General features: G+C 47.0%; 1 protein-coding gene and 1 pseudogene across 1 annotated transcript; both read left to right on the top strand.

Annotated features, from left to right (window-relative positions):
- The first annotated feature begins 17,836 nt into the window (after nucleotides 1-17,836).
- Nucleotides 17,837-18,184, top strand: LOC149325726 (CCR4-NOT transcription complex subunit 2-like). The gene has a single exon (XM_089564373.1). The coding sequence runs from the start codon at nucleotides 17,837-17,839 to the stop codon at nucleotides 18,182-18,184; it is 348 nt and encodes a 115-aa protein (XP_089420499.1).
- Nucleotides 18,185-33,734: 15,550 nt separating this feature from the next.
- On the top strand, nucleotides 33,735-34,645 carry LOC149325725 (uncharacterized; annotated as a pseudogene).
- The last annotated feature ends 26,541 nt before the right edge of the window (nucleotides 34,646-61,186 follow it).

The following is a 61,186-nucleotide window of genomic DNA, read 5'->3' as shown; positions in this document are numbered from 1 at the left end:
CTACTTCTGCAGGTTGACACGAAAAAATCATCCGGCCCAGATAGTATCCCAAATCTGTTTTTGAACCGATATGCGCAGCAGATAACCCCTTTCCGGCATACTAAATTCATCGAGTCACTGAAAACTTCCACGCTCCCTGCTGATTGGCTTCGCGCGAAAATAATGCCCATTCATAAACAGGGAAACAAATTAGTAGTTGGCAACTACAGACAAATATCGCTTATAAGTGGTTGTTGTAAGCTTATGGAGCACATTATTAACAAAACAATTATGAGTTACTTGGAAGAAAACAACTTATTGAATCCGACATAACACGGTTTCCGAAAAGGACTGTCCACAGTCACGCAATTATTAAAAATAACGCATGACTTCACGAGAGCAATCAATTCCCGAAAACAAGTTCACAGCATTTCTATTGCTTTTTCTAAGCCTTCTGACCGCGTTGTGCACTGTAAATTAATTCACAAACTAAAGTTCATTGGCATCAATTCGGAAGTAATAGCATGGATAGAAGCTTATCTGTCAAATCGCACCCAATATGTAGTTATAAATAATAATGAATCGGAGAACCTCGAAGTAGTTTCAGGTGTACCGCAGGGATCCGTCCTGGGACCTTTATTATTCCTTATATATATTAACAATGATAGCTCTTGTATTGTCGATGGGGTGAAAATAAGACTTTTTGCTGACGACTGTGTGATTTACACAGTCGTGCCGGGAGTCGAGGATCAATTGAAACTCAATATGTCATTAAATAACATTGCTCTCTGGTGCGAAACGTGGGGAATGAAAATAAACGCAGAAAAAAATAAGTATTTAAGTAAGTCATAAAAAATCGTTGTTAAGGTTTAGCTACACATTAGGGGGGTCTGTTCTCAGCCAAGCAGACACTGTTAAGTATTTAGGGGTAACACTGACGCGCACAATGAAATGGGATGTACATATTAACAACACCTGTGCAAAAGCATTTAAAACACTAGGATTTTTACGAAGAAAATTAGGCAAGGCTCCTCCTGAAGTAAAACTTAAAGCCTACAAATCTCTAGTCCGAACAATTCTGGCATAGTCTGGAACCCGCATCAACAGTACCTGATAGATTGCTTGGAAAGGGTGTACTAAAAAATAAAAGCACTAAATAAAGCACTACGATTTATCTCCTGAAATAGTCCCGGTTTGAGAGCGTCAGTGCTCTTAGAACACAAGCAGGCATTCCCACATTTGCGAGTAGACGTCGCGTTGCCGCCATGAAGTTTTTTTTCATGCTTTACCATGGGTCGCTCCGTATGAACAAGATCAGTATCTGCAGCCACCACACCGTCACACTAAACGAAAAAATCATAAGCCCATCCGGCCATTCGACACACGGTGCAATACTTTTAAGTTTTCTTTTTTCCCGTCCTCCGTAGAGATTTGGAATTCTTTGCCACGGGATGTTGTTGACGACGATTCTGTGTCTAGCTTTGTCAATAAGGTAGAATCTTTGTTTTACTCAGTGCCATAACGCGGAAGCTTTTTTTTCCTGCTCTTTTCTACCGTTTGATTTTGGTTGGAGTGATGTTCTGTTCCAGATAATAAGTTCTAGTGTTAATATATTTTACAAAATTTGTACGCTGTGAATACCTTTGTAACCCACTGCCTGTGTAGGCCTGTGAAAAGCTTACAGTATTGCTAAACAAATAAATAAATAAATAAATTATTGATAGGATCATCATCATCAGCCTGGCTACGCCCACTGCAGGGCAAAGGCCTCTCCCATCTCTCTCCAATTAACCCTGTCCTTCACCAGTTGCGGCCACTGTATCCCCGCAAATCTAACATAAAGAGTAGCGCAAAACTAGGACGACGGACAAAAGAGGAGAGAACATAAACCTTCAACAAAGGCCCTGTGTTGTGGGTTTGTGTCCTCTCCTCTTTTGTCCGTCGTCCTGGTTTTGCGCTACTCTTTATGTTATGGATCAGTACTGACTTGCCCAAATTTCCACCCTGGTGAATCCGATTCTTAATCTCATCCGCCCACCTCACTTTCTGCCACCCCCTGCTACGCTTGCCTTCTCTTGGATCGACTCCGTTACCCTCAAGGACCAAAATAAATAAATAGTTAATTAATGTGTTAATGAGACCAGTGCGATGCTGGTTGAGAGCAAAGAGGGCCAAAAAGTATCACAGAGAAGCAAAAAGGGGCGACGAGTGCCGTGGGGGTGTCAATGCTTTCGCATTCTCCCAGTGCGGGTTGGTTTCTTGGGATGCAGTTGCGCACATGCAAAAAGGTGCACAGGAAAGAGCAGAAGATGACAGATAGACACTTGTCATCTCCTTATTTTTTCTTTTTTCTTCCCTCTCCCCGCTTCTTTTTTGCGCGTGTGAATACTGCATGTACAGTCTTTGCCAAAAGTAACCCGGCAACAGTGGTTCCTTTTCTTAGCAGCGTAGCGAAGCACTTATGGCAGGCCTTAAGCCCTGAATCTGTGTGGAGCAAGGTGAGCCTTTCTCCTGACTCCTGTCGGTCTTGCCGTAAAGGCTCAGCTATACGGTTGAGAAGTGGAAAACCTGCTGCTCGGTTACTTTTGGCTAAGAGGGTACATGCTGTTGTTAAAGCAATAAAATAAGTTCAGTTGATAGTTCCTGCTCTATCTGTCATGTTCTGCTCTTTCCTGTGTACGTTTTTTTCGTGTGCGCAACGCCATGTAGTCGAAATTTCTGGAGCCCTTCACTACTGCGTACCTCATAGCTGAGTCGCCTTGGGACGTTAAATTCCAATAAACCAAACCAAGAAAGCTATGCACCGACTCGCGAAGCAAAAAGTTCAACATTCATTGCGGGTTGCCGCAGTGATCTGTAACGTTTTTTCTCTTGCTGGCTTGGTGCGAACTGCCAATGAAAGGGGGGGGGGGGGGGGGGTGCGGTGCTGTCAAACTGGCTTTCGGCACCATTTTGTGCAGGCTTCCGGTATCATGCAAAATGATCAATCCTATTATTGTTTAAGATATCTTTTGCCTTCAAACGGGTGTCGTAAGGCCATCGATGGCGAGAGATAGGCCCCACACTGGCACTGGCCTTCCTCTCATCGACAGAGTGTGACACATGATATTTACAGGGCGGCGTAGCGATAACTCACGATTCACTGCGGACCGGCGATAGCACCCTGAGAGAATTACTTCATCGCATTCACGCGACGGCTTTTCTTCTGCGCTCGCTCCCGGCATCTGACCGACCGGGACCGAAGCGGTGCTCCGGATGAGGAAGGACACTTCCCGGGGAACAGCGCTGCACGCTAGGCCGAGGTTCGCCGCTGCTGGCTCGCTACACTTGCTCCGTGGTGTTATTTAGGCGAACACCGTGCTCTTTCCTCCCAGCAGAACACTCCTGGCAGAAATAGAGAGAGGCTGTGCTGCTTAGCGGCCCGAAGCAGGGATATTTAACTTCTTCTCAACCATTTTCGAACACATACAAAGCCCGAGGCGAGACCGAAATCTGCTTTATCGCTTTGCTTTTCAGATTTCGCTTGCGATGTACGCTTACTCCAGTGGCTGTCGTATCAGGCGTGCATCGGGCTTAGAATGCAAACAAAGTCAGTGCTAGAGGCCTGAGAGATAATGAAGGAAATAATTGGATTCCTAAATTGGGTCCTCGTTTGAGGCCTTTTCTTTATTTGCAGCCTCCAGAGGTTCAGCACTGTGCGCCAAAACTTAATTTCCCCGAAGCTGTCGGCAGAGCCTCGTTATCTGTGTGCCCTCTTTTGCTTCGTTAACTATGGAATATACGTGTTCGATTTAATCAGCGAATACGCACAGTGACTGAATAAATTTCGACCAGAACTGGCATTATATCATGCATTAAATAATCGACTAAAGCATTTTTGAGCGGGAAACCTTTCATGAACGCAATTTTTTTTATGTAGTGTAAGATTCTACTACAACAATCAATATATGCTTAGATTACCCAAAGGCAATCTTGCATTTTACTTCTGTTAACGTTTATGCTATACTCCAGAGCACTCCCCTTTGGTTTTCTATGGCGGTGTTAACTGTACAATGCGATCGATGGACCCACTTTAAAAGAAAGATTTTGCTACATCTCAGATGAATAGACCATTGCAGTCAATATTTCCACAACAGCATCTTTTAATTTTTCAATTTTCAAAAATTTTTCGAGAATGTTCGACCAGATATTCTAAGTATATCTGAAGAAAACAAGCCTTCCATCACTGAGAAGATAGTAAGCCGGAAATTCCAAACAAGATGCGCACTTTTTCATAACCACCTCAGCAAAGCTGAAACGTGGGCTAGTTGGTTCTGCATCATGGTACACTGCGCGCTACTACAAAACGGCGAGACAGAACCAGATGCGCACAGCGAGCTCACAGTTTTGTAATGCACATGCAACATTTCCTTGAGGACACAATTTTTGGCGCATGTTACACATGTCCGGTTATCTGGCTACGGTGATACACGTCAGTGTAATCAAGAGTGGGTCTAAAGATTAATGTGTAAGCTTGCTGCCTCAGTGCCCTAGATGAGTTGCCTAATTTATGTGTTAAGAAAATAAACTCTTCCTTCGCAGAGGAGTACGTGTTAGAGATATGAGTTGGCCATTCGAAGTTCACGCCTGCCTCATATCCCAATATCCATCCATTTTACCGGATATGTTGTCACCAGTGCGATACGCAAATTCCATTTAGTTGACCTTTGCAGCATTCAAGTAAGCAATATCTGATAATTAGTGGTACTGTACCACTGCGTCAATCTGCTAAGAGCTGCAAGTCCGGATTTACGACAAGTACGTCGCGTACAGAATGAATGCTTTAAAATATAACGCAGTCATCGATCACATGGCAGTCACTTGGCCACGTGCGACACATCGCTGATGTAAATAATAAATGAAAAGGTTCCAAGCGTGAGCCCTGAGGAACACCGAGTAAACATGAAGAGCGCCCTTCGATGTCCGCATGTTGTTTGGGATTAATTAAATGCGACATATTCGAACCTGTGATTCGAGAAGGGAGGCCTGTTGCTTTCAAGGAACCCTCTTAAATGCTTTTGCGACGTCCATCAGCATAACATTCACTTCAGCGCAGTTGTCGAAAGTTTTAGTTGACTCGATCGTGTACGGTGTGAATTAGTGGAGTAGTGCTGCAAAAATGCTGCCGGAAGCCATTCTGCCTGTTGCTAACTACGTCATTCATGTTTAAAAACGGTTTAAAGTCGAGCAGAAAGAGGTAAAATAATATTCGACGGTTATTATTAGTTTGCAAGGGCGATTTTGGACGGTGACTGTTAAGTTGTAATGCGTCCCCTTTTGTATCACACCGGGGGAGGGCGGAGGGGGGGGGGGGGGGGGCGTCTTCCAAATGCAGGCAATGGTAAGTTTCGACGCTACGGTTCCTCCTAGTCAAATGTAGGCGCTGTCCATCTACATGTAGCCATTCGTGGCTCTTGGTGGTTGTATCCAGTGAGTGCCTGGAGGTCAAAGGCAATCCACCACATCGGCCACCGCTTCTTGTAGACGGCACCATCGGGCTCACCGGCCGCGGAAAGTCCCCCCCGATATTCCACTTTCCTATTTTCTTTCTAACGGCTGTGCTGCCTGCTCCTACCTTAATGGTTTTTCTACTTTTCCTTAGGGCTAGGGCTAACCTTGTGTGGCTTCTACCCTCGGTTACGCCGTATTTGGGCACAGTTAAGTTGTACAGCCACCGTGGACAGGACTTGCTTCAAAGTCCTTGTCCCGGCCCCTTGCTGGGTCCCACAGCAGGCGGCTGGCACTGTGGCCGAATAATCGATGTTTGCGCGAAAGCACTAATCCGGAGGTGCAGAGCCTAGCAGAGTCGTCTGTTTGTGGAAGCGGACTGGCTGAGCGCTCCGTCCCGCGGCGCTGCCCACTCGCCGTCAGGTTCTTGTAGCACTACTCCGGTGGTTCCGACCCAAGCAAAAGCGTCCGTTGTCACGGCGTTGTTTGTTCGCAGCTGGCCCACCTCGAGTGCTTTTCCCAGCAGGACTGCCCGCTTATCGTCGTCTTCTGCGTAGCACATTGATGGCTTTCGCTCTGATTCGAATGTACTAAACATTGCCTGTAGCTTCTTTTTTTTTTTCATGGCTACTTCATAGCTATAAAAATTACGGAAAAGGCAAAGCGAAAAGAACGAAGAAAGAATACATAACGCAGGACGGGGAATGAACTACCAGCGATTTATTTTTCCCAATAACAGCACAAAAAATACCCGACACACTGGGCCACGTAGTATGGTCGGCCAAATGATGGTGGGAAGAGCGCCTTGAAAGCGTTTGAAAGATGAGGCAGGTATATAAACAACAATGTTACCTGCACAGTTCAAGTTAGGTCGCGCGGTAAAGGCAAAGAAAAAATAAAACACGAACAGCAGCTCGTATGACAGATGGATGAAAGGACAACAGAGTGCGAATTACGAGCAGAAAAAGGACCATTGCGAGTTAAAGACGACAGAAAAAACATGAAAAATGGAAGACGGCTAAGATGGGCGCGAAAAAAAATGTAAAAGAATTAAAAAACCTGCTGGAGAATATGCGGAGTCGATACTCTAAAAGACAACAGATCCATCGAAAGTCGTTAATAAAGACGGCGAAAAAAATTAAAGATGAAAAACAAAACATTAAAGATGAAAAACAAATCTACGACCGACGGTCAGCAGTTAACATTCACAACATTTGAAACATTTAAAAAGAACTCAAACTAAAACGGATGTAAATAGCGCGTGTACCTTAGCAAAGACAAAAAAATCCTCAAAACAGATGTAACACTGAGCCTTCTGGAGAAGAACAATCAATCAGGCGCCTAAATGGTGGCTGTAGCGCTAGCATCGAGCTCTAGGTGACAGCATCGCGCCTAAGTGACATCTCAATTTTTCATCAAGAACGGGAATACCTTTGCACGCTTCAGGCTGGTTTGCGCGGATCACACGGAGAAACCCACCAGACATCTCATCCTTCACATTCCCTAGGTCTCTTGTGACTATGAACGATGGGATGGCGATGAAACGCCATAGATGCCAGTCGACCCCATAGATCACGGCTACAAGATCAAAAAGCTATCAACTGCTGAACTTGATCCGCGAGTGCTCTATAATCATCTTTACGAATAGTTAGTTATCAGGAATCAGATCTTTTCCTGAAAGAAGAAAGATGTGCTAGTTGGTGCTTTCGATTCACTGGCTGAAACACGGTGACTAGCGCTAAAAAACACAAGGGGCAGCAGAAAGATACGAAGGGTGTGGCCCGTTGGTACTTTTCGCTGTTCCTTGTTTTTTAGCGCTAGTAAGCAGGCTTCAGCCAGCACATATTTTGGAAACATGCCCGTAACAATCAGCCCACACTATTTATTGAATACAGTTCCATCCATCAAACAAAACCAATTCTGATTCCTATTCCTACTACTTGCAGCACTGCATCGAGGAGGAACTTCTAGAAAGATTAAATGAAGGAAATGTGTCAAACCTCTGGAGGATCAAAATTAGACAACATAACAAGGAAACTCAATGCAGGTACGCTGTCATTACCTTTGCGTGAAGCATACTTCCTGGCCCTGTGTAAGTGGGCTACACAAAGCTCAAACCCAGTCTATACATTCCAGATCCGCGTATCTGCTGCAAATGCTAAAGATATGGCCAGGCTGGGGCCTAGGGAACAGACATGTGCCAAATGTTTATCCCAGGAGCATCCCACCCATAACTGTGACGGTGAACCACACCTTTCGGAAAACTGCGAGCGCAGTCATCCCGCTACGAAAATGTCCAAAGAAGACCATAATGGCCGGCGGCAGCGCGGGCGGATGTCCTCCACCGCCATTATGGGAACAAATACGGTGTATTTTATACGGACATGGCCGGACCGCACTGCTCTAGGTGGGGATGGCACACGGCCGCGGTCAAACACCAACAAATAAAGGTGGACGGGCTCACTTTCAAAGCTCCCAGCGCAACTCACACTGAGGAGGTAGCCATCGCCCTGGCGGCCTCTCACCCTCAGGCGCAATATATCCTATCAGACTCGCAAGGAGCTTGTCGAAATTACGAGCTGGGTTGGGTCTCCCTGACAGCTTATCGAATACTTTGCAACGTGGCACGGGACCCAGCTCCTACGCTCCGCTACTTAGTCTGGACTCCGGGCCCCCAAGGCCTACCAGGTAACGAGGCTGCAGACGCAGCCGCACGCGCACTCACTTCCCGGGCCCCTGGCGATGACCTTACCGATTCGGATCTGGACAACGAACCCCTTTTAAATTTTGAAGATATAGTCAATCACTACCAAGACTCTCACAGCAAGTACCCGACCCCCTCAAGGGGCTGGGAAAAGCAGGTGAGCGTCTTCCGATAAGACTCTTTACAAATACATTGCTGTGCCCGGCAGTCATGAAACACTTCGACCCCTCCTTTTCTGGCCTCTGCCCATATTGTACAGAGGTGGCTGACACCTACCATATGGTGTGGGCATGTCAGAAAAATCCTTCCCTCACCCCCACCCCAACCCAACCCGAGAGGTCTGGAGGCGGCCCTGCTCGGCGGCCACGACCTTCCGGCCCAACATGCCATGGTCCGGCGTGCCCGAGCGGCGGTAGAGTCAAATGGGGTCCCGGAATAGGGACCCCACCTAGTATTGTGAGGGGGGTGGCGCACTAGGGGCCACCTCCCAAACTACCTCTCTATACGTAACTTGTATTAAATGCTTTTCACCACCACCACCGCTTTCTCAAACGCCTGTCCAGCACGAAAACAAAAAGTAATAGTCACAGCCACAGAAACCTGAAGCTCCGGGAAGCAAGAAAGAGGCTTTTGTTGGTGCAAATCCGAGTTAATCCGTCATGGTGTAAAAGGCCGCGGTCTGCGGCGGTCACACACAGTGAGACCGGAACAGGACATGCCAAGTTGGATGCACATTGTGCTCCTCGACGACTTGAAAAGCAGGATGATAAAACCATGCCCGTGCGTTCTGCGCGATCCTACAGAGCTTCTGAGCAGGCGATGGACACGAGCCAAGGTAGTCCTGTGCCATTGACGTTAGATGGACGCCCGGGGAGAACGCCTAAAAAAGACAAAAGGGGCCGAAAAACACAACTTAGGTTTTACACAAATAATAAAAGGTGGCATTTGCAGCACACTGGTGCTGTGGGAGATCATTGAAGAACTCTAATGGCCGAGACACAATAGACACCATCTTTAAACTTTTGCTGTGTGTTTACAAGAAACATAGCAAATCCAGCAAACGTATGTGGTTTCCATAGAGGCCATGAACAGACAAGCAGGCTGTCTGGAGGGGTAGCCCTCACAGGAAAAAGTGGTGAGCAGCTCGTTAGCTTAAAGCTTCAATATTTACATGGCCGTTTTAGCCAGCTGTGTGAATGACTTCCAGCTTCCTCCACCTGTTACTCTTGTGCGCCATATTGCTCAAAAGTGCAAACATTTTCAACTCTCGGTGCGGCTGTAAGAACGCTATATTTTTAGCGCTTTATTGCGCTTCAACTAAACTATTCCCGAACAGACCTCGCTTTTCGTTTTCTTCGGAGTTTCCTGAAACGTGCGGTCCACAAGCAAAAAAAAAATCGCTATTTCTTGCTAGTATTACGGCAAGGTATGGTGCTGCACGAGTTGTTCTTCCGACATTTTAAGGCATGCAGCTCTGGCAGACGAATGACGACAAAGAAAAGATACAACTGCGCTGCCATCAGCATAATCATCAGCCTGGCTATACCTACTGCCGGGCAAAGGCCGCTTCGATGTCTCTCCAATGAACCGTATCATTACTGTGCTCTACTGAAAACTTTATTTCAGAAAACGCCGCATTGCATCTTTTATACATAGAGTGAAAGCTGAAAAAGAAAAACTGGCAACAGATGAGGATGCGTAGCACTATCGAAAGATTTCAACGATGCAAGAACCGCGAAGGTCACCATCATTTCTACCTTTATTGTCAAAAACACCAGAAGTGACATGACTGAAAAAAAGAGAAAACAGCAACTATAAAAAGTAAAAATCCAAAACCATAGATAGAAAAAAGTGATGGGATATCAAGAATCAACGCAGCAAAAAGGGCGACAAAGATGAAGCGCCAGTGTACAAGCTAAAAACGAAACTGAAAATGGCAAAGTAAGACAGAACTTAGCCGAAATAGTGCAGAAAAGCCAGCAAAGAACACCGCAAAAAAGGCAAATAGAGATAAAAGCGCTAGAAACGATTGAAATTTTAAAAAAAAGAACGCGTGATGCATAGAAAAAGGAGAAAGAGACAACAATGCGAAAACACGCATGAGCAACATCTACAAAAACGGTGGTTAAAATGCAGCGGATAAAAATCTGGAGCGAAAACTATGATTTATTTATTTATTAATACTGCAATTCCAGGAAGGGATTTTCGCAGGGTGAGCATACCGAAAATAGGTAAATACAAATATTAAGAAAAAAAAGTACAAAGGCCACAAATTAATAATAAGCAACAAAAACACAACAGCAAAAATGAAAGTCTCAATGACGTAACACAACAAAAAAAGTACACTAAGGTTTGGGGCATATAAATACACTACTATCAAGTCATCAGTGAACATGGTCAACAGGGAATTGATTAAATGAAGAAAGAGCACCAAAACGATCACAATATTAAATTCAGTTAAAAAAATAAATGGGAAACGGGAATGCATGACAGAGGACATTATTGTGCACTGAGGTTGCCGATGAATGATGTTACAGATAGCTGTAGGACTTCGTCGTTAGTAAGTTGATTCCACTCCGTTACTGTTCGCGGAAAAAAAGAATATTTAAAGCAGTTATTACGCTGGGTGAAAAGGGTGATTGTAAGATTGTGACGTTGTCTTGTAGAATAACCTGAAGAGAAGGATATTAGTCCATCAATCACAAAAATGAACAAGGGAGGGGAAAACCTCAGGTTGCGTGAGCCAACGTTTCGACAAGGGGACTTGGGGACGCAAGGGGACAAGGGGGACTTGGGGACAGAAAGGACCATCAACCATACCCTCTCTCTACCATGGACATTAGTCCATCAATGTTAATTTTAAAATGACCTTTGACCAATTGGTATAAGAACTTTAGTCGAGCAACGCGATTCCTTTCGGTTATAGATATTAAAGCAGCCCTGTTTAAGAGGTCACTTACTGATGTGCGTCGATAGCTATTGTAAACAAAACGTACTGCTTTCTTTTGTATTTTTTCAATTTTATTTACGTTTGTTTTGGTGAATGGATCTCAGATAATTGCCGCATAATCTAATATTGGAAGGACAATCGATTTATACGCTAGAAGCCGAACTCGGGGTGTGGAAAGTCTCAATGCACGCCTAAGAAAAAAAAGTTTACGGTTTGCATTATTTACAGTTTGATCAATGTGTTTAGTCCAGTCAAGGTTGTTAGTAATCCATAGCCCTAGATATTTGTAGTGTGAGAGTTCGGAAAGAATGTTGTTATCAAATGAATATTGGAACATCAGTGGACTTTTCTTGTGAGTGATTCTCATATACACGGTTTTTTGAAAGTTGATAGGCATCTGCCATGCATCACACCAGGCATTAATTTTCTGAAAAGCCTCATTAAGTTTTACCTAATCTGACATATTTTTTATTTCGGAGTATAGCACACAATCATCCGCATATAGTTTAATATTAACTGGAATGTCTTTCACGATGTCGTTAACGTAAATGATAAACAAGACTGGCCCAAGCACTGAGCCCTGAGGGACGCCAGAGTCAACAAAAACAGTTTGAGAGGAATGTTCCCCAAAAGAGACATATTGCTGACGGTTATTCAAATATGCTGAAATCCAATTAATGATTTTGTTATTTCTGAGTGTGCTATTAATTTTGGAAAGCAGTTTTTTGTGAGAGACCTTATCAAATGCTTTGGCGAAATCCATAAAAATGGCATCTGTTTGGCTACTATTGTTAATAGCTTTCGCAAAATCGTGTATAGTCTGAACTAATTGGGTACAAGTAGAATAACCTTTCCGGAATCCGTGTTGGAAATTTGTAATAAAATTGTGTTGTTCAAGAAAATGGGAAATGTGGGTGTGTATTATGTGTTCCATAATTTTGCAAACTGTCGATGTTAATGAAATCGGTTGGTAATTATTAATGTACTGTTTGTTTCCATTTTTATGAAGTGGTTGGACTCTGGCTGTCCACCAGTCGCCCGGAACCTGTCCTTCGTTTAGAGACCTAGCTCACAGCCGGAGGTTCAGCTCCGAATGGTGACCTGGGCCACAGAGGTCGCCAGGGCCCATGGGCTCCTGGCCACCTAGCGCGACCGCGAGGGCCCACCTGTTCCTGCAAACCCCTTATCCTTATCCCCACCCTCACTGGCTTCCTTTTAAGGGTTGCTTAATAAAAGTTTTTCCTCCTCCTCCTAGAAAAAATTATAAACAAATACTTGGACACCCATTCTGCATACCTCGTTAAGAATGCATTGGGTATTTTATCAGGCCCAAGAGATTTTTTTACGTTAAGATTCAAAAGCATTTTAGTTATACCCTGTTCACTGATGACAAGATCAGGCATCGGAGGTAAGCATGTTTCGAACACAGGTTGTATGCCATTATCCTTAGTAAAAACGGATTTGAAGTATTCGTTAAAGGCGGTTGATATTACCTTTCCGTCATGTGTTAATGTGCCATTGATTTCAAATGCATGGGAATCCCTAGATACTGGTGAGATTGTACGCCAAAATTTTTCAGGTGAGCTAGTCATAAAATTAGGCAACAAATCGCCAAAATAATTTTCTTTATCAAGTGCTACTTGTCCTCGTAGTTGACTTGACAGAGCGGAAATTTTATCCAGCAGGCCTTCAGGATGGACAACTGCTTGCCTTTTCTTTTTCAACTTTTTTTAATTTTCTACGCATTTGTATTGAAGTGCGGGAAATCCAGGGATTGTCGCGTTTTGTCTTTTTAACAATGCTTGTCATAAAACGGCTAATACACATCATAACCAGATCCTTGAAAGAAATCCACAGATCGTCTACATTTGCGGTAGACCTCGAAAAGCTATCAAAAAATTCAGGGGGCACTTTGACTGTCTAAAGTGGGTAGAGGCGGAAGCGTTTTCCGCACCACCTTCGCTGTTTCTGTGGCACTGGTGGCGTCACATATAATTGAGTCCTAATTACTAAGTGATGGCAAATCACTAATTAATGCTTAATTACTGATAAATGCCTGAATATTAATTAACTGCTAATTAATGACGCTTAAGCTTCGCTCTTAGGAGTGGAACGCGACAGCGCGTAGTAGCGCTGCCAGGGAGTCCACGGAACGCCACCACCAGTTCGGCGCGATGCCTAGCCCTTTGACGCAACGCGTTTTGAGGAAAGGAAATGGCGCAGTAATTCTCTGTCATCTCGGTGGACACCTGAACCGCACCGTAGAGGAAGGGAGGTGGGAGTGAAAGAAGTTAGATAAAGAGGAGCCGTAATGAAGAAAATGAAACTTGTATTTGAGGAAAGGAAATTACGCAGTAACTGTGTCACATATCTGGGTTCAGGGGGGCACTGTTTTGACCTAAAGTGTGGTCACTGATGTGTGTTAAAGATGTTAAGCTTCGCCCCTAAGAGTGGAACGCGACAGCATCTTGCAACGCTGCCAAGGAGTCCATAGAACGCCATCGCCCATTCGGTTCTACGCCTCCCTCGTCGGTAAATTGGTTTTTGAGGAAAGGAAATGTACCTGTCTCTCATTTGTCAGCGGACACCTAAACCTCGCCGGAAGGGAATGGAGGAGGATGAGAGTGAATGAAGACACCGTATTCACTAGAAGCGCCTTTGTTCATTCCAAACCATCGAGCTGGCATGGCGGAGTGGGTAGCATGCTCGTCTCTCACGCCGAAGACCGGGGTTCGATTCCTGAGCTCGACCAATTTCTTAATCGGTTTTATTTATTTATATGGCCTGACTAGTAAAGCGAATTAGGCTAATTGAGTAATTAAGCAATTAACTAAGCTCAGTCCCACTTACTTGGAGCATCACTATACGATCCCTTCAATTGGTTGCATGGTTACTAGCCAAAGTGCAATTGGCCCCGTTTGAAATTCGCGCACTGTGACGTCACGACCGTTTCCACCAATTGAAAAGCGTGACATTTTCTGTCGACAACTGCTGCTTACAACGATGAGACATTAAAGGCTTCCGCCTTAATAAAAGGATAAGGTATCGATTATTGATGTGTCATCAGCGCGTGAGAAGTTAGGAAAACATGACTGCTTTGGATGCCTGTCAATAGCGGCATCAGATAAGGTAAGGAACACGGCCTGGTGATCGGAGACTCCTGGGATTATTTCACATTTTGTTTTAGTACTAATAGATCTGCTTACGAAGAAAAGGTCCAGTATAGATTTAGCGCTGTCGTGTACCCTGGTGTACTCGTCAACAAGTTGGGATAAATCAAATGCAAATGCTATGTCCAACATGGCATCACCTGTTTTGTCGTTATGGTTCTTGAGGGACATCGTGCACCAGTCAATATTAGGCAGATTAAAGTCGCCAGCTAGAGTTATCCGATCGCCAGGTTTTAAATATGTGTTCATGTAAGTTTTCAAATCATTTAAAACCGATATGGAAGAAGAAGGGGGCCTGTACAACACACCTATAATGTACCTGATTGTATCACAATATTTTTTACTGAAAATGCACTCTACATTAGGCACGTCAGGCATCCTTAAAACTCGTTATGATTTCTTGTATATCATACAGACGCCGCCACCTCTTCAAGTACGGTCTTTCCGGAGTACATTGTAACCAGTAGGCACGAATTCACTGTCGAAAATTGCATCCTGTAACCATGTTTCGGTTAGCACAGCAATGTCTGAATCGTTAGTAAAAAGGAGTCCTTGAAGCTCGGTTACTTTATTGATTACACTTCTGCAGTTAATGTTTAAGATTTTCAAGGATGTAGGATCATGCTTTTTCTGTCAGTTATTTTTCTTATTGACCAATCTGACACGCTCTCCTTTCTGGGCATCCCAAGCAAACATAACACTATCAATGCTAATTTTATCAGACCAGCTTTACCTTAGCGCCATTTGCTTTTTATTCCGCTGCGCTGTCCCACAAAAGTTTACGTAAGTCACGCACGCGCTTTGAGAAGTCTTCCGAGATAGAGTACGACGATCCTTTTAGTTTGTAGGCTGCTTGTAAAATGGATGCCTTTTCCCGATAGTCAGGAAATTTTATGATAACCGGTCCAGATTTGTCACTGGATTTACGCCCAAGCCTATGAAATCTTTCTATGCCTGTAGGTGTCATACCTATCTTCTCTTTTATTATGTCGTATTTCACTGTGTTTTCAAGTTCTTCAAACGTCTCGTTTTCTGGCTCTTCTAAACCGTAAATTATAAGATTATTGCGACGGCTTCTGTTTTCTAAGTCGTCCACCTTATTCATCAGAAAGGACAACTGGCTGTCAAAATCTGCTATTGTTTTTTCTATTTCGCTTACTTGTTTTGTCAGCGTGCCTAGTTTGGACACCTGTTGTTCAATGCTATCTATTCTGTTGTTTAGTGTAACCATTTGCTCTTTTATTTCGTTCTGACCGTCGATAATTCCTTCAATAGTTCGTTGCACTTTCTTTTGGCCGTCTAGAAGTTCCGACAGCAATTGCTTCTCAGTTGGTCCCGGGTTTGTCTCAATATCGCCCGAAAGAAGTAGGTTAGTAGGCAATAAAGCAATGTGCGCCAGAATACATTTGAAACACTGTGGGCAGGGCAGCAGCAACAGAAACCGGTTGTCACTACGATAACAGTGCATGGAAACGTTTTTACTAACCTGTAGAGCAAGACAAAAATGGTTGCTGAGCATGTTGCCGATACTGCTGCTGGCCTGCCCACTGAAGAAAGTCGATGTTGCTCGCTCTTTTAAATGGGCTTGCTGAGCCATGTGATGTGACGCCACAGTTGTCGAGATGAAGCGATGCGCTGTCAGTTGCGGAACGGAAAGCAATGTAATCGCCGGGCACCTGGCACGAGCCAGATTTATGCCGGCTCACTGAACACATCCACGTCGATTGCCCTTGATGCGTAGGCGCTGGGCCACCATTCATTCCCGCGATGCGAGGGCTCGTTGACCAGGTCAAACGACGTAGCCACTGGGTCGCAGCCACGCGGTAGAACTGGTCCGCACAGAAGGGCCGCCAAAATCTGTAGAGCAAGACAAAAATGGTTGCTGAGCATGTTGCCGATACTGCTGCTCGCCTGCCCAAAAAAGGGTGGGATGAAAACCGAATTATTAAGGGCGAGGACATAAAAAATGGGCGCAAAAAGGTACCGCAAGAAAAACCTTAGGAACACGAAAGTCATATCGAGGTCGAGAGGAACGCGATCTCTTTTTTTTTTTTCAAGAGGAAGAATGGTCGCGCGCTGACGTACGCATCTGTTAGGTTGCCTATGGTTGCTGCTCCTGTTACTTCATGGATGAGTTGGCTTCGGTGCTTTGCCAGAATTTCTGGGTCACCGAAGTTTCATGAAATTTCATTTTATACCTGAATGACCCGGTGAGGTGTATTACTTTACATAAACGATAGCGACTGCATTCTCGACAGAGAATGTGCAAATCTCCAGATTTTTTGTCATTGAAATGAGCGTTAGGTCCGAGCAGCCTTTTATTTATACAACGGCCGGTCTGGCCTGTACATTTCTTGCTGCATAGTAAGGGAATGGAATATACAATGCCCATGGAGCGTGTCACAAAAGGATCCTAATTCCTAGTTTTGCATTCTGGATTTACTTCACCAGGCTCATTCTCATGTCTGCCAAATCTGGGAAGGCGGTGAGGGGCAGAGGAAATCAGATCTGCGCCTGCCGCGGGCTTAATTTTTTCCTGTCCACTCAGCCATTGACTGAAATAAACTAAACTGAACTAAAGTACACATATGGTACATAATTGCCAGATTCTTGTTTCGAACCGTGGCACTTGTCGAGGTCACGATGCTCATATTTTTTCTAAGAAGTACTTTGGTTTGAGCTAGTTGGTTCAAAGCTAAGGTTGATTCTGAAGGCGGCGCAAAAGGTACAGGCACAGAGTGGGGGCAGGAACACACAAGCGCCTTGTCTGTTTTTTCTTGTGCCTTCATTCCTTGTGCCTTTTTTGTCACTGTCGCTTTTGCGCGTGCGCCGTCTTCTGAATAAACCTAACAGTTTTTCCACATCTTGGGAAGAATGTCCATTACCTGGGGAACAATATTTGCAAGTGCTAATCGCAGGTTAAGAAAGAGGCTTCGTAATACGGCCGAAAGGTGCCTACATCGCGAAAGCGCCAGCCGCAATTGAATCCTGTTGTGATAAACACAGCAAGAAAGCTTTGAGAAATATACTTTAACAAAACTTCGTGCTGGGATAGTTGGTAGGACATTGTTGAAATTTGGTTCAGCGCAAAAGACGAACACAAAGGAAGGAAATGACACACGCGGAGCGCTACTACCAACTGATTTATTGATGAATGCAAGAAACACATTTATAGTCATTGACACACATGCGCACATTCGGGCGGCTCCAGGCTACTTTAAGAGTTTTACATGGTTCACACTTATCTAAACTCACATTACGTCACTGAAGAAAGCGCGGGTAACAAGATGAGGTAGGTAACTCTGAACATGAAAACGACAGCACGAAAAGATCTGGAGAGGGATATGAACGAGACAGTTTGAGAATCGACAGACGAAAAAGAAACGGGCCAGGACGTTACATGACCTTACATGACATTGTCCAAAAATACACGTTCAGCCGAGCGCAAGCTTATGCAAGGGTCGCTGATGCACTGGCTAGCCTTTTTATGGATATTGTTACAGGTGCTTATTATGCAGGGGAACGGTGACAAACATCCCAGCAGGCATGGTCCCGGACCAGTACGGCATAGTGGGGCTGTTGACGTTCATCCGCGCCGCGGAGACGGATCCCGATCTTGTCGCTCTGGCATTAGGCAGCGACCTCACAACGTTGGGTCTCAACCTCAACTCTCCCGAATATTTAAACCCCGTGTTTGGAGGTCTCTGGGCGGAGCAGCCTTGCAGGCCAAAAGACATCGACTACCCTGTTCCCTCCGAGTACATCATCAACCAGAGCATCCGGGACAAGCTGGCGGGAATTAAGTTGAACCGCTATGGCGAGGACCTGCTCTTTTTCATCTTCTACATGCTTGGGGGCGACCTCTTACAGCTCCTCGGCGCCGCAGAGCTGTAGAATCGGGACTGGCGCTTCCACAAAGACGAGCGAGTCCGGATCACGCGGGCGGGCCGACGGAGAAGACGTCGACGTCTTCTTCTTCGACCCAGTCAACTGGCGGAAGGTCGCCAAGGAGTTCCACCTCGACTACGACACGCTGGAAGACAGGCCACAGCAGTACCCCGCACCTCCACCACACTGGTACAGGTTATATTTACAAAGGTTATTTACAAAGGCAGGTCGACCCGTGCCTGGTGCGTCAGCGGCAAGATACCGAACTTCCTCCTTTTCTTCCTGCGTGCGCACTTCTTCATTGTTCCTCAGCGCCCATGCGTTTGAGCGACAATATGAAAGGCCTCCAAAAAACTCTGGCTTTTGTGCTTTTACTCTTGCCTAAAGCCCCGCCGCGGTGGCTAAGTGGTTACGGCGCTCGCCTGCTGGCCCGAAAGACGCGGGTTCCATCCCGGCCGCGGCGGCCAAATTTCGATGAAGGCGAAATTCTAGAGACCCGTGCGCTGTGCGATGTCAGTGCACGTTAAAAACCCCAGGTGGTCGAAATTTCCGGAGCCCTTCATTACGGCGTCCCTCATAGCCTGAGTTGCTTTGGGACGTTAAACCAGAATAAACCAATAAACCAAACTCCTGGCTAAAACTATTGCTTCTTTAAACCGTGGCGCGCAGCTGCACCCCATTACGTGCGAAACTATATTCCCAAGCTTATCTTGATGTAACAAATTTTGAGCATGCTCCCTTAAACGGTCATTGAGGCAACGCCCTGTCTGCCCAATATAGCACTTTCCACAGGACATGGAGATCTTGTACACCACTCCTAAAGCACATCTGACAAAGGATCTTTCATGTTGCTTTTTGCAACCGCGCTCACTGTCAACGCAGATGCGGGGGCACAGCTTCGCCAACTTATATGGCGCGGACAATACAACAGGCACTTTGTGCCTGCTGGCCATTTTTTTGACATTATGTGACACCTTATGAATATAAGGCATCACCTCAGGTTTGGGCTTTGCGCGTTCAGTTGCAGCCACGTTTCGTCGGGCAGGAAATTTCTTTAGGAGGGTTCTGGCTACTGCCGTAAGGACCGAGCAAGGGAAGCCTAAGGCCAAAAGCCTGCTAGCCTGATGGTCGAAACTACCGTGCATCTCGTGCATCGGCTTTTTCACGACGCACGCGGTACTGATTGCGCCACTGGCCTTCTCCGTTTGGACTTGCCGCTCTGCTCCGAAAGCGCCGATAACAAGCCGTCTTGCTTACGTGCCGCTGAATTTACTAGCCTGCCGCGCGACGCTGCATTTATGTGCCTATGTCCCCGTTTCCCGCCGTTCCTGATGGTGTCTACGTCACGTACCCAATCAAGGACGTTGTCCACCAGCGTAACGCCATTCTTCCACGCACAGTCCTGACCGTCACTGGCAACCGCACCTACCTTCCGATTCTGAACTTCGGTCTCTGTCCCCAAGTGCATCGCACTCGCTGAACTGGTTCCTTTGGCTGAATGTAAAGTGTCTGCTCTAAAAGCTGAGCCTAACGCTGGTCTCCATGCCCTTCCCCGCTCGGCCGCTTCACGCCCGGACGCTGCTTCTGCAATGATCGCGGCGGATTTGCCACCTGAGGTAGAACTTTTTGACGGGTTAGTTGGTACATCGTCTTGAAAGAATGTCGTACGCCAAACGAAAGAATGGCCACCTGACCACGCCAACGCCCTCTGCGCCCTTTTAGCTTCCTACAGTGATGTCTTCGATTTCGGGAATCCTCCTCTTGGCCAAACTTCTGTCGTGACCCATCGCATCAATACGGGCGATGCCAGCCCTATACACAAAGACCCTATTGTGTCTCTATTCCTGAGCGATATGCCATCCAAACAGAGGTGGACAAGAGGCTGGTGAACAATATTGTCGAGCCTTCGGGCAGAGATTGGGCATCCCCTGTGGTGTTGGTCGAAAAGAAAGACGGCAGCTTAATCAAGTAACAAAGAAAGACGTCTATACTCTTCCGAGAATAGATGACACCCTCGACTGTCTACATGGTGCCCGCTACTTTTCTTCTATTGATCTCCGTTCAGGCTACTGGCAAATCGCTGTCGACGAACGGGATCGTGAGCAGACTGCCTTTGTCACCCCCGACGGCCTCTACCAATTCAAAGTTGTGCCTTTTGGGCTCTGCAACGCTCCTGCCACCTTCGAGCGCATGATGGACTCGCTTCTGCGTAGCTTCAAATGTACAACGTGCTTGTGCTACCTAGATGACGTTGTCGTTTTCTCTTCCACGTACGAAATTCACCTACGCCGTCTTGCTACTACCCTTGCTGTCTTCCGTCGCGCTGGTCTCCAACTGAACTCCATGAAGTGCAGCTTTGGCCAGCGCCTAATTAAGGTCCTCGGCCACTTGGTTGATGCTTCTGGTGTAAAGTCCGACCCTGACAAAGTTCGTGCCGTTCGTGAGTTCCCCATTCCCCGGTCCTAGAGCGATGTAGGAAGTTTCCTCGGGCTCTGCTCGTATTTTCGCCGGTTTATCCCGAACTTCGCCGACACGGCCCGTCCCCTTACCACCCTCCTGAAGAAGGATGTCCCTTTCTCCTGGGGCCTTGACCAAGCTCGCTCCTTCACGGCACTTGTTGCGGCCCTCACGGCTCCACCTGTGTTGGCCCATTTCGACCCATCTGCGCCTATGGAACTTCGCACAGACGCCAGTGGCCATGGTATTGGCGCCATCCTTGTGCAGCGCCAACACGAGATCTTTCGTGTGATTGCCTACGCCAGCCGCCAGCTCTCTCCTTCCGAACGTAACTACTCCATTACGAAGCGGGAGTGCCTTTCTCTTGTTTGGGCGTTAACATAATTCCGCCCTTATTTGTTTGGAAAGCCCTTCTGTGTAGTTACGGACCACCAAGCTTTGTGTTGGCTGTCCTCTCTTAAAGACCCTACAGGCAGTCTGGGTCATTGGGCCTTGCGTTTGCAAGAATACACATTTACTGTTGTCTACAAGTCCGGCCAGCTGCACCAAGACGCTGACTGTGTCTGTCCCGCCATCCTGTCGGCCCTCCTGAATCCCACACCCGTGATAACGACGATTGTGTTCTGTCCGTATCGGACTTTTTATACATTGGTGATGAGAAGCGCCGTGATACATCTCTACGCCTCACAGTCGACCGCCTCCGCAGCGACCCTTCCTATGCTGCTCTGCGCCAGTTCGTGCTGGATCACGATGCACTGTACCGACGCAATATGCACCGAGGTGGCGTCTACCTCATGAAGGAGCTTAAACACCGCAGCGGACACGAGACAGAGAAAGAAGACGACACAGGCGGGTTATGCTCGTCGTCCCGACCCATCTCCGCTCCACAGTACTTGCCCAACTTCATGATGCTCCTACTGCACGGCATGATGCTCCTACTGATGCTCCTACTGCACGCACGTGCGACAGCGTGCGCAGGCGGTTCTTCTGGCCTGGCCTTTACCGCTCTGTCCGGGGGTATGTTGCTGCTATGTTGGGGGTATGTTGTGTACAATGCGCTTGATGACAGATTTCTTGGTATTATTGCTGTCTTTTTTTCCTACCACTCCTGTAATGACCCTTCAATAGGGTTAACAGTATCAATAAACAAACAAACAAACAAACAAACAATGTCAGCGCCGGAAAACGCCCCCACTTCCACCCAGTGGCCTGCTTCAGCCCATCGACATCCCGACTGGCCCATTTTTCCGTGTTGGTCTCGAGCTGCTTGGTCTTTTCCCCACATCAACTTCCCCGAGCAAGTGGATTGTCGTTGCGACCGATTACACTACCTGGTACTCTATTACGCGCGCTATCCCTACCAGCTGTGCCTCCGATGTCGCCGACTTTCTTCTCCATGATGTCGTCCTGCTTCATGGCACTCCTTCTCAACTGCTTACGGATCGCGGCCCCTGTTTTCTTTCTAAAGTGGTCCACGACCTTCTGCGCTCATGCTCCACCCGCCACAAGTTCACGATGGCCTACCATCCTCAGACCAACGGCCTTAAAGAGCGTCTTAACTGCATTCTGACGGACATGCTAACCGTCATCGCTAATCACGCATCTGCAACTACTTTTTGTGGATGATTGCGTCATTTATCGCGGCATATCTGATAACACTGACCAGGAATTATTACAGAACGACCTAAATAAAATACAGAAATGGTGCTCCGACTGGCTCATGCAGCTTAATATTTCGAAATGCACATATCACGCAAACGTTCAATTTGAAAGGGGGTTTCTGCACAAACGGTACAGGGCGTGGTGTTCACGGCAGGCGACACAAAACGGCGAGCAGACCGGCGGGCAGCGCAGAAGACGGCCAGTCCAACCCAAGCGATCTCGTGCAGCGCGGCGGCACTTCGTCTTTTAGCGACGCTTCGTCGTCGTCGGCGCTCTGGCAGCGATCGGCCTAGGCGGTATCAGGCGCAGCCGTCGTGGTTCGCTACACATTAATAATTTCCAGTACCCCCTGAACTCTGTGGCGCTGTCAGCAACGAATTCATACAGGTACCTTGGCGTCGAAATAACGAACAAATAACATGGTCAGACCACATTATCAAACTTTGCGCAAGCACTTCCAGAGCACTTGGCTTTATCCGAAGATCACTATCAATGTCCCCTCCATCAATAAGACAACAAGCATACGAAACATTCATTCGCGCTAAAATGGAATATGCCTAAGCAATATGTAACCCTCACCAGGCCTACTTAATACAACTGCTCGAAGCTATCCAGAATCGGGCAGCGCGCTTCATAACGTCGCAGTATTTGTCTCGACACAGCGTTACCAACCTAAAATAGTCTCTCGGCCTTGAACTATTAGCACTCCGCAGAAAAGTATCAATTCTTTGTCTTTTACACAAACTATGCTTTAACTTCCCTGCAGTACGCCGAACTTTGTTATCTGCTCCCTTACGCTTATCTCGCCGATTATTCACTCCCTCAGCATTCAGCAGTTGCACGGTTCATCCAACGCTTTCAACAAATCTTTCCTTCCCATCGCCATAGAAGAATGGAACAACCTTCCTGAAATCGTTGTCATCGAAACTAATCCCACCAGATTTAGACAGCTAATAACAGACCACTTGAACCAAATATAGCTACTTCCCTCGCGATGCTCTGCCTGCAATTTGAACTGCTTGTGTCATTTCGACACCCCCCCCCCCCCACAAGTGTTTTCCCACTTATTTAATTTCCGTACATTTGAATGTTTAATTTTATATACTACTGCTTTGCCTTATATATTCTGTACTATTTGAATTACCTGACGTTAATTTCAGGTCAAACTTGTTATTCTTGCTATTTTTGTTATTCTTTTTTATGTTTACATGCCTTTGTATGACCCTTTCACACCACTGTGTCACCCCCCCCCCCCCCCCTTTATGTAATGTCCCAGACGGGATCTTTAAGGGTTCCATAAATGATGATGTTGATGCTGTCTATGTATGTCTCAGACCACCATCGTGACTGGGACGTCAGTTTACCTTTCGTGATTTTCGCCTACAATTCCACACGCCATGATACCACCGGCTACTCCCCCTTCTACCTGCTCTTTGGCCGCGAACCGTTGCTACCCTTCGGCAGCCTCCTGCCTCACGACCCTTTTACCAGCAGTTACGCTTGTGACGCCATTGCCCGAGCTGACGCCGCGCGGGAAATCGCTCGAGATCGCCTCGACGCTTCACAACTCGCTCAAAAACGATGGTACGACCTTCATCACAGTGACGCCCATTACCCTCCCGATTCCCTCATACTCTTCTGGCTCCCTGCGCGTCGTGTGGGCCTGTGTGAGAAGCTGCTGCCTCGTTACGCGAGTTCTTACCACGTCTTGAGCCAACTGAGCAATGTGACCTACGAAATCACGCCCCTGCACCACCACACTCCTTGCGCGGCCCCCTCGACACAGCTCGTGCACGTCGCCCGTCTTAAACCCTACCATTCAAACCCACCACCTTAGGACGCCCAGGGACTGTGCCTGCTTCTGCCCGGCGGAGGAGGGAGGAGGGTAGTGTTACGGTGCATAGTCGCGATACGAAGACGACGTTGTTTGGCCGCTCGGCAGTTGACGACGACGAGGACGTGGCAGTTTGTGCTGACTAGGCTTGGCGTACCTTCCGACTGCGGACTGTCCCGTCCGCTGCTGGGCTAACCCCCCGTAATAATATGTATTCAAGGATGCATGAATTGGGGGCCAATTATTAAATGTTTTCGTGAACATTCCCTTCCATTTACTTTGGACGGCACCTGTACAAGAGTCGTATGTGAAAGTACTGAAAGGTACAATAGTCCTTCATAAAGTCAGCAATAAAATTCCAATAATTCCAATTCCAACACGATCTCGCCAGTGTTGTACACCGCCTGCTTACGGGAGGTATTCCGAGGCCTGGATTGGGAACTGTTTGGGATAAGAGATGATGAAGAATACGTAACTTACGATTCGCTGATGACATTGCCTTCCTAAGGCACCCTGGAGATGAACAGCCAAGCATTATGAATAAGTTATGCAGGCAGAGCAGAGCGATATGTCTTAAAATTAACATGCAGCAAAACAAAAATATTTTCAACAGTCTCGAAAGGCAGCAGCAGTTGATTATTGGCAGATAGGTGCTGGAAGTAGTAAGAGAATAAGTCTACTTAGGACAGGTAGTGGCTGTTGGTCCGGATCATGAGAGGGTAATAATAAGAAGAATAAGAACGGGGTGGAGTGCATATGGCAGGTTCTCTCAGATCATGAATGGCAGTTTGCCAATATCCCTCAAGAGAAAAGCATACAACAGCTGCATCTTACCTGTGGGGCAGAAACGTGAAGGCTAACGAAAGCAGTTCACTTAAGGACTACGCAGCGAGCTATGGAAGTAAAAACAATAGGTTTAACGTTAAGAGACCGGAAACGGGTGGAGTGGGTGAGGGAACACACGTGGGTTAACTATATGCTAGTCGAAATCAAGAGCAACAAATTGATATGTAAAGCGCATGTAATGCGAAGGCAAGATAACTGCCGGTCCTTAAGGGTAACGGGGTGGATCCCAAGAGAAGACAAGCGCAGCAGGGAGTAGCAGAAAGTTAGGTGGGCGGACGAGAAGAAGTTTGCGCGGCTGCAGTAGCCGCAGCTGGCAAAGGACACGGTTAATTGGAGACTCATGGGAGAGGGCTTTGCCCTGCAGGGGGCGTAGCCAGGCTGATTATGATAATGATGATGCTGCAATCAAAACTTACCTTGCCTTTAGGCGAAGAACAAATTTTAGTGAGAAATTCAATGGCCACAACTCTATTCTTTCCGTAATATAAAAGCTTTGCATTCTTAAGCTTCTCTGATGACATGAAAGGCCTATATTGTCACGTAGTAGCGTCTGCACTCCGGCGAATCAGAGAACAGCGAGATTGGATTCTAAACGAAACTGTTTATTTTTGCTCACTTGCACCTGCAAACAACTAAACATCACAGCAGCGGCGTGGAAAGAGAAGTTTATTTTGTTCGATGTACACAATAAAATACAAAACAAAATGGCTGAACTCAATAGTCTGAACATTCAATCACATGTGCAGTGCCGCAGCACTGAGCACGTCAGTAGGGCAGTAATGAGCCTGACCCTCGACCGCCGCGCAGGACAATGAGCTATGTAGACCATCACCGCAAAAACTCAGCCTCTCTCATTGACAGTGCGTCCAAGCCTGCTTTCTCAAAGAGGCGCGTGCGGAGGCGCTGCAGCATTGGAAACGTCGCACTTTGCGGACGGCCATTTAAGGAAGCCACTATACGCTTCCTCCACAAAACGAACATGCCGACACACAAGAGCATATTTGCAAATACTTCGGGCGTACTAGTGCGCGCTTCCAGGCGGGTTACAAACACCCGTGACACTGGTATCCAAAAGGTGCGCGCCACTACACAGTCGAACACTGCGTGCCGCAAATTTCTAAGAGACCGCATTGCCGGCATCGGGCGGAGGGCGCCACGCCTCATGCCGCAAGGCGGTCTTCTGGGGGCAGGACCCGCAAGCCTCGCAACCAGCCGAAGTCCCTGATATCGGCAGGAAGCGCAGCTGAGGCCAGTTGGCGCCAGCGCGCCCGTCTCGTTTTCTGGAGTTGTTCGCGGGGCAGCTGAGCGACCGTTAGTGCCTCACACATCCTGGAGGTCGGGGTTTCATCATTAAAACTTCCTGTTGGCCGAGTTGGTAGTTCATATTGAATTAGAAATATTATAGCGCAAACAAGGACACGGACAAAAAAGAGAGGAAACACACACACAAGCGCTAACGGTCAACTGAATTTATTCGGTGAAAGCCACACCTTTCATAGGCCGAAGGATCGTGAGAGAAAAAAAATGACAGAAAATAAAAACAAGGGTTGATTCAGAGCCATCAAATCGCGAGCGCATGCGCGGTAGACAAGGGCATCACACTTCGGTTTATCTTCCATCTAATCAACGAGTAGCTGCATTAAAATAGTCAATCTCAGCCTGGAATAGAGATAAAGGAGGTTCGCTGATGCACTCGCTGCCAAGTTTCTGTATGTGGTAGGCTTCTAGGCTTATCCGTGCTGTCCTGTCTTTACTTTTGCCAAGAACCTTTGTCTCCTCAAACCGGGCCACGCATGCTCCACACTTACATGTGCAACAAGATGCTTGTATTTATCGCTTTTATTTTCTAAATTAGATGGTCCTTGACACAACGTCCAGTTTGGCCTACATAAAACTTTCCACAAGACAGGGGAATGGAATAAACCACTCCAGTGGAACACCTTACAAACGGCTTCTGATGCTTTTTCCTATCGGGTTCATCCCGATCGGGCACGCTGGCAGTCAACGACGCCAGTGTGCGACGCACGTTAACGAAAAATGCCGGCGGCTGCTCGGCTGTAGTGCCAACCAGGTGTTGTGAAAAAAAACGCTTTACGCGCTGTACCCAGGAAGTATGCGAGGAGTGTTCTCCCGGGATAGTCTGGGTTGCGCACAAGAGCGCGTACTCCTCGCAAGGCGAGCGGATGCACACATGGGGCGGGTGCAAGGTATACTGAACCCATCCATGTACAACGGAAGGCGAATGAACAACCGCGACACAAGTCCGGTCTTGCCCCCCCCCCCCCCCCCCAAACGAAGCAGCCACAGGCCGAGGTTAGCCTACGAGCAAACGTGCGCGGTGGGTTTGCGACGCGGGCGACAAAAAAACATGCGGCTAGGACTGTGGACTTCACAATATAGCTGCGCTCTGCCAGTGAAAGGCGGAAAGTTGACGCCACCGAGAGGCGTTTCTCAGCATTCGTGCGGAGGTTAGTCCAGGCTTCGCGGGCTACTTCTCCGCTGGCGAGGAATACTACTTCCAGGGCACTCCCTGCACCCACTCCACCTCTCCCGCAAGGTTTCGGTATGAAGGTACGAAACCTTAGCGCCAGGGGAAAAACCCTGTTCATTAGGGACTTGTGAAACAGGGACTTGTGAAACAGGGACTTGTGAAACAGGGACTTGTGAAACAGGGACTTGTGAAACAGGGACTTGTGAGACAGCCGCGAAAAAGCGGCATATCGTCCTTGCGAAAAAGGGACACGCCGTCGGCGGAGGCCGAAACTTTGATTTGGCCCTGGCCAGGCACAGGGAAGCCGCGTATGGATGTGCTGTCGATAATACGCCGGATGAGTGGATCCAGGCATAAGACAAAGAGCGTTGGGGAGATAGGGCATCCCTGCCTTATGGCCCAGGTGACAGAGAAGAGAGCGCTCTGGTGGCCGTTTACGGAGAGACTAGCGTTCGGCTCTGAGTAAAGTAACCGCAACCTCTCGACAATTTGTGGTGGGAATCCGAAGGCTTCGAGGACCCTGACAGATACGAGTGTTCACCTGGTCGAATGCTTTCTTTTGTGACGGAACAGCGCAAAACACCGGGACAAGAGGAGAGCGCTGACTTACAACTGATTTTTATTTCGAAGAAACACTGCTTCTTATACCTTCTTCACCCCCTCAAAAACATATGCGTCACAGCCATATCGTTCAAGCGTACAAAAAATTACAACATACGACAAATAATCACAGATTTATAATCACATTTTTAACATGTCAAATTCTTTCTTTGTCAAAGCAACAGACGGCGTGCTGACACAATCGTCGCGCAGACTTGCTATCGAAGCTGCCTCGATTACTTCATCGACTAACTGGTCTCTGTGATTAGCGAAAGCTCTACATTTCTGGAAATCAGGTGCACAACTTGTTGAAGAGCAATCTCTCCAATGAATTCCCAGGTTCCTGTAAGCTTGCTCGAAATTAGCTTTGTGTTCTAGTAGCCTTTCGTTCATGCACCTGCCAGTCTGCCCTATGTATTGTTTACCACATGTCACTGGCAAAGAATAAACAAGGCATTCAGTACACTCCACAAAGGGGGTTCCATGCTTTACCGTGCATCCCTGCTTCTTTTTGGTCGGGTCGGAATTGACTCCTCTGCACAGACTTTTGAGTTTATTAGGAGCCGTCATCACAACATTCACGCCAGCTTTTCGACCAATGGTTTTCAGGCGATGGGAAACGTTGTTAATATACGGTATTGCACCACCCCGGTTTTTTGCGCTGTTCCGTCACAAATGAATAACCAACATGCCCAAGCTAGTGTCCTGGCGAATGCTTTCGCCTGATCGAGCGAAACAAAACACCCGGTGAAGCCCGTCCTGATGGCAAATCTGAACAGGTCTCTTGTGAGCGTCAATGCTGCAAACACAGAGCGGTCAGGCACGCTGCTGGTTTGAGCCTGGTGAATTAGGTCAGGCAGAACCGTGCGCACTCTTCTGTTGAGTAAAGATACGATGATTTTGTAGTCTGCGTTCAAGAGGCTTATGAACCGCCATGCTTGGGGGTTCGGAGGGGTCACCGCCCGCTTTTTGAATGAGTATAATGCGGCATTCGCGGAAAGAATTTGGCCGTAATCCATCCGTGAGAAAGCCGTTGACCATCTTCAGCAGTGCTCGTTGGACAACGTAAAAAAACGTTGCGTAAAAACTTCGTGGAATGCCGTCTGGTTCGGGGGCCGAGCCTGAATTCATACTTTGCAGGATGGCGTGCAGCTCTTGGCTTGTGGCTGGTGCGCCAAGGTTTTCATGCAGCTCTTATGCTACTCGCGGCAAATTTACAAAAAACCTTTGTAGAAACCCGTCATAGCCTTCTTAAACATGTAGCCAACCGCCCGTAGAGAACAGGTTCGAGAAGTGGCTTGTGAAGATGGCGCACATATCGGACGTGGTTTTGCTTTGGGTGCCGTCTGGGAGTGTCACGAAAGGCACAGTAGCGGGAGCGAATTCCCCTGCCGCGCCTGCGCGTACGTGTTGTAGCACAGCCGCGTCTGCTATAGGCCGCCCGAGCTGGTGTGCGCGAATAGCTGCCCGCGATGACTGGCAGAGTAACACGTGGTAGCGTGCTTTAGACAGGCTGAGATAATCGCTCACAGTAAAGGTTATGGGTGCTCCCCTCTGCATTATACGGATGCGCTTGAGGGTGTCATTCAGTGCCTGCGTTAGCCGGAATCTTCGGTCCTGACCGGCCGCCACCAGAGTTGCCTGCCAACGATTCTTGAGTGTGGCCCATAAATCAGTTGGAACGAAGCTCTTGCACGATGCTGCCAACGCCGTACGGAGCGACGCCGGACGCCGCCCAGCCCGAAAGTGCAATGAGCACCCACGCGCAGGGAGGGGTTTATAAAAATGATACCAACACCACACATATGAGAATCAGTCAATAAGCAAAAACAGAAAACGAGGTGGTGAAATACAGCACATGAAGCGATGTACAGAAATCGCATTCCTGTAAAAAACAGTATGTCGACGACCCTAGCACTGGCAAAGTGCATCATCTATCTCTCTCTGTCTACGGATGGAAATCCCCGAACATTCAGGGAGAGGAGATGCACAACCGCCATGACTGCCAAGAGCACCGACGGCATTACATACAACCTAAAGAACGCTGCCATGGGCGGCGCTTGACGCGCGCGGCACTTTTTTACTACTGCGTTAATTATGGGCCCTTCGTATTCCGATAATTGAGGGTGGGCACGTTTGTAGTCGGGTCTGGTAAAGTCCATTGTTTCAGGGTCGTCGGCGCTTGCGGCCTCGCTCACCGGTTGCTGCGTGGTCTTGGCGACGCTCGCATCTGAAGGCGATGCGGACGCCAGGGTCGCCGACGGGAGGGTGTTGCTGGCTTGTGACGGGAAGCGCGCGTCGACCGCACCTCGAGGAGTTGTCGGGCCTGACACCTGCCGGCACATCAAGTCGCCTGTCGGACCAAGCGGCGCGCCTTTGACCGGTACCTCCTCCTCCGGGTCGTCCGACGGCACGCTCGACTCGTCGTCGCTGCTCACGGTGTCGTTGTTCTCTGTGCCGGGAGGCGGCGGCAATGGTTCGGCGAGAACTGCAGGGAATGGCTCCACCTCGTTTGAAGGCGTCCCCTCGAGCTGCTCCTTCACGGGCACCTCCGTCGCGGGGGCGGACTCGGCCACCCTCGGGTGGCTGGTCGTAGGATCCGCGATTCTGTGGCTACGTTGTCCTTGCTCGGGTCTTTCCCCGAGGTCTTTCCACAGGCAGTCCGCTGTGGCGTGGCTGCCACCGAAGCGCCTGCAAGCCGCTCCGCATCCGGCCGTGTCGTGGCCGAGCGCCTCGCAGCGAACGCACCGCGGCGTTCGATAAGCCGCGCCGATGTGGTCGTCCTGCCCGCAGCGGCAACACATCTTCCGGACGCTGCGGTAGTCCAACATGATGCGGTGGCCCTGGACGGTCAGGAAGTTCGGTAGCGCCTGCTCCATTTCCATCCGGACCACGCGCGTCCCGTTGCCGACGTGACGACGGCCCTTGAGGTCGGGATGGGTGATGTCCAGCATCTTGCCGCAAGACCTCAGTGCCGCCGCCAGCACTGCGTCTCCCACTAACACCGGCAGAAGAAAAGCCGTCAAGCGGGACCCACGCAGGCTACTCGGACGGAAGTACCGTTCAGGTTGAAGGCGCCTTCCTCGAGTATCTTCTCCGCCAACGCAGCCGAGGCCATGGTGACGCAGAGCTTCATGCCTCCATGGTGCTGGAGGCTCTCTTGCCCTTTCGGGACGTCAACCGACTCGATGCCGTCGACGGTGTCGTCAGCCGTCGCGTCGGACGTAGCTGTGAACACGAAGCAGTGCGCCTTTGGGGGCGGCGCACGGAACACCGAAGCGGCAGCAGGTCCCGGGCCTCCCATGACGTCACGGGCGGCCGACTGGGCTGCTGCTTGCACGAAGGACACGAAGTTTGCCCGAGCACCGGCAAAGGCACGGCGCCTGGGCTGGGAAGCTGGTTGCGGAACCTCCGCGTCGCAGTGGATCCAGGGCCCGCCTGCACTTGTTCTCGAAACTTCTCAGCAAGCCAGTGCGGAAAAAAACTTCGCTGGGTCTGGACGAGCTCGGGCGTGGAAAGAGAAGTCTATTGTTTACGAAAGCTTAGGGGTTATATGGGGTTTTATGGCGCATAACCAACTATGGCTATCATGAGCCAAACACAAGGTTAGATGATGTTATGTTAAGTGTATAGACCCCAGAAGCACAAACGGGGCTCGGAATAACGGGCCCTCGTGGGCCCTACACGGGCAGCCCATGGGGGCCCGATGTGGGATATGTGCGGGATTTGCAACTCGGCATCGCGCGGGACCCAAAAGGGCAGCCCAGTGGGCTTGCTACATAGGACCAGCAGGGGACCCCTATAGTCTGCATGCATAAATACGATACAGGGGGCTTTCCTCGGTCCTTTGGGGGACCCATAGGGGTAGTAATGGGCTTCTTAGAGGGGACATCCAGGGGGGCTTAGGCGGCAGTGCAGCGGGGACCCACACGGGCTAGCCCAAGTCCGGCCCACATGGGCAAGCCCAAGTCCGGCCAACGTGGGCTAGCCCAATTCCGGCCCACATGGGCTAGCCCAAGTCCGGCCCACGTGGGCTAGCCTAAGTTCGGCCCGCAGGCAAACACACATAGACCAAGAAAGAGACAGGGCACACACCAGCGCTGAATTCAGCGCTGGTGTGTGTGTCCTCTCTCTTTCTTGGACTTGGTGTGTTCGCGCTGTTGAACCATCATTATGAATATACACTAATTAGCCCAATCTGGACATCATCCACAGGCAAAACAGTCCACTTTTGCTTCTCAACCGGTTTTCCTTGGGACGATTGCTCCCCCGCCCAATTTCTTCTCCTTGTTAGACACCTTGGTGCGCGCTATCTTTTTGCCATTGAACAAGAAACGCGAGCTGTGATGCGTTCCGGGAAAGGTCTAGTATTGGACAGTCGCAGGTATTAAGCGACAGCGTAAGGAGCTCGTTCAGGTGAAATCCCGGCTCCGCCCGTCGGAAAAAAACCCAAATTCCTATAAATAGAAAAAGAAAATAGCCCCACTGCGCCAGGTGGGCAAGTAACGCGTATGCCAGGAAGGTTTTTGTTTGCTCTTTATTCCCGTAGGCCACGAAGGGTAATTGCTTCAGACGTGTTTGAGCGACACCCATTGAACGCGTGGTCGGGTGTATGGCTTAGTAACCTGTGTTTGGGATGTGTTCTGGTCTGACAGTAGTGAAAAAAAAAATATTGGTGTCGTGTATGGGTGCTTAACGTCCCAAAGCGACTCAGGCTATGGGGGACGCAGTAGTGAAGGGCTTGGGAAATTTCGACCACCTGGGGTTCTTTAACGTGCAAAGACATCGCACAGTACACGGGCCTCCAGAATTTCGCCTTCATCAAAATTCGGCCGCCGCGGCCGGGATCGAACCCGCGTCTTTCGGGTCAGCAGCCGAGAGCCGTAACCATTGAGCCACCGCGGAGCCAGACAAATATTAATGTGCAAATTACGCGTCAGAAATTCGACGGAATGAAAAGGGGTGTTATGGTGCTTCAGTGTACTGGAACAAATGGTGTGTATGTGTAAAAGTGGCGTAGCACGCCGTGCTCTGTAAGCTAGATAAGGATTGATCATAGGTAATCAATAATTGGGATTGTAATCGACGATCGTTATCGGTAAAGTGATTGTGGATTGGTAATGGCTAAGAAATAAGAAAAGGAAAAAAAGACGAAAAGAAGCTACCGAGAATCTCACGCAGCCGAAGGTGTACGTCACATTACTTAAAAAGAGATAATGCGTGCAAAAGAAGACAGGGCGAAAGAGAAGGCACGGACAAGCCAAGCGTCTCATGACGCCTGGCCCTGAGGATTGGCAGCAGCGGCACCGACGAGCGAGCAGCATCTCAAACCACATCTTCATTGTGATCTTGCAGATACAGAGCTGCATTGACTGTTCAGGCACATGCGCATCGCTGGTGATCAAGAACGACGCCTATCACCCTGGAAGCTGCCTTCCTACGCCGCTAAGACCAACATCGAGCGCTGACATCGACGGAAGGCTACAAATACAGCGAGACTGGACTGACCGATCGCATTGGCAGCAGCGGCACCGACGAACGAGCAGCATCTCAAGCCACATCTTCATTGTGATCTTGCAGGTTAGTGGAAGTCAGGTCCACATATCAATGTTTTAGGTATCATTTCAATCGCTGCTGCTGCTGCCAAGGTGTGACGTTTTGTGAGAATGCCCCCACATTTGCAGTGCTCTGTGTGTTCTGTAGATTGCACTTCGTCAGATGGCACTATTGACTGCAGTGAGTGTGGTCACAGATACCACACTGGGAAATGCGCCGGAATTACCGATGCTACGCTCAAAACAAAGGGAGATGAATACCGTAAAGCCTGGCGCTGCATCTTCTGTAGGCGCTCGAAAGCACGCACGCCGGCTACGCAGGATGCAAAACTCGCCAGTGATGATAGCGTGGATCTGAGGATCTGGATGATGGCAATTAGTGATAAGCTTGACCAGCTGCTGCCTCTTTTAATGAAACGATTGACGGTATCGAAGACTCATTGCAGCTGTTAAGCGACCAGTAAGATTTACTTTCACGCACAGAACGGAAGGAGCGCGAGGTGAAAGAACTGAGGAAGAGGGTGGAAAAGGTCGAAACACAGAATGATGATGTCGCTCAACTGAATGATGACATTGATGACCTTGAATGGAGGAGCCGCCGCCTCAACCTAGAATTTCATGGCATCCAAGAAACTGATAAAGAAAACCTGTTGGATTAGATAAATGCTCTGACTGCCCAAATTAAACTTCCTGCACTCTCAGAGAATGATGTAGTGGCAGTTCACCGTCTGCCAACAAAAAAAGATAAGATCCCAGGCATAATTGGTCGTTTCGCAAGGCAAGCTGACAGGGACGCGTGGTGGCAAAACAGAAAGAAACTGCAAGAAGCAGACGGAAATATCTTCGTGCTAGAAAACCTAACGAAAAGAACCCGTGCACTGTTGTTCGAAGCTAAGAACTGGGCAAAAGTTAAGAAATAGAAATACGTGTGGCATAGCAATCGCCGAATTCTGGTACGAAAGGCTGATGGACTGAATGCCGAATTGGTAGCGAACGTTGGCGACCTGGAGAAGCTTGCCTAAAGGCGGATGACCCATGGATATGGCGTCCGACGTTTTGCCACACGACTTCCAGAAACACATACGGAAACCGTTTTTGCAGTCATTCAAATGATTTCATCTGAACATAAGATCAATCAAATATAAAAAATTAGGTCTGGATTACTTCTTGATGAGCTAAATGAGTCACTAGATTGTGTATTGCTAACTGAGACATGGTCAACGGACAGCACCGACGTTTATAGACTTGCTGGGTATGAATCTTGTTACTTAAATCGCTCCTCTGGAAGGGGTGGCGGAATTTGCATTTTGATAAACAAAATGTACGAATATGAACTGCTTGAAAATTTTTCCATCGTTACAGATGATTATGAAATTGTATCTGTTCTTGTTCACAACAATTTGTTGGTAGTTTGTTACCGTCCTCCACATGGAAAGATGGCGCCTTTCTTTGCCTACTTAGAAACGCTGTTCTCCTTTGTTGATATTAATCGTTATAGTATTATATTTGGTGGTGATATTAACATAAATATGATGAATGCTTCTTTGCAAACTAACTTTTCTGTTTTGTTAAACACGCTTGGTATTAGGAACACTATTGATATGCCGACGAGAGTGACAGAAAGTTCATCCTCATTAATTGATGTGTTCCTTACTAATATTGCCGCATGTAGAATCAAAGCGGGTGTACTTACGTCAGATCTCAGTGATCACTTCCCTATATTTTTGTGCGCCAAAAGTCAGTTCAGCAAAAATAAAGCACGACATACATATTTCGTTCAACATATGACACACTGCAACCTTTCCAAGTTTTATAGCAAAGTTTCACGCACTTCGTGCGATCAAGTTTTTGGTAGCGAAGATGCGAACGTTGCTTATGACACATTCATGAAAATACTGAAACCAATCTATGAGGAGAGTTTCCCTTTAGTAGCAAGGAAGAACGGTAGAAAAATCCGAAAGCCATGGGTTAACGCAGAACTTTCCGCGAGGATTAGAAAAAAGAATAACTTGTACCACCAATTTGTCAAAAGCAAAGACAAAAAATACTACTAGAATTTAAAGCTTTCCGCAATCATCTAGATAAAGAAATAAAAAAAGCCAGACGTGAATATTTAGACAATGTATTTATGCCTGCAGCAGGACAAATGGATGGAGTTTGGCGTAGACTGAACTCGATGCTAAATTACAAGATAGGAACTGAAAAAGTGTGCAAGATAAAAAGACATGATGTTGAGTTAACAGGAGAAACCCTCGCGAACGCATTCAACCAACATTTTGTTCAAGGTAACACCGCCATTTGCTCCAATGACCTAGCAAACTTTCCGCGTAATGATAACTCGGTGTTTCTGACTCCAGTAAGTGAAACAGAAACTGCAAGCATAATTCTGAATTTAAGAAATAGAAGTGCCAACGACGTAGATGGAATTCAGGTAAAACCAATCAAACACGTTGCACATTTTCTTGCTCCATGCTTAATGCATGTACTTAATTTATGCTTTCAGCAGGCCATATTTCCGCCCAAAATGCAGGTCGCTCGAGTAAGCGTGCTATATAAGAAAGGTGACAAAAATGATATGGGAAATTATCGGCCCATATCGATTCTCCCGGTCTTTTCCAAAGTCTTTGAAAAAGCTATTTTAAACCGATTGACAGCATTTCAAGAAAAACACAAATTGCTAGCTAGTAGCCAGTTCGGTTTCCGCAAAGGATTTAGCACTGAACTTGCCCTCTTGACGCAGAAAGAACACATTTTAAGCGGTTTGGAGAAAGGTAAGCTAGTCTTGGGCCTTTACGTTGACTTCTCGAAAGCATTCGACACTATCAGCCACGCAATACTTATTAGGAAGTTAGAACATTATGGCATTCGCGGAAAGGCCGGTGTTCTTATGGAATCCTACCTCAAACATCGTACCCAAATTGTAGCCATAGGTGATTCTTTATCAGATGCACTTCATGTTTCCCAGGGTGTGCCGCAAGGCAGCATCCTGGGCCCCTTTTTGTTCACTTTGTACGTGAACGATGTTTACGGTATCGCTCCATCCGCTACTTTTGTGAATTATGCGGATGATACAAGCGTGTTTTTCACAGGAGAATCAGGTGATCAGCTAATTTCTGCAGCAAATGTAGCGCTGGCTAAGCTTGATGAATGGACCCCAAAAAATAGCTTGAAGATTAATGCTGATAAAACTAAAGCAGTTTTGTATCATACTAGGAACAAAAACATAGACACACAAAACACAATTACACTACAGTCAACTCCTGTAGAGATTGTGTCTAGTTTTAAAACTCTGGGTGTCATTTTTCAAAACACAATGTCATGGGATGCCCACATAGATTATATTACAAAAAAACTATCACAAATAGTAGGCATTGTTTCGCGAAATCGCCATGTATTCCCTCGCCACATTCTGATGCTGATTTATAATGGTCTTTTCTCCCCTAGACTTAATTATTGTCACTTGGTATGGACATCGACTACTAAATCTAATATAGACAGAGTGCTCATTCTCCAAAAAAAGTTTTTAAGAGCTGTCGAAAACGTACCAATGCGCTACCACACACATGAATTATTTAAAAAATACAATGTAATTACAGTAACAAAATCCTATGACTACCGGCTTTGCAAGTTGTTCAAAGAAGAAACTAAATGTAACAATTGTACTATTCAGAACATAGCTCAGCTAGAAAATAATGTAGATTCATACCAGACGCGTCATTTTGAACCATGGAAGGTTAACACAAGTAGAACTACATGCGGTCTACAAATGCTGCAAAACAAGTTACCCCGATTACTAAACAGTTTGCAAGCTAAAAATATCCAACTCGACAATATAACTTTCAAAGCACTGCGCGATCTTTTCAAAACGAAGTAAAACGAGATTTTGTGTCTATAATATTTCCCCATGAATGTATTAAAAATGTGAGTACGTGTTACACTGAAATGTGGTAACAGTATATATGTTTTAGCGTTTTTCTTGTAATATGTTGTTTCTTTTTCGCTTTTTTTCTTTACATGTTGTGATAAAATATGCTGTGTGCCGCCGCGGTGGCTCAGCGGTTATGGTGCTCGGCTGCTGACCCAAAAGACGCGGGTTCGATCCCGGCCGCGGCGGCTAGAATTTCTTTGGAGGAGAAATTCTAGAGGCCCGTGTACTGTGCGATGTCAGTGCACGTTAAAGAACCCCAGGTGGCCGAAATTTCCGGAGCCCTCCACTATGGCGTCTCTCATAGCCTTAGTCGCTTTGGGACGTTAAACCCCATAAACGACGAAAATATGCTGTGTATAAACTTTTTTTTTACGACATTCCGCCAACTGCCAATGAAAGGGGGCCTGCTGCCCTGTCAAGCTGGCTTCTGGCAGCTTTTTCTGCAGGCTTCCTGCATCATGTAATGTGATGTGAATAAACTTCTTCTTCTTCTTCTTCAGTATCGTGAATGCACCTCACGCCTTTCGTATTTGAATCAATATTGTGTTTCAAATGTGTGTCGTAACATTGTTGGTGTGTAAACAGGTTGCTGGGACGATTCCAATGCTTGCTTGGTCATCCTCCTTTATTTACGGCACATTCCGCAGCATCGATGCGATGCGTGATGTTTGTTCAGGGCCTTAAGCTGCTCCCCCTCAGGACGCTCGTCGCTGATTGCGCTCGCACGCATGCACCATATGCCTGTGTAAAGAAAGAATACACACCACAAAACTAATTTTAGTCATATGCGTTGTGGGGCTAGTTGGTTCATGCTCAGATTTCTTTTTATGCGCACAGAAAGACGACACAATAAGATAAGGTAGACACGACGGAGCGCACTTTCAACTGATTTTATTCCGGAAAAAGTACATGACATTTATACCAAAAAAAAAAGAATGGATAGTCGTCAGTGCCACGTGCAAGTCAACACCCGGGAAAAGCACATAGGAAGGGCACAGGTGACTCACCTCTTATGTAATTTATCTAAAAAGGCAAAATCTTTATCATATATTGTCACAGATTGTGCACTGACACATGAACTACCGCTTTTCCTTATATGGTAGGCCTCAGCCAATTCTCGCGCAAGCGTGTCAGTGCTCCTGCACAAGATGCTGGTGCCTTGGAGCGTTGCATCACACAGTTTTTTTGGTTTCTGTTTTTTGTCGTTATCTTTTCCACACTCACTGATGTGCGCCGGCAGGTGCGAACCGGTACCGTTCTTCAAAGACAAATTGTGTTCCCTTACCCGCTCATTAACACATCGGCCCGACTGCTCAATGTACACCTTTCCACACTTCAATGGAATTTTGTACACTACCCCTTTTTCACACTTCACAAACTTATTAACATGTTTGATTTTGCAATCTGAGTTGCGGCTACCATCTTATGTGAGGTGACTCACCTCACATAAGAATTGAGTCACCTGTGCCCTTCCTATGTGCTTTTCCCGGGTGTTGACTTGCACGTGGCACTGACGACTATCCATTCTTTTTTTTTGGTATAAATGTCATGTACTTTTTCCGGAATAAAATCAGTTGAAAGTGCGCTCCGTCCTGTCTACCTTGTCTTATTGTGTCGTCTTTCTGTGCGCATAAAAAGAAATCTAATTTTAGTCTTGTTACCATGAAGAACAAGAAGTTTCGGTATGTAACAGAGAAAATTTTTCGGTATTTTGTCTCTCTACGCTGTGCAATCTACAACTGGCTGGTTCAAAAAAGACACTGAACAACTAGAAAGTTTCTGTTGACGCCGAGCATATAACTGAGACGGCGGCAGTACTCAGACAACAGAGTGATTTCAAATGCGTACTTACGTCCTAGCAGCACGACGTCGCCGTCATCAAATCCGCCTTCTCCGCCGTGGCCTCCACCGCTCAAATGTCAGTAAATGTCACTGTTCACCACTCACGTCTTTCGGACCGAAGTTATTCAACACTGAGACAAGGACGACAGGGTTCCACCATACTTGCACTGGACGTACGCATGGAAGGCGATGTCATCTTCGATCGTGGATTGATCAAGCAACACGAGGAAAGGCACAAAAAACTGTATAACACAAATTCAACGAGGACTAGCGAGTGCCAGCGTGTTTTCGCAGCTATCTTCATCCCTAGACACTCAACCCAACCGCAGGAAAGAAAAACCTGTTCCAAACAAACGCAGGAAAGGCGGCGGTGCAGCGACCGGACACAGTGAACAAGTAGAATCGGAGCCCCCCCCCCCCCCACTTCATGGAGCGTCGCGGGGAGTGTGGTCGGGAGGGCGGCTTATAATTTTCGGTAGTGGGCTGTAGAGTGAGTGCCTCCGCGCCATTTCGGGGAAGGGGGCTGGGAGAGACAGGACACACAGAGGAGCCCTCGGGGAAGGAACAAAGGCAGACCGAAAAACCAGAGTTGAGCAGGTTTTTTTTTAGAGAGGATCCAGGAAAAGCAGGGAAGGTGGTGGTGAGAGGAGAAAAAATCTTGGAAAAAAAAAGTGCGCAAAGACAGGTTACTCGTGTGGCGTTTCTACAGGAGTTTGTTTTTATTTTGTTCTCTCTAGCACTGTACCTTTTCGCTAGCTTACCTTTTGTTGTTCGTCGATAGAAATGTTCTCGGCGATTTGTGATTAGTATCTCGTCCTGATAGGGTGAAGGGTGGGGCAGCTCGCGATGGCGCTTGGCCAAGTTGCGTTATCAATGTGCGATCACTAGACGAAGAAGACGCGCAAAGAATGCCTGCACAAAAACCAAGAATTTCGTGTCTTGATCGATGCGTCGCTACAGACTGCTGCTAGCGGACATTAAGAAAGCTGCTGCAATTAACGCGCCAGTAAAAAACCTTTTGCAGCCTCTGGCGCAGTCGCCGGAGGCTCGCTATGTTCATCAACCAGTCATGAATTCCATGCGCCACATGTTGCATAGAGACGACGAAAGCGCTTGAAGTGCTGGCGTAATTGAAGTGCGTTGAAACAAGCAAGAAACCTTATCCTTGCAGCTTTCTCCGTGGCGACCATAGCACACCAAGAAAAAAATACAATGCGATAAACGCAAAAGAAGCGCCAAGAAATGTCAGAAACGGATTCTTTTGTTATTACGACGTTCAAAGAGCAGCTCTTCGTCAGAGTGAAACGTGCAAGGTCTTGCTATTTGGTCACGCTTAACCGTTTTACCTCTGATGTAGGGTATGCAGGCAGACTAAATGCGAGAATGTCAACTCTTCCCGTGTACAACTAGTGTACGTGTGACTGTCGATAGGTTTTGCCCGGCAACTCGCTAATGGCGCATGATGTTTCTGCATTGTGAAGCCCAGAGTAATCTGCGCAGGATTTGCGAAGGATGCTGGCGGATATACCTGGTGTCCCAGCTAAATGTAACCAAGCTTTTAAAAAACACGGGGTGTCCTAGCCGTCTCAAACCAAATGAGGGTTGTTTAGAGTCGCGTGACCTAGTCTGCAGTATTTTTTTCGTTCTTCAAGGTTGAATAATCAGTTAAGCTTAATTAACAACCTTTTTAATGATTTACTTGAGGAACAAAGTGTCAATGGAAAAGTTGTAGATCGCTTTGAGAAACAGCATACTGAGACATTTGCAGCAAAGTAATATTTACGTAAGTAATTTTTTTACCGGCCTTTATCCATAACCCGCACAATAAGAAAAAGCTTTCACATGACAACTGGGCCACTTCAACGTCCCAAGACGCACCTTAAACAATAAAATCCATTTTTTTCTGAAGTCCTCTCCTCGATGAGACTTTGGTTGCACATTGAGAGAGAGAAGTGAGCGAGCAGCTGGTCACGTGACAACTTTCTTTTAAGGCCAATAGATGAAGCTACGTAAATCGTAAGTTGACGGAAACCGCACTACCAGCGGTTTTTCGACGTGGTCTAAAACTTTTGGATTGACACTTTCTTCCTCAAGTTAATAATTAAAAAGCTAGCTAATTAAACTTAACTAATGAATTAACTTTGAAGAGCTAAAAAATACTCAAGACTATGCCACGCGACTATGAACAACCCTGAGGTGGTTTCACTGGACTAGGACACTTCGCCTTTTTTAAAAGTTTGGTTACATTTAGTTGGGACAGCCGGTATACTAGCCGTTTGCCCGCACACACTATGTTTTGCTACTGCGCAGCTCACGCTTAGGCCTTTTCTACCAGATATGTACGATACAGGCGGGGAAGATGTTGGAATTGCAATTGTGCCCATGCCTAGCCCATATATTTTCCATGCAGGACCAATTTAGGCTACAGGTGGGAATACTGGTGTTAGCCCACACACAGCCCAATTGTTTCCGTTAGGGCGCTGCACGGGCAGCCCTTGTTGGGTGTGCCCGCCCTTCACCGTCATGTAGCCCCATCTTTTATGCACACGAACTGCACGCAGCCCATGCTTACCCCTTTCATACCCGATTTAGAATACATGCGGTGAAGACATCGGAATGGCAAATGTGCCCATGCCCAGACCACGCGGGACTTTCGCCGGTGTTGCTGCATTCCTGAAACGCTTCGCCACTGTGAAACCCATAGTTTAGCCCCTGTATTTCCTACGCGGGACCCATGTAGGCTGAAGGCGGAAATACTGGCTCTTTGCCCGCACAAAAACACTGCGGCTCCCTCATGGTGGTGTACGGGCAGCCCCTTTTGGGGTTGCCCGCGCTTCACCATAATAGAGCCCGTATCCTAGCCCGCGGGTATCTGCGGTGGGACCTAGGTGGGCTGCCCAGTCTGTTTCAGCCCATGCCTAGCCGACGAGGGTCCCATTCGGGCACGAAGTGGGCAGCCCCAGCGTTTTGTGCCAGTACTGCACCCACGGGGGACCCATGTGGGTTTATTGCGGGCAGCCACCAGCCCTCATTGCCCATGTCGGACCCGCATGGGCCCGCCACCTTGTGCTACTGGGGGAGGTTACATTATAATAGGTTTAAAACATTGGCTTTCTTTAGAAACTTACAAACAAGTGAAAACTCAACAAGTGTTTGCTCGCCTAAAAGCAATGCGGGATGAAATGGAATGTGTTCATTGTAAAATACCGTAAATTTTTTTTTCTAAGTTCGTGGAGATGCGAACAAGAAATTAAAATGTGATTTACCGTGAGCTCCTCACCACACATTTCACACACAGGTTTGGCTTTTTTTGTTAATAAGAAGCTATGTGTGATGTGTGTGTGACCTATGCGTAAACGACATAAAATTACTTCGATAAAACGCTCTTTATGGCGGCTTGATTTCCATTCTTTTAAAATGGGCTTTGCAGTATGCAGCTTGTTGTTTCCTTCATTTTCCCAGGAAGCTTTCCATTTGGCTCTTAGTTTGCTACGTACTAACTTCATGTAATCCCTAGGAGGCAAATTCACATGTTTTATTTCCATGGTTCTGGCTTGTGCAGCACACATGTCGGCTCTCTCATTGGCCCTAATATCAATATGACTGGGAACCCAGCAGAATTTTATAACATGTTTTTGTGCAGTGACCTTTGCTATATTGTGTATGATGCTCCCTATCACTGGCTCCGTGGCATTTTTGGAGTTTAGTGCTGTAAGGACGCTCAGTGAATCTGTATAAATGATGCTGTTTTTGATGTTTTCATTTGTTATTTCTGTACCGCAACACAAATGGCATAACACTCAGCGGTGAACACTGTAGCACATGAGGGCAGTCGTACAGCATTTTTATTTTTTCCTTGTATTACTGCGCTTCCTACATGAGCATGAGTTTTTGACCCATCAGTATAAAATGCAGTATAATTTCTGTATTTTTGTTGTAGTGCTAGATATTCTTGTATTATATGGTCGTGTGGTGTACAGGTTTTCCTGAGGCGTGTTAGTATGACGTCACACACTGTGGGGAGAGTGTACCACGGTGGTAGCGCTTTGTGTCTTGGGGCAATATTTTTGATTTCATTTAGTATGTTCTGAGCTTGACATTTTTCTTCGAAGCGCAAGAGCAACGGCTTAGTCGCATGGGGCTTGTTGTTGAAGACTATTCGGGATGGGCATCTCGTGACAACTGGGTAACAGAGATGTTTGGGCTGAGAAAGGATTTTGAGGATGTATGTACCAGTTAGTGCAGTTCTTCGATCTTCTAAGGAAGGTTCATTAGTTTCCACATACAGACTTGGTATCGGGGAAGTTCTGTAAGCACCGGAAGACAACCTTAAACCAAGATTGTGCACAGGATCCAGTCGTTTTATGTTGGACGGTCTTGCTGAGCCATATACTATGGACCCATAGTCTAACTTAGAGCGAACCAGAGAACGATGTATATGTAACAGGGAAGCCCTATCAGACCCCCAGCGTTTTCTTGATAGTATTTTCAGCACATTGAGGGCCTGGGAAGCTTTTTTCTTTAAGCTGTTTATATGTGGCAAGAAAGTGAGCTTTTTATCGAAAGTTATCCCTAGGAATTTATTTTCTTGTTTGACAGGTAGTGGGGTTTGGTTTAAATATAGTGTTGGGTCGGCCTGTAGGCCTCGTCTCAAAGAGAACAGAACCGCTACTGTTTTCTGAGGGGGAAATCGAAATCCCTGTCTATCTGCCCAGGTAGCCAGTTTATTTATTGTTATTTGTATCTGTCGCTCACAGGTATGTATGCTGGAAGACGTGCATGCTATTTGGAGGTCGTCTACGGAAACTGAGTACATTATGGATTTTGGGATCACTTTTCTTATGGAGTTCATTTTGATGACAAATAAGGTCGTGCTGAGGATGCACCCTTGGGGTAAACCAGTTTCTTGGATAAAAGTCTTGGAGAAAGTTGCGCCTAGGCGGACTCTGAACGTGCGATTGGTCAGGAAGTCGCTCAAGCAGCTCAGCATCCTGCCGTGGATGCCTAGGTCCGCTAGGTCACGGAGGATACCGAACCTCCACGTGATATCGTAAGCCTTCTTCAGGTCGAAGAAGACCCCGGTACAGTGTTGGTTGTGGATGAACGCTTCCCGGACTGTGTTCTCAAAGCGTACAAGGTGATCGGTTGTGGAACATGGCTTTTTAAACCCGCATTGGTGTATATCTAAAAGTTGCCGAGACTGAAGTATGAAGGTTAGTCTGATGTTTAGAATGCTTTCGAATGATTTTGCTACGCAGCTAGTGAGTGATATTGGCCTGTAACTGATGGGACTAGTTGGTGGTTTGCCAGGTTTTAGGAAGGGTACTATGATTGCTTCTTTCCATGCATGGGGGATTTCTCCACTCATTCATATTTTATTGAAAAATTTTAGGAGAGCCTCTATGGCATCCTCTGAGAGGTGAGCAAGCATGGCATAATGTATATTGTCTGGGCCTGGTGCTGTCTTTTTACCGGATGTTAGTTCTGTGTTTAGTTCCTGCATTGTAATAAGCTTATTGTAGTCTTCATGTATGCATGTCCCGAAGGGAAGGTTTTGTTTTTCTACTGTTGTTTTGTGCTTTTGAAATGTTTGTGTGTAGTTGGATGAGCTAGAAACTGTAGAAAAATGCTCACCCAATATGTTGGCCTGCTCTTCTAATGTTGTTTGAGTACCGGGTGTTGTTAGCATTGGAAATGTGAATGGGGTAAAATCTCCAGTGAATTTCCGCACCTGCTTCCACATTTTCTTTGATGATATTGAGCTGTTTATGGAGGATATGTACTGTTGCAATGATGCCCTTTCTGCGTTGCGTCTACTGTATCGTGCTTTGGCTCTAGCCCTTTTGAAGGTGAGCAAGTTCCCTGCAGTGGGATATCTGCGAAGTTTGCCCCAAGCCTTGTTTTGCTGCTTTTTAGCCAATGTGCATTCATTTGACCACCAAGCTTTGCGTGTTTTTCGTGCAATTTCAGATATTTGTGGGACTGCTGCTATTGCTGCAGATGTTAAGCATGTCAAAAATTTTTCATTTATTTCTTCTATCGTAAGGGTTTCGGCATAGTCTTTTTCTAGTGTGGCCTTCGTTCTGAAAAGTGCCCAATCAGCGAGGTGCATTTTCCATCGCCGTGGCTTCGTAGGGAGGATGGATGTAGCTGATGTTAGATTTAAAACCGTAGGTAAGTGATCACTTCCCCGAGGGTCATCTAAAACATCCCAAATAAAATCATTAAAAACCGATGGTGATGCAAACGCTAAATCGAGGCAGGTCATTTTTCCAGAGCTGGGGCAGCAGTACGTTGCTTTTCCTGTGTTCATTAAACATATGCTATTTGAAATAATAAAATCCTCGATGAGCTGACCCCTGGAATCAGTATGCTCACTTCCCCAGAATGAGCAGTGTGCGTTAAAATCCCCAATTATCACATATGGCTCAGGCAACTGTCCCAGAAGTTCTTCTAGGTCATGCATGGTAATTGTGTTGTGTGGTGGTATGTACAAAGAGCATATTGTTATTGTTTTATGGCTAATGATGTTTACTGCGACCGCTTCTAAGTTTATCTTTAATGATTCGTCTTGCAGGGACATCTCTTTGCGTAATGATAGCGACGCCTCCCGAGAGTCGGCTAGCTTGCACTCGGTCTTTCCAGAAAATATATCTTTTGAGGATGTTTGTGTGCTGTGGCCCAAGGTTCGTTTCCTGCAGGCACACAGCTGTAGGTGCCATTGTTTTGAGCATATCGGTTATGTCTGTGTAGTTTCTGTGTAGACCTCTACAGTTCCATTGTATTAGATATGCCATTGCGATAAGCTGGGGATTGGGGAAAGTTACTTATTTTCAGGAGCAATGATTCGTGGTTTCCCTTTTTTCTCTAGGGAGTCTCGCCGCCGCTGCAGCAGTGGCGAACCAAGAGTTAAATCCGTCGCCACTTTCATGGCGCCGGATTTCCGCGGAGACGCCGCGGATGTGTGAGTTTTAGATGTCGGCGTGCTTTCGCTGACATCCATATCCTCCACGGTGGAATTGGAGGATGCTTCTTGGTTGCGATGGCCGTGGCCTTCGCATTCGTCTTTTTTGCTGGCACCGCTGAACCAGGCCCTGCTCCAGCGGCAGAGTCTCTTGGGCCAGCACTTGCCTTCTTAGAGGGGTGGGGCGACAGGTCCAGTTCAGCAGAGCTGTTCTGGATGTCTGCCGCCGAGGATGTCGCTGCAGAAAGTGGGGCCTGGGGGCCTCCAGCGAGGATCGCGGGGTCTTCCCGCGAAATTTTCAGCCCTGTGGACTGTGTCACCGACTTCTGTGGTGGGGACTTGGTTGTCGACCCCAGGTCGTTCGATTCAACCTGTGTGCCGACAGAAACCGAAGGCGGCGGCGGTCCCCGCGTCACCGCTTCGGAGTATGTCCCTTTCTGTTGGAAAGAGACGTGTTTTTTGCCTCAAAGTAGGACAGGTTTTCTGTGGTCTTCAAAGTTATGATTTGTTTTTCTGTTTTCCAGACTGCGCACGACCTGGAGTACGCGCCATGTGCGCCATTGCAGTTGATGCATTTTGGTGTACGTTCGCATCTTTCCTCTGCATGTGCGTCTTCTGCGCATGTTACACAAGTGGGTTTACCTCGGCAAGCCAACATGCTGTGTCCAAAGCACTGGCACTTGAAACATCGTCTCGGATTCGATATGTATAGGCGGACTTTACAATGGAGGTATGCGGCGTGGATGGAATCAGGCAGAGTTGTGCTATTGAAAGTTAGGACAATGTCTTTTGTCTTGATTTCAGCATTGTTTCTCCGGATGGTTATTCGTCGGGCTGCTATTACTCCTTGTTCAGCTAGTTCTTCTTCCATTTCAGCATCGGTACTCTGCAGGAGTTCATGTTCGGTTATGACGCCCTTTGAGTGGTTGAGGGTGTGGTGCGGGGTTACCTGTACACTCATTTCGCCAAGATTCTGTAATGACATCAGTTTGGTGCTCTGTTCTTTTGTGTTTATTTCTACAAGGAGATCTTCGGTTCGCTGCTTTCTTGCTTTGTAGTTTCTGCCTACACAGTTCTTTAGAGTGTTGGCGATCACAAATGCAGACAAGATTGCTACAGATTCATCTGTATTTGAGAGAACCGTGAAAAACTTCGGAAACGTTTCTGGTTTCTTTGGCATCAATTTTTTTCGCATCGGTGCGACTCCTTTCTGGGGGCCGATCAGATTTTTTTGCAGATTTTTCCATACGGTATGTACTGGCTAAGGGTTCCTAATACTCTGTCGCCTCTGATTCACCCTTATACACAGAGGAAGGTCCCGCGACTCCCCGCCTGGTAGACAAACGAGGAGCCCATCGGCCGAGGATTGACCACTTCCTCGACCGCCACCGTTCATGGTTTCTTCCCTCCACCTTTCAACCTATCGCCACGGTACGGATGACAGCTTCGGTATGGTGGCCAAGGGTCCGTGGTGGCGCCAAGCACCAACACCTCGTTTCAAAAGGTGCCCCTGCGGGGTTTACGAAAGCAACAAAAATACAAAACAAAACGGTTGAACTCAAAGGTCTGATCATTCAAGCATATGCGCAGTGCCGGAGCACTGAGCACGTCAGTAGGGCAGTAATAAGGCCGACACTCGACCGCCGCGCAGGACGATGAAGTATGTCGACCATTTGCGCAAAAACTCAGCCTCGCTCATTGAGAGTGCGTCCAGGCATGCTTGCTCAAAGAGGAGCGTGTGGAGGCGCTGCAACAATGGAAACATGGTTTGTTGCGGACGGCCATTTAAAGAAACCACTCCGCGCTGCCGCCACAAAATGAACATGCCGACACACAAGAGCATAATTGTAAACACTTCGGGTGAACTAGTGCGCGCTTCCAGGCGGGTTAAAAATATGCGTGACAATAGTATCCAAAAGGTTCGGGCCATTACACACTCTAACATTGCGTGCCGCAATGTTTCAAAGAGACCGCACTGCGGGCATCGGGCGGAGGGCGCCACGCCCCACGCCGCACGGCGGTCTCTTGTGGGCAGGACCCGCCAGCCTCGCAGCCAGCCGAAGTCCCTGATGTCTGCAGGAAGCGCAGCTGAGGTCAGTTGGTGCCAGCGCGCTCGTCTGGTTTCCTGGAGTTGTTCCCGGGTCACCTCAGCGACCGTTAGTGCTTCACACATCCTGGAGGGCGGGGTTTCATCAACATCCAGATCGGGCAAGCTGGCAGTCAACGACGCCAGTGTGCGACGCACGTTAACGAAAAACGTCGGCGGCTGCTCGGCTGCTGGGCCAACCACGTGTTGTGTAAAAAACACATTACGCGCTGTACCCAGAAAGTATGCGAGGAGTATTCTCCCGGGGAAGTCTGGGTTGCGCACAAGATCGCGTACTCCCCGCAAGGCAAGTACATTGCACATGGTGCGGATGCAAGGTATACTACACCCACCCATGTACGAAGGAAGGCACATGAACAACCGTGACACAAGTTCGGTTTTGCCCGCCCAAACGAAACAGCCACAGGCCGAGGTTAGCCTGCGAGCAAACGTGCGCCGTGGGTTTGCGACGCGGGCGGCAAAAAAAACATGCGGCTAGGACTGTGGACTTCACAATATAGCTGCGCTCTGCCATTGAAAGGCGGAAAGTTGACGCCACCGAGAGGCGTTTCTCAGCATTCGTGCGGAGGTTAGTCCAGGTTTCGCGGGCTACTTCTCCGCTGGCGAGGAATACTACTCCCAGGACTTTCACTCCCTGTACCCACTTCACCTCGCCCGCAAGGTTCGGTGTGAAGGTGCCAAACCTTAGCGCCTTGCTTTTTCCCGTGTTCAATAGGGCCCCCGATATCTCGCTATACTCTAGAAACAGCCGCGAAAAAGCGGCGTAGCTATCCTCGTCCTTGAGGAAAAGCGGCATGTCGTCGGCGTAGGCCGATACCTTGATTTGGCCCTGGCCAGGCAGAGGTAAGCCGCGTATGGATGGGCTGTCGTTAATACGCCGGATGAGTGGATCCAGGCATAACACGAAGAACGTTGCGGAGAGAGGGCATCCTTGCCTTATTCCTCGGGTGACTGAGAAGGGAGCGCTCTGGTGGCCGTTTACGGAGAGTTGAGCGTTCAGGTCTGCGTTAAGTAAGCGCAGCCTGCTGACAATTTGCGGCGGGAATCCGAAGGCTTCGAGGACTCCGAACAGGTACGAGTGTTCCACCCGATCGAATGCTTTCGCCTGATCGAGCGAAAGAAAACACTCGGTGAAGCCCGTCCTGCTGGCAAATGTGCACAGGTCTCTTGTGAGTGCCAATGCAGCAAACACAGAGCGGTCAGGCACGCTGCTGGTTTGAGCCTGGTGAATTAGGTCAGGCAGAACCGTCCGCATTCTTCTGTTGAGTAGCGATGCGGCGATTTTGTAGTCTGCGTTTAATGGGCTTATGGGCCGCCATGCTTGCGGGTCGGAGGGGTCACCGCCCGCTTTCGAATGAGTATGATGCGGCATTCGCGGAAAGATTTTGGACGTAATCCATCCGCGAGGAAGCTGTTGACCATCTTCAGCAGGGCTTCTTGGATCTGGTAAAAAAATGTTGAATGAAAACTTGTTGGAATGCCGTCTGGACCGGGGGAAGAGGCTGCATTCATTTATTTATTTATCTTTTACCCACAGCGCCATTTGGCATTACAGTGGGGGGGGGGGGGGATGATACAGTAACACAGCGCATAAATACAGGAAATACAAAAAAAAGAGAAACAGCAGCCCAAACATTCACAAAGTAAGCAAAGAATAACAACCTTGACGCAATGCGCATCTATGTACACAATTTGGAGTACAAGAAAGTCAACTGTGTTGTTCACCCAATAAACTTGTATTTTAGGACTAAGCACCAACGCAGTAGACACGCATATATATATAAAAAAAAGCTTCAAACGTGTATTTCACGCAGGTATACTGCGCATTGACAGGAAGACACAGGTATACACAGTGGAACGCACGAAACGAGGAAGCAGCGCACAGATAACGAGGCACCGTCTAGCTATGAAATGACGTGACATTGTTCAAAGCAGAATAAAAGGATTCATTTGATGAGATGGAAGTGACAACGGCCGGCAAACGGTCCCGTTGACGAATGGTCTTCGGAAAAAAAGAGTCGCTGTATGCTGCCGTCCTGCACTTGTATTCACGTACCTTTTGATCATGGTCAAGGCGTGCGGATACGTAATGTGGTTTGAAGATGTATGTTTCGCGTGGAATGCCAATGCGGGAGTAGTATACGTTATGGAAGAGTCTGAGCCTCAGCTTAGTTCTCCGCTGTTCTAGCGATTCCCAAACGAGGACTTTTTTGCTATTGTTGCACTGAAGTTGCGTTTACATGACTTACCAAGTACGTATCGAGCCGACAAGGACTGAACTTTCTCAAGTTTTTCTTTGTAACCTATGGTTGGAGGATCTCACACCGTGCTAGCATACTCCAACACTGACCGCACATATTTAGTTAGTTAGTTATATTGATTTTAATGGCGTAGAAGCAACTAAGGCTATGATGCGCCAAACACAAGGTTGGAGTTTTTGTTAAAGTTGAAGCTTTTTATACTTAGAGTTTGTTTAAAACGCTGGCTTCCTTGATAAACCTAAAAACACATGAGATGTTAACCAGTGCACGATCGCCTAAAAGTAACATGGGGTGTAATGGGATTCTTTTCCTGTAAAATGCTGTAAAATATTTCTTTCTTAGTTCTTTTAGTTTGGTACATGAAATTAAAATGTGGTTCACTGTGAGTTCAGCACCACACATTTCACAGAGAGGTTTGTTTTGTTCGGTTAGCAGAAAGCTGTGCGTGAGGTGGGTGTGTCCAATGCGGAGCCGACATAAATAACTTCGGTAAAACGTTCTTGATGCCTACATGATTGCCATTCCCCTAAAATTGGCTTCACATAATGTAATTTGTTGTTTGCGTGCTCTTGCCATGGAGCCTGCCACTTATTTTTGAGTTTACTGTAGATAAACTTTAAACAATCCCTGTGCGGTATGTTCACTTGCTTTATTTGGCCATTCCGGGCTTGTGCAGCGCATACATCTGCTTTCACATTACCTACGATTCCAACATGGCTAGGAACCCAGCAGAATTTAATGTTATGCTTTTGTTTTGTGATTTTAACTATGTTATGTATGATGTTTCCTATTATGGGTTCAGCAGCATTCCTGGAGTGCAGTGCTTTGAGCATACTGACGGAATCGGTGTAAATTATGCTATTTTTGGCGTTCTCTCTCACTATTTTTTCTACAGCTACAAAGACGGCATAACACCGATGCGCATTCTGGTAGTCGCATTATCTGTTTATTTTTTCCTTGGATTACTGCACTTCCAACATGACTTTCTGTTTTTGAGCCGTCGGTATAAAATTCAATGTAGGTGTCATACTTTTCTTGTAGTGCAAAGAATTCCGGTAATATGTACTCGGTTGGCGCTTGCTTTTTGTCTAAATGTGTCATTGTGAAGTCACATACTGAAGGCAGGCTGTACCATGGTGGCAAATATTCATTCCTTTGTGCAATATTCGGTAGGACATCTAGTACTGTTAGCTCTTCGCATTTATCTTCAAAGTGCAGTAGTAATGGCCTGATAGAATGTGGTTTGTTGATGAATAATCTTTTAGATGGGCACTTGGTGACAATTGGATGGCAGAGATGTTTCGGAAGAGAACGGATATTTAAGACGTATGTGCATGTAAGGGCGATTCTTCGATTCTCAAGAGCGGCTTCATTAGTTTCAACGTAAAGGCTGGCTACTGGTGATGTTCTGTATGGTCAAGATGATAGGCGCAGACCAAGATTATGAATGGGGTCTAATCTTTTTAAGTAGGATGCTCTTGCCGAACCATATACTATGCACCCGTAGTCCAGCTTGGAGCGCACCAGAGAGCGATGTATTTGTAAAAGACTGGCTCTATCGGACCCCCACTGTTTCCGTGAGAGTACTTTTAAGTATATGAGTGAATTGCGCAACAACTTAGGCAGAACACAGGAAAAAACACATACAACAGTTCATGAGCGCATGTGAACTGTATGTGTTTCTTCCTGTGTTCTGTCTAAGTTGTTGCGAAATTCACTTATATACTATGCAGAACCAACTAGCCCGACAACACGCTCTTCTGTACTTTTAAGATATTTAGGGCTTGAGAAGCTTTCTTTTTGAGGTTGTTAATGTGTGGTAGAAATGTGAGCTTCTTGTCGAAAGTTACGCCTAAAAATTTGTGTTCTTGTTTAATTGGGAGTGCAGTGTGATTCAGGCATAAATTGGTATCAACCTGTAGGCCTCGTCGCAATGAAAAAAGACCAGCTACTGTTTTTTGAGGAGAAAATTTAAATCCATTTCTGTCTGCGCAAACACCTAGTGTATTTAGTGTGATTTGTATTTGTCTCTCAGAGGTTGATATGCTGGAGGATGTGCATGCTATCTGTAGGTCATCTACATAAACTGAATACATTATGGACTTGGGTATTGCTTTAGCTAAGGAATTCATTTTTACTATGAAGAGTGTCGTGCTTAGAATACACCCCTGGGGAACGCCGTTCTCTTGGGTGAAAGTCATGGAGAGAGTTGCTCCTGGGCGGACTCGGAGTGTGCGGTTAGCCAGGAAGTCCTTCAAGCAGTTCAATATCCTGCCGCGGATACCTAGTTCCGCTAGCTCACGGAGGATGCCGAACTTCCACGTGGTATCGTAGGCCTTCTCCAAGTCGAAGAAGACCCCAATACAGCGCTGCTTGTGGATGAACGCCTCCCGGATGGTGTTTTCTAGGCGGACAAGGGGATCTGTGGTCGAGCATGCTTTCTTAAACCCACTTGGTGTGTATCTAATAGTTGCCGAGATTCAAGTATGAAGGTCAGTCTAATGTTTATTACACTTTCGAAAGATTTAGCAATGCAGCTTGTGAGGGCTATTGGTCTGTAACTGCTAGGACTTGTTGGTGGTTTTCCGGGTTTGAGAAAAGGTATTGTGACTGCTTTTTTCCACTCGTCAGGTATATTTCCAGTTAACCAGATTTTATTAAAGAATTTTAACAGTGCCTCTACAGCAGCCTCGGAGAGATGGGCAAGCATAGCGTAATGCACGTTGTCTGGTCCTGGTGCTGCCTTTTTTCCAGAAGATAATACCTTATTTAATTCTTGCAGTGTGAGAGGCTCGTTGTAATCCTCATGTATACCTGCTCCGGATGGGAATTGTTGTTTTTCAGCTATTGCTTTGTGTTTCTGAAATGCGTTGTGTAGTTGGATGAGCTTGAGATCTTAGCAAAATGCTCGCCCAATATGTTGGCCTGTTCTCCTAAAGATGTTTGTGTCCCGGGTGCTGTGAAGAGAGGAAGTGTGAAAGGGGTATGGTCACCAGTAAATTTACGAACTTTTTCCCACATTTTCTTTGATGTTATTGAGCTGTTTATTGAGGAGACATATTTCTGCCAAGAGGTTTTCTCTGCATTTCTTCGCACATACCGCGCTCTGGCTTTTGCCTTCTTAAAAGGTAAGTTCTCTGCAGTGGGATATCGACGCAGAGCGCTCCAGGCTTTGTTTTGTTGTTTTTTTTGCTAATGTGCATTCTTGTGTCCACCACACTTTATGTTTCTTTTGTGCAAGTCCTGTTGTTTGTGGTATAGCGAGTGTAGCGGCCGATAATATGCATTCAGTAAACTTCTCATTAATTTCATCTGTGCTGAAGTGGTCACAAAATTCCTTTTCCAGAGTGGCACTTTTTGTAAAAAGTGACAAGTCGGCGAGCTGAATTTTCCAGCGTCGTGGCCTTGTGGGGATGATTGGAGTGGACGATGAGAGCCTGATGACGGTAGGTAAGTGATCGCTGCCCATGGGGTCATTTAAAACATCCCATTTAAAATCGTTAAAAAGTAATGGTGATGCTAAAGCTAAATCGAGAGAGCTCATTTTTGCTGAGCTTGGACAGCAATATGTGGCTGTTCCCGTATTTAAAAGACAGACATTATTCGAAAGTATAAAATTTTCGACCGTTTAGCCTCTAGAGTCACAACGTTCGCTTCCCAAAAACGGAGAGTGAGCGTTAAAATCGCCAACTACCAGAAATGACTCCGGTAGTTCATCGATCAGGCCTTCTAGATCTTGGCATGTTAATGTGATGGATGGGAGAATAAATAGAGAACATATTGTTATGGTTTTGTAGCTGATGACGCTAACCGCAACCGCCTCAAGTTTTGTTTTCAGTTTGATTTCTTGAGCCGGGACGCCGCTTTGAATGACGATTGCGACGCCTCCCGAGAGTCTATTTGCATGCTCGCGGTCACGCCTAAAAGTTTTATGATGTTTTAAGATATTTGAATCTTGTGGACCAAGATTGGTCTCTTGAAGACATAAAGCTAGAGGCATCACTGACCCTAGAATATGTGTTATATCACTGTAGTTTCTCAACATTCCTTTACAGATCCATTGAACCACGAATGTCATGTTTGTTTTTTTGGGTGGGAATGGAACGGAAGAAATTTACTGTTCTGGGCCCGTTACCGGGGTTCTATTTATTATTCGCTCGAGAGAGCCGGTCCGCCGCTGCAAAGCGGGCGGAGTGGGAGTTGTATCCATCACCTCACCAGAGGTGCTGGAGGACCGCGAAGCCGCGGATGTGTTGGTGTCGGGCCTCCCCCGGCGGGGGGAAGTCCTGCGGAGTGCCGACTCGTGGGTCGGCTTTGGAGATGGCAGGGCAGCCTTAGCTGTCCCTGCCTGGGGCGTGGATGGCCCTGCCACAGGCTCCGTGAAGGTGGCCTGGGCAGATGCCGGAGTGCTGCGTGGGGCACCGCCCCTGCGCACCACGTCAGCAAAGTTTGTTTTTGTTGAGAACGTGAAGGTGTTCTTTGCGTGGTAGAGTTGTCTTGCTTCTTTGAAAGTTATGTTTTGTTTTGTTTTCATTGTTATGATTTCTTTCTCAGCCTTCCTAGAAGGACATGACCTAGAATATGCAGGATGATCACCTTCGCAGTTTGCGCAGTGAACTGCTGCTCCTTCACAGTTCTCAGAAGCATCGTCTTTTGAGGCGCATTTAGCGCAAGTTTTGTGGCCACGGCAACTCTGTGGCCCATGTCCGTACCTTTGACAGTTGAAGCACCTTCGTGGATTCGGTATGTAATGACGTACATTTATTTTCAAGTAGCCTGCTTCGATGGAGTTTGGAAGTGTGCTAGAGTTGAATGTCAGAACAATATGTTTCGTCGGGATTTCCTTGTCCTCTTTCCTTATTTTAATACGATGCACGTTTGTGACATTCTGGTCACTGAGACCTTCAAGGATTTCTTCCTCAGTGAGGCAGACGAAGTTTGCTTCGGAAATGACACCACGGACACTGTTCAAGGAACGGTGTGGAGTTATTGAGACTGGGGTTTCCCCAACTGACAATATGGTGGAGAGCTTGGAAAATTGGCCGTTGTCTTTAAGCTCCAGAAGGAGGTCGCCACTAGGCATTTTTTTAGCTTGTAACCCGTGCCCAAGGCATCGGTGAGGCTTTTGCTACCAAGAATGGAGATATCGTTCGGGCAGGTTTATCTGTCTCTTCGCTGTGGAGCACATGGAATTTGGTGAAATTTTCTTTAGATTTCGGGATGTACTGAGCTGTCACATCGGTCCGCCCTCTTTTGAGAGGGCGATCTGGTTTGCAAAGGGGGGAGGCATAGAAAAATTTAGTTTTTCAGTCATGGTGCCAGCGAGCCACCACGGAGTCCAACAAGGGGACGCGACAGGAACTTGAAAGCAAGTCGTGCCCACGCGAGCTGTACACCTTAACTATAACCCAATATGACTCAACTCAGGTTAGTTGGCCACACAAGGTTAACCCTCGCCGCCAGGAAAAAAAGGGAAAACTAAGAAGGGAGGATGATACAGGAAAGTTGTAAGAAAGAAGATAGGAAAGTGAAAGATGGAGAGAAGAAAAGGAAAAGGCGACTGGCGATTTCCCCCGGTCGGGTCAGGCCGGAGGTGCCGTCTGCAGGAAGCTGGGGCCAAAGTGGTGTGTTGCCTCCGCCGAGGGGCCTTAAGGGTCCAAACGCTCGGCATCGGCTCAACCACCAGGATCCCCTTTTCCCCGGACACGGCGATGCCACGCACGGCTAAGCGCGGATGTTCGGGTCCGTGGTGACGCATTGTTCCCCATCATCCCCCTGCGGGGATGTCTCTGCGGATGCTCGGGATACCCCGTGGTGTCGCACTCACCAACGTCTGCATGCTGCAGACGCCCCCCTGCGGGGATGACCGCACATAAGTTTTGTAAAGGAGTTCTTTGGTAGCTTGCGGGAAGGAACGAGTGTTTCGGCGGAGAAATCCTAAGGATTTGCAGGCCTTTCCAACTATATAACCAACGTGCCGATGTCAGCAGAGCGATGACGTGAAATAGACACCTAAATACTTAAATTCTTTAACTATTTTCAGATTTGCATTATTTGTAGTATATGTGGGTACTAGCTTTGTGCGTTTCCTCGAAAACGCCATGCACACTGTTTCCTCCAAGTTGAGATTCATTTTCCATTTTTCGCACCACTTATGAACAGTGTCAAGGTCGTTTTGAAGGACATCACGGTCAGCATTACATGTTATTTTATACAGGATACAATCATCTGCAAACATCCTCATGTGTGACGCCATATTTGCAGTGATATCATTGATTTACAGTAAGAAAAGAAGATGTCCCAAGACGGAACTTTGAGGGACGCCTGATGTTACATCAACAACATCAGATTCAGCTCCATGCACCATTACAAATTGACGTCTCGCGTGCAGACATTCACTTACCCAGGCAATTATGCGACAGTCAATATTATAAGAGTACAATTTCTGTATAAGCAAATCATGTGGAACGGTGTGAAAAGCTTTGCGAAAGTCTAAAAATATACAGTCGACAGTGGTGCTGGCCTCTAAGGCTTTGGCAATGTCATGGGGGAATTCGGTCAGCTGCGTGACGCACGACAATCCTTTCCTAAAACCGTGCTGGTAGGGGTTTAACAAGCCATGGGTTTCAAGATGTTTTATAATACTTGAATACAGAATATGTTCGATAGGTTTGCAGGGAACTGAGGTAAGTGAGATAGGACGGTAACCAATAACCAACCAATAACCAATGAATAACCAACTAGCCCGTGAGCTCACCCTGTTCATAGGACGGTAGTTGGACACTTTTTTTCGAGGGCCGGATTTGTATACCGGGACTACTGAAGCGACTTTCCAATCGTCCGGAAGGGAACTATCTGCCAGTGATTTTTCAAATATTATTTTCAAGAATGGAGCTATTGAACTTGAGCACCCCCGAAGAAGCGCATTTGGCAAACCATCCGGGCCGGGAGCCTTAGCAGTGCTCAACCTGTCCAGTTGCATCGTGATGCGATTCAAGCTAAAAAAAAAGGATTTTCTGAAGATGAGGCTGTAATCGTGACGGGCGAGGCTGAACCGCTGGTGGTTTTCGCTTTCTTAGAAAACACTGAGGCAAAATATGCATAGAAACACTCAGCTTTATCTGCAGCATCACTGACCTCTGTTCCAGCTTCCAGAAGAGGTGGAATAGATAAGTTGTCCTCTTTGTTTCTTTTTGTATATTTCCAAAGTTCTTAAGGATTTTGGCTCATTTTAATATGAAATGAATCAAAGAACTCTTTCTTCGCCTGTTTCAGTGCAGATCTTACCTCATTTGTTAGTAATTTAAGCCTATGGAATCCATTAGTAGATTCATTCTGTCTTACTGCTCTATAAGCTCTCTGCTTTCGTTTTAACAACCTTTTTAATGACACATTGAACCATGGTTTGCTTCTCTTTCTTTTTGGAGTTAATATCCAGGAAGGCTAGTTAGTTAGTTATATGGGGTTTTATGGCGCATAAGCAACTATGGCTATCATGCCCCAAACACAAGGTTAGATGATGTTATGTCAAGTGTATAGAGGTTACATTATATTAAATTTAAACATTGGCTTTCTTAGAAACTTACAAACAAGTGAAAACTCGACAAGTGTTTGCTCGCCTAAAAGCAATGCGGGATGAAATGGAATGTGTTCACTGTAAAATAGCGTAAAAAAATTTTTTTGAAGCTCTTCGAGATGCGAACAAGAAATTAAAATGTGATTTACGGTGAGCTCCTCACCACACATTTCACACACAGGTTTGTCTTTTTTTTTAATATCCAGGAAGGAACAAAGTGGTCAGAGAGCTCGAAAACTTTTCTTTTAAATCATGACCAAAGGTCTGCAACGTCGTTAGTTTCAGCGATAGTTTCAAACACAACATAATAACTATCTAGTGCTAAATTAATTTCCGTTATGTTGGCCCTTTCATAATTGTAGACACGATGACTTTTAGAATATTCCTTCACAATTTCTAAATTTAATTCACATATGACAGCCTCATGATGGCTAACTCTCAGCACTACTATTGTTGACTCAAGTAGTTCAGGTTCGTTTGTGAATAATAGAGCTAAGATATGCTAACCTCGAGTTGGTTTGAGAACATTTTGGTTTAAGGAAAATAGGTTCATTGAATTTACCAGAGCCTCATTGAGCCCCCCGGTTTGCTGGAATGCTAGCTTGCTGGTGCCAGTTGACGTTAGGAAAGTTGAAGTCACCGCCAATAACTAAAAAATCAGTTGTAATTAATTCAGTCAAAGAAGTCAGTATTATAAGGGGATGAAATGCACTTCCGGGTGGCCGGTAAAATGAACAGAGAGATAAGGTTTTACCATTGTGGAGCCTCAACTGACACCATACTGTTTGACACGATCTGCAATCGATGTTGATCTGGGATGAGTGAATTTTTTTGTCGACCAGGATGAACACACCCTCTCCATCTTTGCGGTAGCATGCATACGATTCTGGAAATACCTCACCATCGCAGATATCGCTCGCCAACAATGATTCAGTTCCAATTACTACCGATGGCTTGACAGTATGGAGAAGGCTTATTGAATTAATCAATCTTATTTTTGACGCTACGACAATTCACCACCAGACACGAAAGCCTCGCCAGTGTACCGTCATGTGGTCATTCAAAGGGTACAACTTCATTAGTGGCGTAATCGTAGATGTATTTGGTGTCATTGATAAGCAGCATGTCTAGCTTGAGTTTGACCTTATCAGTGCTGTCTGCTCTGCCTTTTGCGAATTCCCAAAGATGCCGTCTTTTTCGTCTTAATGTCTCCGATAAATCCTCGACACGCTCATTCCTGTGCCTTTGAAGCTTTTTGTGTTTTGCATAACCTTCTCTTTTTCCTTAAACGAAGAAAAATGAGCTATAATTGGCCGTTTTTTCCCCTGCTTGAATTTTCCAATCCTGTGAACCCTTTCCACTGTTGAGAGCGAAAAACCGAGATTTGTTTCGCACACTTTCTTTATAGCGTCTTCTGAATCGGACCAAGTTTCGTGCGGGTTCTTATCTTCTATGCCATAAAAGACTAGGTTGTTACGCCTGCCGCGGTTTTTAGGCTCGTCAACTTTCGATAACAGGAATTTCAAGGTTTTTTGGTTGGCTTCACTGGTCGTTTTACATGCTTGCATTTCCGTCTCAACTTTGGCAATCGAAGCAACCAGTGATTCCAAAGAATTAATCCTGTCGGTTAGAACTTGTAACACTGAGCTTTGTTCTATCTGATTGGTCTCGATAATTTCAAGTTTTGTTTTAATTTCATTTTGGCCATCCATAATCATCTGCAACGTAACTTCTAAGTTTGGCCCTGGATTTAGCTCCACGTCTCCAGATACAATGAGCAAGAAAAAATAAAAATAGAAACGCCGCAACAATACGAATCTAAATCGTGCACGGCGCGTAGGATTTGAGTAAGATCTAATACACTTGTAGAGGGCTTGGGGTGCAACCGGCAGTAAAAACACTGTGAACTGTGAGCAGTACGGTAGTTCACTAACCTGCACAAGCAGCAAAAAATGCGTGAGTGGCACTTCCATCGTCGCGCCGGTTCCACGCCCCGGTAAAGCACTGGGGATGTCCTCCTTTTGTAGGCGGTTTTCTTCGTCGTGGTCCCAATGTTCGTAGGTCGGAAGACTGCACTGGTCAAAATCAGCTGCCGCGCACGTCGTGCGCTCAGTGTCATTGCCCTGGGACACTTTATTGTAGACTGTCGATGCCGTGCACATTCCGTTCATGTTAAGCTGGGTGGCATGCTGTTTCGTAGCCACATCGGTGGTAACCTGCACAAGCAGCAAAAAATGCGTGAGTGGCACTTCCATCGTCGCGTTGGTTCCACGCCCCCTCTGCAGGATGGCGTGCAGCTCGTGGCTTGTGGCTGGTGCGCAAAGGTTTTCATGAAGCTCTTCAGCTACTCGTGGCAAGTTTCGAAACAACCTTTGTAGAAGCCCGTCATAACCATCTTGAAGATGCAGCAAACTGCCTGTAGAGAGCAGGTTCGAGAAGTGGCTTGCGAAGATCGTGCAGATATCGCGCGTGGTTTTGCGTTCGGTGCCGTCTGGGAGTGTCACGAAAGGCACAGTAGCGGGAACGAATTCCTCTACCGTGCCTGCCCGTACGTGTCGTAGCACAGCCGGGTCTGATATAGGCCGCCCGAGCTGGTGTGCCCGACTAGCTGCCCGTGATGACTGGTAGAGCAACAAGTGGTAACGTGCTTTAAGTAGGCTATGGTAATCGCTCAAGGCAAAGGTTAAGGGTGCTCCCCTTTGCACTATACGGATGCGCTTGAGGGTGTCATTCAGTGAATGCGTTACACGGCGTCTGCGGTCTTGACCGGCCGCCACCCGAGTTACCTGCCAACGGGTCTTGAGTGTGTCCCATGAATGAGTTGCAACGAAGCTCTTGCACGATGCGGCCAACGCCGTACGCAGCGACGCCACGCTTTCCGTGTC

Source organism: Amblyomma mixtum, chromosome 10 (genome assembly GCF_055824585.1).
Source record: "Amblyomma mixtum isolate Tamu chromosome 10, ASM5582458v1, whole genome shotgun sequence".
Classification (NCBI taxonomy): Eukaryota; Metazoa; Arthropoda; class Arachnida; order Ixodida; family Ixodidae; genus Amblyomma; species Amblyomma mixtum.
Note: the sequence above shows the minus strand (reverse complement) of the source record. Positions and strands in the feature narration are given on the sequence as shown.

Excerpts from the sequence above, each read along its gene's own strand:
- LOC149325726 (XM_089564373.1), top strand. The coding sequence starts at position 17,837 with ATGGTCCCGGACCAGTACGGCATAGTGGGGCTGTTGACGTTCATCCGC.